Source organism: Lactuca virosa, chromosome 5, assembly GCF_052849685.1.
Source record: "Lactuca virosa cultivar CGN04683 chromosome 5, Lactuca_virosa_CGN04683_v6, whole genome shotgun sequence".
Taxonomy (NCBI): domain Eukaryota; kingdom Viridiplantae; phylum Streptophyta; class Magnoliopsida; order Asterales; family Asteraceae; genus Lactuca; species Lactuca virosa.
Window position 1 is genome coordinate 410,841,420 of NC_136430.1, and position 72,089 is coordinate 410,913,508.

Consider the following 72,089-nt stretch of genomic DNA (forward strand, 5'->3'; position numbering starts at 1 on the left):
TTTTAGAGAAGATTCCTGTGATCTTTGGATCGGTCAAGGAGGGTATACTGGAGCTTCTGGATGAAAAGTTGAGCGCTTTCCGCACGGAGGTGGCGGCCATGATGGGGTCGCACACACTGACTTTCCGGGAGTTCAGGGCTTGTGGAGCTCCTGACTATCATGGGGTTCGGGACCCCATTGCTAGCAGCAGATGGTTGGCGGATGTCACCAACGCGTTCCGCACCAGCAGATGTCCCGAGGGGGACAAGGTTAGACTTGCGTCCTGTCTTCTGAAGGACAGGGCACGTGACTGGTGGGAGGAGGTTGGGAGAGCCATTAGGGATGATACAGTTCTAGATGCTATGACCTGGAGTGATTTCTCGGCCAGGTTCAGGGCCGAGTTTGCACCTGTGATTGAGGTGTAACAGCTAGTGAGGGAGTTCCAGGATCTGGAGCAGACGACTGATACAGTGGCAGAGATCATCGCCAAGTTTAGGGAGAGGGCCCTTCTTGTTCCACAGTACGTGGCAGATGAGGAGATGAAAAAGGCCCGATATCATGAGATGTTGATGAGCGATATACGGCAGTTCGTGATTCGTTCCAGCTGCAAGACGCTGGAAGATATGATTGCGAGAGCTCGGGAAAGGGAGCTAGACTTGGAGATGGAGAGGAAGAGGAAACCTGAGGGGTGCAGACAGTGAGCGCAGGCAAGAAGCCCAAGGTGTCAGATCACAGATCGAAGATCCATCAGGGCCGCAGTCAGTGTGGCAAGTGCGGCAAGATGCACGAGGGGGCGTGCAGGGCAAGGAGTTCGGGCTGTTTCAAGTGCGGCCGAACTGGTCATATGAGTAGGGATTGTACAACTACCACCACCACAGTAGTTTAAGATCTGATTTGCTTCTAGTACGATCAGAGGGGACACAAGAAGGCCCAGTGTCCGAGTCTGGCAGCAGCAGGACAGGTGGCAGCACCCACTCCTGCCACGTTGAGGATTACCGATAGCCGTCAGGGCTGGGCAGAGGCGCCTACGGCGAGGAGCAGGGCTTTTCAGCTGATTGCAGAGGAGGCACGTGCGGCTCCCGATGTTGTGACTGGTATGTATTCTCTCCTTATCTCTTTATTTATATTGATTATCGTTCATGTTTATGTGTTTTATTATAGGATCGTTCCTAGTGAACGGTATATCTTCTCTGGTATTGTTTGATTCGGGGGCTACCCGATCTTTTGTGTCGCTCGCACTTAGCAAGCGATTCGTTGGAGCTCCGGGGGAGCTAGACTGTCCATTGGACATCGAGATAGCAAATGATAGGACGGTACGGGTCGTGTAGGTTTACCGCGGTTGTACGCTACAATTATTTGATGAGCAATTTTTAGTGGACCTGGTTCATATTCCCTTGCGAGGGAATAAGGTTATAGTTGGTATGGACTGGTTGAGCCCCAATGGGGCAGCGATCGACTGCGAGCAGCAACTAGTGAGGGTTCGGACTCCTAGTGGGGGAGGGTTAGTGATTTAGGGCGAGAGGCCGCAGCATGGGTTTGTTGGTTCTAGTATACTACAACATCCTATGGTGCACATACAACCCTAAATACCTTGGATCTATGTTTTCTCTATTATACATGCAAATATGAAGTTTCCAAGATATTACCCTATACTAGCATACAAATATCATATACTTGGGTAATAAAATAGATAGAATACATACCTTTTTTGATGTAACTTGTCTTCATGAAGCTTGAGTGCCTAGTGCCCCAAGTGTGACACCTCAAATGGTTCACACAACACCATGAACACTTGGAATAACCTTGAGAATAAGGATACTTTGGTTCTCTCTAGTGAAATCGGCCTTGCCCTTTTGTGTACACAAACTAGTTCCAATTTCACCAACCAAGGAAATCTTTATATAGTGTGGAGATTAGGGTTACACCCTAAAACCCATGACCTTTCATTTCATATGATCCATGGGTTAAACACTCCATGGACTATCCATGAAAGCTTGGCCCAACCTAAATGAACTTGGCCCATCACACACATATATCTTAGAGTCCATATTTAATTAGTTCCTTTTGATCACTTAATTAATTATAAATTAATTCTTGATGAATACTAATTAAATAATATGATTATATATTAATATATTCGAACTTATAATATATTAATATAAATCACTAGTATCCTTTTTCCTCATCTTGTCTATCCAATTGTCCCGATGCCATGCAAACCAAATGGACCATGCCGGGTCGGGTCAAGTCTTACCAATTATAGTTATGGACTTAGACATTAATCCAACAGTCTCCCACTTGGATAAGTCTAAAACTATTATTGAGTATGACTTCAAACCCCGACTAGCAATCGTAGCTCTCAAAAGCTTATGTCGAACTATGACCTTGCCGATGAACTCTGACCTTTGTCAATGACTTGTCCATTAGATAAGGGATCATATATTCCTCCATTCTAGATATCATATGGACTGAGACATGGATTATAAATCATTCTCTCTGTCCATTTGTTGTTTCCCGATTTCCGATTCATGACGACTGACTGATTGAACAGATCAAATCAGTCCTGGCTTGGCCAAGCACTCACATGTGTCATCATTAAATCATCGAGGGGCCCACAGATATCGCTTTTATCCCGAAGGTAAAAGGAATGGATAAACTTCGACTCATATGGCTTGTTCTACTACTTGTTGAATCATACACAAAGACACGTTTTATAACATCGAGTTACCAATGCATTTTCGTGCAGTCAATGTATAACCAACTCATAGTAACAACTCATATCTCTAGGTTTGAAGAATATAAGATATTATCGTCTCATGATCACTCGTGATAAAATCCATGAAGTGATTCAAATGAGCGTGGGTTGAATCCAATACTCAGAACTTATGAGCACTCATGAGTGTTGTAGCACCGCTTTGTCCAACATCTTAGACCTCTACAAGCCAACCCATGACAGTCTTGATTCATATCTACTTCCAACATATGACCGACTGTGGATAGTTTGAATAACTTAGTCATTCAGGAAGAATAACCTAGTTTATTCTGGAAGTCAAAACATGCAAAGTGAAACACAAGAATAATTGAATCTAATATGGTATCAAAACCTATGAATATAAATAAGACACTTTTATTTATCACCATACTGATTACTCATTATTCATTGTTTCGGTTTTATCAACTTTATACTTGAATTAAAAACATTAGTTGTCCCATGCTCCAAGCATGTACACTATGTTTTTTCAAAACAATAGCTTTGTCATACACCAATTATGCACTCTATGTTTTCTATGATCCTTACTTTGTTAAATAAACCAATTGAACATAATTTCAATGATTCTAATTTCACACTCCCAAATCCTTATCGATAAATGTGAGAATTTCAAATTCCTATCATTTATCGAAATCTGTTTAGATTTTAAACTTATATGCACTGACCCTCCTGTAATGAATATGTACAAAGTCACAAAGACTTGTTAACAGTCATTATAAGGTATTCCAATGGACTTCAACTCCATGGAAACTAAGTCTCATACTCAAAGTACATTGCTTTTAACATGCTTCTTGCATTAAGTTTTTCTAATCTTACACAGATAACTTCCACCTATGGAGACAACTCCATATTCTCATTTTGACTATCACTTCTGAACAAGAGATGCCTCTTTTCAGAATATGTCAAAATGGTCCTTCTAAAATTAAACACTATACTTCCAACTGTCCCTGAGCAACCAATCGTTGGTAAACCGTAGATTGTCCTCGACAATTGCTTAATCATTTTAGTCATATCCAATTCTAGACCTTTTCCCTTCTTAATGCCCAGCGCATTTGGAAAATTTTAGAAAGGATAAATATTATAGCACATGCAATCGATCCTGTACCCAAAGCAAATGGTACACGATTCATGATGTCTCACATAAAGACATGATTCTAGACCAGTCTTTTGCTACAAAAAATTTTATTTGCCATGTTCTCTAAATTTGACTATGAAGAGGGATGCCGTAATCATAATCGAATTTTGAGAACGCAATATATGGAATTTCCTTAAGTTGAACCAATCCAACATGAACTTCATATATATATTCTTGACTAAAGATGATTAAAACCTCAATCTAAGCTTTTAGAATTGAAATGAAGTATAATTTCCTCTCCCTTAATTATAGCAAAACAACTTTTCAACCCCTGCAACTCCACGAATTGAAACTTTTGTTTTCTATAATTAACATTGCTAACTTGCAACCTTTATCATAATTATCATGCTCCCACTAACATGATGATTATTAGCATAATACTTATGCTCCCACTAGCTTTGACATGTACTCAGAAATCAGCTGGACCTCTAGAAGTCAATACTTTATTGACATTCTTACCAAAGTTCAGATTTTTGATACTAGATTGCTTTGATAAGACTTTATCAAAATCATACACCTTATCTTAGATAGATCACATGTGTGTCTAAACAATTTTAGAACTATTAAAAGGGATGCCGTAATCATAGTCTCAATTGTTTAGACCATTGCCATTTCTCATAAGTCCATGTTAGTGTGTCGGTTAACCACGCATGCTCCACTAACAACTTTGAAACTGCAAATATCACAATTGCTATCTACTTAAAATCTACTTATTGAAAGAATTTCCTCACCATCACTTCCATGAATCGGAGAGAAACCTTATGACACTTAGATTTTATGGTGTATGTGTTCTTATCCATGTGAATTTGTCAAACCATAATCACAAGACTAGGTTAGTGACAAATCCTAACTCATATGGATTGAACTTGTACAATCTTAACCTCTTGCCTCCTGGAAGCACAAGGGCCTGCCATTGCTTCCAAGTAGTTATACAAACAATTGAGAACATGTAGAACTCAAATATATATAGCCAACTTAACTGGAATGGGCACAGAAATGTCAACACTATAGGTTATAAACCTCTAGTTGTGTGCTAGTGATGAAATACATGTTTTATTCTTGATTACTTCTTGAAACCCTTTCAGGATCTTTTAGACTCCCACTGTCTCCTTGACCTATAAGACTTTCTGGCCAAATATTCAAGAGATAGTGTGGATTCTAATCAAGACAAACACTTAACACAATTGGCCTAAGTTGGTCTCTGTTTTATCCAAAACATCACAACTTACCAAATTCAAATGTACAAGAGTAGAAAACCTTTTACTCTTACATTTCACTAGTGTTAATAAACCTTCTTTAAGATGTGTCACTCAAGTTACATTTGTGGTGGGCTTGATCAGTGCACAAGAATGTGTACTCGATCCCTTAGTCCTTTACTTGACTCACACATCCATGTGAACAAGTAATTAGTCTTAATTTTCCAATGCTTGAAAGTTCTCATTCATCATACTATACAACTTGCATGATTCCAAGTTTCTTTATTTGGTAAATTTAGACACTACCACAAATGAAAGAATCAAAACCATTTTCCTATATTACTAGCAATGGAATCATATAAACAACAATTTTTTTCACAAATGCCATTGTAAGGATACTTAAAATAAATAAAATCAAAAATTTCCTTTTATTTTAAAAACTTTGCGGAAAAACTTATCCTTACAATCCATATGAAAACCTTGTTGTTATATATTCCTAAGCAATGTGTCATAACTCCTAAGTAACAGCTTCAAAATTCTGATGCGATCGAAGTCCATCTTCGCGATCAGAAGCAACATATACTTCCTTTAAGCTTTGTCTCTTTTCTTTGATTCTTATAACATCACCATGTGACTCAGTCACATTATGTAATAAGAATCTCCAAATAGGAGCTTAACAGAGTTAGACAATGGACTTTACCTGAAGTAGAGTCAAACTTATTGACTTTAACATCCTTAGGTAAATTTGGCAGCTTCGCAAACAGTGCCCCTTCCTTTGGCAATTTTAACAAATGGACCCTTTGGTAATGGTACATGGGACTATCACAGACTTAGCTTTTCTCTTTACCATTTGGTCAACCGAGTTGACTATGGCCGATCCCTTCCATTGGGAAGAGAATGCTTTTTCTGGATTTCCAGTGTCATCATAGTCAATGTCCATAAAGTTTTGGGAAGTCGATCTTCTAATAAAATTTGCTTTACTAGCCTTCCAAATCATAGCTGATTCAGCAGTACCAAGCAAATAGATAAGATCATTAAGGGACTTGTCATAGTCTGTTTCATAGGAGTCCCAAAGGAACTCACTATGTGACTTAGAAAGTGATTGAACCACCAACTTTCTCAAGACTTTGACACCAAACTCTCCCGAATTGTCAATATGTGACTTCATCTCCAAGATGTGATCACACCTAGACCTTGCCTTGCCAATAGGGCTTGAGTGACCATGAACTTGTGGGTTAGGGAGAATAATTGGAGGAGGTGGAGGAAGTGAAGTTCCAAGAGATTTGGGAAGATCATAGATGTCTGAACTAGACATCTTTTGGGAGATATTCAAGTTTAGTTTATTTGAAGTCCTTAATATAACACCCAACATGAAATATTAAGGCTAGGACCCAACAACCTATTTATAACTGGAAGAGGGATGCCGTAATCCAAGTTATTAAATAGTTGAAGGTAGGTAAATGACGATTACCAATTTCCACCATGAAAAACGAAATAATTTAATTAGGTTTTTACTTGGATTTGAAACTCCTAGATCTTTTGAGATTCATTGAACTTTTCAATGGCATGTTTCAATCTCGAGTGTGCCCTTCAGGTTTTGTGACTGGGATGTCGAGGATCACAAAACAAGGTGTGAAGTAACCATGCAAATATACTTGGTACCCTTAATATTTACCCCTCAATCGATGTGCCGGTTAACCACACGAGCTCCACCGATACTATGATAAATATTAAGTTACCCTTTGCCTACCTTGTTAAATCTAGGTTAGTGTGCCGGTTAACCACACACGCTCCACTAACGGTTTAAGCAAAGTGCAAAGTGTAATTTCATGGATTAGCACCTTATTCGCATTTTCCTAAGTAACTAAGATTGGGAATTTATAAGTGTTTAGTTACTTAGTATTTATCATTAATACTTTTAATGAAGGGAGAATTATAGTCCTTATCCTACCTGTTCGGCTAACGACCCTCCACCAGTCAAGGAAGCGGTGGGTGAGAGTGGACACCCATTAAGCTGCCATTTTATAGGCAACAACCTTATACCCCCCTTATAGACCGGCTTCGTGAATGAGGCCTACTAATGGTAAGACTGACTTGCTCTTAAACATATATATATTATTAAATTATAATATTATAAAGTATATGGGTTGAATTTTAACTTTTAAAATTCTAAGGGCTTAACTTGGAATTAAAGTATTCATTAGAGATAACTTTTCAAATTCCAAAACTTGAGGGCAAGTTTTGAAACTATTCAAAACTCTTGGATTTTCATAACTTATGAGTTTTAAGTAAAGCTTTAAAAACCTTTAATGAAGAGACTCTTGGACATCCATAACTTGAGGACAAGTGATGGAGCCATAAAAACTATTTATAAGAAAAGACTCTTCATTTTTTTTTGTAACCTAAGGCATATTTATGAGTTTTTAAGATTCATAAATGTGACTTTTCATATAACTTGAGGACAAGTTACAAAAAAAACACATTTTATGAACAACTTTTAGATTAATTAGGATTGAAAACAACTAAAACACAAATTTTTTTTTCCATTAATCTAAACTAACTCATAAATCAAGGAAACATAGAACTTTTGGTAATCCATAACTTATGGAGTTAAATGCTTGTTTTATGATGAAACTTTTCATGTTCCATAACTTAAGAATAAGTTATGGAATTCTTTAAAACATTAACACCAAATTTTGTAACTCCATAAAAACTTTGAATTAATTTTTTTTAAAACCTTTTCATATCCATAACTTATGGAGGTTTCAAAACACATAAGATCACAACTTTAAAAAAAACTTTTTGAGCTCCAAAATTTTATGAGAAAATTTGTAACTCCTTAAAACATTTAGATCAAACTTTTAAAACTAATAAAATAATCATATAATTTTATCTTTTACTAAATTTGACCTAATTCAACTCATATAGCAAATGATTCAAATTTTACAAATAATTAGTTTTTCACAAAACAAGTAATTATCTTAAAATTTAACAAACTTCATGTTTTTTTTTCAACTTTGAAAATCAAACATTTGCATGAATATAACAGAAAACAACCCATGGCTCTGATACCACTGTTGGGTTTTAGTATACTACAACATCCTATGGTGCACATACAACCCTAAATACCTTGGATCTATGTTTTCTCTATTATACATGCAAATATGAAGTTTCCAAGATATTACCCTATACTAGCATACAAATATCATATACTTAGGTAATAAAATAGATAGAATACATACCTTTTTTGATGTAACTTGTCTTCATGAAGCTTGAGTGCCTAGTGCCCCAAGTGTGACACCTCAAATGGTTCACACAACACCATGAACACTTGGAATAACCTTGAGAATAAGGATACTTTGGTTCTCTCTAGTGAAATCGGCCTTGCCCTTTTGTGTACACACACTAGTTCCAATTTCACCAACCAAGGACATCTTTATATAGTGTGGAGATTAGGATTACACCCTAATACCCATGACCTTTCATTTCATATGATCCATAGGTTAAACACTCCATGGACTATGCATGAAAGCTTAGCCCAACCTAAATGAACTTGGCCCATCACACACATATATCTTAGAGTCCATATTTAATTAGTTCCTTTTGATCACTTAATTAATTATAAATTAATTCTTGATCAATATTAATTAAATGATATGATTATATATTAATATATTAGAGCTTATAATATATTAATATAAATCACTAGTATCCTTTTTCCTCATCTTGTCTATCCAATTGTCCCGATGCCATGCAACCCAAATGGACCATGCCGGGTCGGGTCAAGTCTTACCAATTATAGTTATGGACTTAGACATTAATCCAACAGGGTTGACTCTATGTTCAGCAGCGAGAGTTATGCGCTACCTTCAGCACGGGTGCGCAGGTTATATCTCCTATGTTATGGATACCCGGGATATGGGTAAGGCGACAATAGATGATATACCGGTAGTGCGATAGTACCCGGACGTATTCCCGGAGGATCTGCCTGGGGTACCTCCGGAGAGGCAGGTCGAGTTCAGGACTGACCTAGTCCCTGGTGCGGCTCCGATAGCCAAGGCACCATATCGGTTGGCTCCTCCCGAGATGCAGGAGTTGTCTATGCAGTTATCGGAGCTGCTAGACAAGGGATTCATCAGACCGAACAGTTCGCCATGGGGAGCCCCGATCCTGTTTGCGAATAAGGACGGGTCACATCGCATGTGTATAGACTATCGGGAGCTGAACAAGGTAACGGTGAAGAACCGTTACCCTCTCCCGATGATAGATGATTTGTTTGACCAGCTTCAGGGAGCATCTTGGTTCTCTAATATTGATCTACAGTCAGGTTATCGCCAGATGCGAATCAGGGATGAGGATGTCCAGGAGATAGCTTTTAGGACTCGCTATAGGCATTATGCATTCGTGGTGATGTCGGTCGGGCTCACCAATGCTTTAGTCGCGTTCATGGACTTCATGAACAGGGTGTGCAGACCGATGTTGGACCAGTCTGTGATAGTTTTCATTGATGATATCTTGGTCTATTCCAAGACTCAGAACCAGCATGAGGAGCACCTGAGGGAGGTGCTGGAGACACTGAGGAGGGAGAGACTTTTCGCGAAGTTCTCCAAGTGTGAGTTCTGGTTGTGCGAGGTGCAGTTCCTTGGGCATCCCGTCAACCGGAAGGGTATTCTGGTCGATCTGGCCAAGATAGAGGTCGTGATGCAGTGGGAGGTTCCGAGGTCTCCAACTGATATTCGAAGTTTTCTTGGTCTAGCTAGTTATTACAGGAGATTCATCCAGGATTTCTCCAAGATTGTTGTTCCTTTGACCCGACTGACCAAGAAGTCGGTGACATTCCGCTGGGGGCCTGAGTAGCAGGCGGCCTTTGAGACTCTCAGACAGCGGTTGTGCGAGGCACTGATTTTGACTCTTTCCGAGGGAGTAGATGACTTCGTGGTGTATTATGACGTGTTGATTACGGGCATGGGTGCAGTTCTGATGGAGAGGGGTCATATGATAGCCTACGCGTGGAGGCAGCTGAAGCCTCACGAGGCTAACTATCCGACGCATGATTTAGAGCTGGGGGATGTAGTGTTCGCCCTCAAGATTTGGCGGCATTACCTGTATGGGGTCCGTTATACCACTTACATGGACCACAAGAGTTTGAGGTACCTCATGGATCAACCGAATCTGAACATGAGGCAGCGTCGGTGGTTAGATGTGGTAAAGGATTATGATTGTGAGATCCTTTACCACCCGGGCAAGGCCAATGTGGTGGCCGACGCCCTGAGCCACAAGGAGGTAGTGGCTCCGATTAGAGATATATGTTTGAGGATGACAGTGATCACTCCACTGTTGGAGCAAATTAGAGAGGCGCGGGTTGAGGGCCTGAAGGAAGAGCGCCAGAAGTGTGAGAGGATTGTAGGCTGAGTGGCCTCATTTGATTATGATAGCCGAGGTTTGTTGACCCTGCATGGAAGGGTCTGGATTCCGTACTAGGGTGGAGTACGGAAGGTTATGATGGATGAGGCCCATAAGTCGAGGTTCGCCATCCATCCTGGGGCGACAAAGATGTATCGGGATCTTTGCCCTGATTATTGGTGGCCCTGCATTAAGCGGGACGTAGCATGGTATGTGGAGAGGTGCTTGACCTGCAGGAAGGTCAAGGCTGAGCACCAGAGACCACACGGCAAGATGCAGTCCCTAGACATTCCCGTGTGGAAATGGGAAGATATCACCATGGATTTCATTACCAAGCTTCCCAGGACCGCACGTGGAGTAGATTCGATATGGTTCATCGTGGATCGGTTGACCAAAAGCGCTTATTTTATCCCGATCCAGGAGAGGATATTGGCCAAGAAGTTAGCTGAGATATACGTGTGTGAGATAGTGGCACGGCATGGGGTGCCTGTCTCGGTGGTGTCAGACCGAGATGTCCATTTCATTTCCAGATTCTGGAAGCGGTTTCACGAGGAGATGGGTACTCGTCTCCACTTCAGCACCGCTTTCCACCCTCAGACAGACGGACAGAGCGAGAGGACGATACAGACTCTCTAGGACATGCTACGCACATGTGTTTTGGATTTCGGTGGCAGTTGGGATACGTATCTTCTGTTAGCGGAATTTTCGTATAACAACAGTTACCATGCCAGCATAGACCGACCTCCCTTCGAGATGCTCTACGGGAGGAAGTGTAGGACCCCAATCTGTTGGGGCGAGGTCGGTCAGAGAGTCATGGGGAGTACTGAAGTAGTACTCAAGACTACAGAGCGGATCCAGCAGGCCCGGAGCAGGCTTCAGACTGCTCAGAGTCGGCAGAAGAGCTACGCCGACAAGAGGTGTTCAGATTTAGAGTTTCAGGTGGGCGACATGGTCCTCCTGAAGGTGTCACCCTGGAAGGGTATCATTCGGTTCTGGAAACGGGTCAAGTTGGGCCCCATGTACATCAGTCCGTTTAGGGTTTTGGCTCGGGTGGGTCGGGTTGCTTACCGGTTAGACCTTCCAGTAGAGCTCAACCAGATCTACAGTACCTTCCATGTTTCTCAGTTGCGGAAGTGCTTAGTGGATGATTCAGAAGTGGTACCCTTTGTGGATATTCAAGTTGATGACAGCCTGAACTACATTGAGCGACCTATAGCTGTCCTTGACATGAAGTCGAAGGATTTGAGGAACAAGAGGGTGGAGTTGGTAAAGTTGCAATGGCAGCACCGCAAGGGCTCGGAGTGGACTTGGTAGCTCGAGGAGGAGATGAGGGAGCACTACCCATAGTTGTTTTTAGATGCAGCAGACTTCGAGGACGAAGTCTAAGACAAGTGGGGGAGAATTGTAACGCTTGGTTCATGGTATGCACTTAAATTATTTATTTATTCATTTTGGAAGGGCTACTCGATGAGTTGGTGGCCCTAACTCGCCGAGTAGAAGGCAGAATATGTGTGGGTTTTAAGTGCGCTACTCGACGAGTCGAAGTCTTGACTCGACGAGTAGGACAGTCTGGATGAAACCCTAATCTTTAGGTCTTGTACCCAATTTAAGCATCATATCTGGCCTCCACCCCAGCCTCCATCACCTCCAAACCCTAATCTCGAAACCCTAATCAACCTTGAGTGATCTTGAGCTATTTCTTGCCATTTTTGTGCTTTAAAGCTAGAAGAAGCAAGCAAGGACCTTGAGTTGCAGAAGGAAGGCTGAAGATCCAGAGCTAAGGACTTATTTCTGTCTTGATAGAGGTATAAAGCCTATACCTTGGCTTCCATTCACTTAGATCTTCATTTGAGCTTGTATATTGTCACTTTTGGGCCATTTCCAAGGTCATTCTGAGATTTGAATTCTTGGGGATGTAAGGAGTTCAGATCTGCGAACTCTTGAGCTTGAGGAGCTCACAGTTGCCACCTTTATTCAGCCATGGCCCTATTCCATGACTTAGACCTCCATTTTAGCTTGTGGTGGGTGTTTTAGCTTCATAACACCATGCATGCACGTAAAGGTAGCAACTTTACGTGTAAAGCTAGTCTAAGGAGTCTAGATCTATGAGTTGGAAGCATTGGAATTGATTAGAATCGACTGTATGGATTTGGCATATGAGGGACTCGACGAGTTGTTTTTGTGACTCGGCGAGTCAGGTCGTGGACCCCTAACCCCTTTTCTGGTTTGAGTGAAACTCTTGAGTCTAGGAGATGACTCAGTGAGTTGGGCAAGATTAGGACTCAGAAACTGAAGATCTCGACGAGTCCAAGGAGGGACTCGACGAGTTAATAAGATTTGTCCTGATGTTATGACAGGAAGAACTCGACGAGTGTGGGAAGGGACTCGACGAGTTGACTTGGTTGACCACGAGTCTGAGTAGAACATGAACTCGCCGAGTTAGGAGATAACTTGACGAGTTGGGGTTGACTAGGAGTTGACCTTGACTTTAACTTTGACCTGGATGTTGACTTTGATCAAGGGTAAAATGGTTATTTTACCCTGAGAAGGATTATTAGATTTTTGACTAAGTATTATTGTGATATTGATAGTCGGGGAGTCGTTGGAGCAGCTATCAGATATTCCTCACCGCGAGATTTTGCAGACAGCTTTGCGAGGTGAGTTTTCTCCAGTAAGAACGGGTCTAAAGCACCATGGCCTGCCCGTTTAGATAGTAGTAGTTTCGGACCACGGTCCGATGTCGGGCGGGGCCCAAATTAGGATTACATGTTTTCCGGATTCTGATCCTATGTCGGGGCGGTCCCGAGGAATGTTTGTATGATTGATGTCTTTGTGATTTTTGCATGTGTTTGTTATGTGTTATGTGTTCCGGGCTTAGGACCGATGTCGGGGCAAGCCCGAGAAATCTCTAGTTAATATGTTATGATAGTATGTTTCGGACTCCGGTCCGATGTCGGGGTGGTTCCCGAGGAATGTTAGTATGTTTCCGGATCTCGGTCTGATGTCGGGCGGGGCCCGAGGAATGTTTACATGTTAGTATTATGTGCTTATGCTATATGTTGATTGATATGTTGTCACATCCCCAAAATCACGGTTTAATTTATGCTTTTAAAACAATTTCAGAGTAATCCTTTGATTAAAAGAGTTGCGGAATTGGTTCCCAAAACGAAATATGATAAAATAAGGTTTACCAAAGCATTTCATAAAGACATGTATTTTCATTATAAAACAAAACTCGGGATATATAACAGCAGGTCTACAATCCAAAAACGAAACAGACCAAAAGCATAAACATTACAATACAGACCTTACAACAGTTATATATAACAGCAGGTCTACAATCCAAAAATAACTTGACAAGTCATCCAACTTATGCTCTGGCGCCACTACCTGTAATACAAAGAAAACTGCGTGGGTCAGCCTTGGGAGCCTGGTGAGCATATAGGGTTTTCGACCCACAATAAATAAATATATTTAGTTCATCAACCAACAATAACCTGATTACCCATTCCCGTTATCCTCACTTTATGTCCCTAAAACAACAGCTATTACAAGGGACCTAATCTAGGATTTTCATCGGGACGGACATTACTGCAAAGGGGTTTCCTTAACAATAGATGTCCTAAAGGCAACCATGAGGGGGATGGAGTACAGCAAATGAACACCCAAGTTCATTAACACCTACAGGTAATGAGCCTGCTAGCGTTCCACTGGACTGTCTAGAAAAGTCTGTGGTCGTCATCTAAACTCCGCTAGATGACTGAATCAGCAACAACAACGAGGCCTCTCATCATTTTATTTCATCACACAACAACTGTCTACCCATGTTCTACCCAACATATTAGTAGATAATATATATACATTTATATACAGCTTAAAACCTGTATAAAACATCCGTTCAACAACTAGTTCAAATAATACAAATAATATATAAGCACATAGCACGTATTTTACAAAGAATACTTCATATCTATGTGTTAGAAGAAAACGAATATACACTCACTTGATTAGAAGATGATCGGGCAGCACTACGGCTCTAAGAGTAGTATTTCTTCGGTGAAACTAGAAGATCTTCACACACCGGGCTTCTCGCAGGCAGAGCTTCGGCTCGGAAACTCTTTTCTTCTCGGGATCTTCGGGCTTCGGGACTTGCTTTGGGTCTCGGGATGATATCGGGGCTTCGGGGGTTAAAATAGGGCTTAGAGAGGGTATCGGGAGTGGGAGAGATGAGAAGGAGCAACCAAAATCGGCTGACCCTCGATTTCTATTTATAGGGTGAGATTTCAGGGTTCACGTCGTGAGTTTTAAGGGCTCACGTCATGGGGCTTGATCGTCACTGCATGCGTCATCACAAGCGGGGTCTGACAGAGTCCAGGTGAAGTTTTTCTGAGTTCACGTCGTGAACACAGTGTTCACGTCGTGAGTTCTGACACAGGATCGGATTTCGTGCCCCGAACTTCAGAAATTCATAACTTTCGCATACGAGCTCCGTTTTCGACGTTCTTTATATCGACGCGTAGGTGAGACTATGCTCTACAACTCTTGTTTAGACTTTGTCGGCTAATTTTGATTTTATTTTTAATATATTTTATTATATTATTTTAGTAGGCCGGGACAGGAAAACTCCGTTAGAAATCCATAACTTCTTCGTCTGACGTCCGTTTTCGTCTGTCTTTTTACCGTTGGACTACTATCAACGAGATCTTCGATTCTTGTTTAGATTGTTTCGGCTAAATATCGCTCGATCTCATATTCGAACTTCGGGCTGCATACTGCTAATGCTGAAACTTCGAAAAATCATAACTTCCTCATACGAAGTTAGATTTAGACGTTCTTTTTATGCACGCTCTCGGTTTAACGTATTATACGACTTTTATTTAGATCGATAAGCCTAAATATCGCTCTAACGTAAATTCACTATTTACGTCGCGTTGTGTCGTGCCGGTTCTGTCGCGAAACTTCGACAGGTCATAACTTCTTCGTTATAACTCGGATTTCATCGTTCTTTATATGTACGGAATCCTTGTAACATATACTATAACTTAGTTAAGATTAATCCTTCTAAATAATCTTCCATCAAAAAGTCATTTTTGATGCTTATCGTCTCTAAATTGACTAGCTCGGATCTACGGGCGTTACAATTATCTCCCCCTTAGGATGATTACGTCCCGGAATCATCAACGAAATAGGACTTGTATAATGATTCCATACGTTATCTCTTCATCCTAGGTAATAACTGTAAGTTCTATGTTTCCTCGAAAGAGTATCTAACTCTTGGACTTCTCGATAGCAGGTAGTGCTCAATCCTGCATCTGCTCTTCGTACTATGTTGTACTTTCAATCGTAACCTTCGAGTTACAAAATAAATCCTTATTGAGGACTCCTTCTTCTTCTTAGGATAAGTACTTTCCTTTATCTATTGTAACAGACCGATGGGTCGTGTTCTAATGACCTCTCGTCGCATGATGCAACGCTTAGACTCGGTCTTTTAGAGTTAAATTCCAAAATGGAATATACCTTCCTTCATATTGTAATGTGATACCATCACATTTTTAGCATGTAGTATTTCTACCTACTAACTTCTTTTAACAACGAGCGCGATACTATCGATCGCATTAATTTCAACCTTCTGACTTAAGTCAGATGTTACATCTAACTTGGTTCTCTGAACCCCATAACATACTCACCGTAGTCGGACTCCAATTGGATATGACCACTAGGGTCGGAACAACAACCATCTTACTAGTCATTACTGAAACAATGGTAATGACATACCAGAATAAAACGGAATCAATCACTAGCTTCTTGGTAACCTTGTGACTTTCCCTGATCCAAGTGCGAGTCCTGTGCTTCCGGTAGTATATGCATCTACTACCTTTCACACCTACTCATACTCGTCCCAAGTATTGTCTCGCAATCCCCAAGTCCTAAAATCACAAAACAATTTAACACATACGAATGTGTCCAAATAGTCATAAACAATTTCCCTAGACTCTACTAGGACTTCTTCATTGCGTATCTTCAATCATCAATTCTACTTCAACTCGATTGGTGATGGAAATACCGGGTGATGAGACAACCTCAAGAATTACACCAATCTCTCCATCATCCTGCCAATCGAAGGTGTACTTCAGACGTACCGTACTCCTCTAAATGTACTATTATAAGACATCATCTAAAGGCAATATACCATTCTTACGATATCTTCCGATAGGTGTCATTCACTATCATAAGCCTTTTCATTTCCTCCATTTACTCAATTCTCTACGAGTCTTCACCATGACCTTTCGTGCACCCAAGCAGACGTTCGGTGTACCAGGCGAGAATTTAAGACAGGAAGCTTTATTTACGATAAACGTATAAATCTCCTTATCACTCTGAAAGGTTTACATGCTAGTTCTAATATCGTAGTCATACGCTTAGAATCCTACACACATAAGGTTTCCAGATCCGGTCGGCAACAAACCATAGATCCGAACAAATAATAGCATCAATTTAGCTATCACACAAAACAATTAGCACATAAAAGCATTTTAGGCATCATTCCTAAAATAAACTAGTGCTTGTGTCCATTTAGGTGTACTACCTAACATATTTTAGACACACTCCTCACGATCAATACTTAGCATTCTAATTTTAAGTCTAGAAATTTCCTACAAATTCCTAGTTCGCTTAAACTAATGCTCTGATACCAACTGTGACATCCCCAAAATCACCGCCAGAAAAGACCGGTTTAATTTATGCTTTTAAAACAATTTCAGAGTAATCCTTTGATTAAAAGAGTTCTGGAATTTGTTCCCAAAACGAAATATGATAAAATAAGATTTACCAAAGCATTTCATAAAGAAATGTATTTTCATTATAAAACAAAACTCGGGATGTCATGTTCCGATAAACAGACCAAAAGCATAAACATTACAATACAGACCTTACAACAGTTATATATAACAGCAGGTCTATAATCCAAAAATAACTTGACAAGTCATCCAACTTATGCTCTGGCGCCACTACCTGTAATACAAAGAAAACTGAGTGGGTCAAGCTTAGGAGCCTAGTGAGCATATAGGGTTTTCGACCCACAATAAATAAATATATTTAGTTCATCAACCAACAATAACCCGATTACCCATTCCCGTTATCCTCACTTTATGTCCCTAAAACAACAGCTATTACAAGGGACCTAATCTAGGATTTTCATCGGGACGGACATTACCGCAAAGGGGTTTCCTTAACAATAGATGTCCTAAAGGCAACCATGAGGGGGATAGAGTACAGCAAATGAACACCCAAGTTCATTAACACCTACAGGTAATGAGCCTGCTAGCGTTCCACTGGACTGTCTAGAAAAGTCTGTGGTCGTCATCTAAACTCCGCTAGATGACTGAATCAGCAACAACAACGAGGCCTCTCATCATTTTATTTCATCACACAACAACTGTCTACCCATGTTCTACCCAACATATTAGTAGATAATATATATATATTTATATGCAGCTAAAAACCTGTATAAAACATCCGTTCAACAACTAGTTCAAATAATACAAATAATATATAAGCACATAGCACGTATTTTACAAATAATACTTCATATCTATGTGTTAGAAGAAAACGAATATACACTCACTTGATTAGAAGATGATCGGGCAGCACTACGACTCTAAGAGTAGTATTTCTTCGGTGAAACTAGAAGATCTTCACACACCGAGCTTCTCGCAGGCAGAGCTTCGGCTCGGAAACTATTTTCTTCTCGAGATCTTCGGGCTTCGGGACTTGCTTCGGGTCTCGGGATGATACCGGGTCTTCAGGGGGTTAAAATAGGGCTTAGAGAGGGTATCGGGAGTGGGAGAGATGAGAAGGAGCAACAAAAATCGGCTGACCCTCGATTTCTATTTATAGGGTGAGATTTCAGGGTTCACGTCGTGAGTTTTAAGGGCTCACGTCGTGGGGCTTGATCGTCACTGCATGCGTCATCACAAGTGGGTCTGACAGAGTCTAGGTGACGTTTTTCTGAGTTCACGTCGTGAACACAGTGTTCACGTCGTAAGTTCTGACACAGGATCGGATTTCGTGCCCCGAACTTCAGAAATTCATAACTTTCGCATACGAGCTCCGTTTTCGACGTTCTTTATATCGACGCGTATGTGAGACTATGCTCTACAACTCTCGTTTAGACTTTATTGGCTAATTTTGACTTTATTTTTAATATATTTTATTATATTATTTTTAGTAGGCCGGGACAGGAAAAACTCCGTTAGAAATCCATAACTTCTTCGTCTGAAGTCCGTTTTCGTCTGTCTTTTTACCGTTGGACTACTATCAACGAGATCTTCGATTCTCGTTTAGATTGTTTCGGCTAAATATCGCTCGATCTCATATTCGAACTTCGGGATGCATACTGCTAATGCTGAAACTTCGAAAAATCATAACTTCCTCATACGAAGTCAGATTTAGACGTTCTTTTTATGCACGCTCTCGGTTTAACGTATTCTACGACTTTCATTTAGATCGCTAAGGCTAAATATCGCTCTAACGTAAATTCACTATTTACGTCGCACTGTGTCGTGCCGGTTCTCTCGCGAAACTTCGACAGGTCATAACTTCTTCGTTATAACTCGGATTTCAGCGTTCTTTATATGTACGGAATCCTTGTAACATATACTATAACTTAGTTAAGATTAATCCTTTTAAATAATCTTCCATAAAACAGTCATTTTTGATGATTATCGTCTCTAAATTGACTAGCCCGGATCTACGGGCGTTACATATGTTTATATGTATGTCGAGATCTGCTCGATGCCGGGTGGGGACCGATGTCGAGTAGGGTTCGATGCCGGGCAGGGCCCGATGTTGGGCGGGGCCCGATGCCGGGAAATCCGATGCCGAGCTTGACTCGATGTAGCAGGGGCGGGGTCCAAGATATGTTATGTGATATATGTATGGTATGTGGTAGTTTGGGAGACTCACTAAGCTTCATGCTTACAGTTTTCAGTTTTGGTTTCAGGTACTTCTACTAGCAAGGGGAAGGGCTCGGGATGAACGCATGGCACACACCACAGTTTTAGCCTGGGATTGTTTAGACTCTGATATTTTTCTCACATGATCGTGATACAGTATTTGACATGTTGTTTTTGAGAGATATGATTTGTGATTTATTATGATATTGATGGATTATGGTTTTTACTAAATGATTTTAAAAAGAATTTTTTGGTCTATATTTTTGGGATGTTTTAACAAAACAAACAATTACCAAATAAAACAACATAAATCAAATTTGGCAGAACGTCCCTAAAACCTGGATTTGAGCTGTCATTACGTCGTGACAAAGCCTCTGTCACGTCGTGATCTTAGTCTAACAGAAAAAAAATTGTTCGATTCAAATAATGTGCTTTCAATGTTAGACACACCAATTAGCCTAATACCACTAATGGGTTTATCACGTTACAATGATATGCATAATACGGTATAACACTTAACGATTAAGAAGGGCACCTACAACCTAAAAGGATCTATGTCTTCACATTAAGGCAACATACTTTGAATAACAAAAACCTAATATGCATCCTAGTAATTTCAAAAATCAGAAACTAAAGATACATACCTCAAACTTGTTATAACAAACAAGTTACTTCAATTCTTTCTTTGAAGAGTTTGGAAAGCTAGCACAAAAAGGATGATGCCTCTAATGGCTAACACACAAACCCTAGAACTAGAAGTCACTTGAGGAAAGATGAGGAGAGTGTAAATTTTCGTTCATAAGCTTCTAAGAAAGACTAGTCACCAAAATTGATGTCCAGGGGGTCCTATTTATAGTTTAGGTAAATTAGGGACAAAACAAGATTTGAATAATTAAATAATGGATTTAATTTAAATTCAAATCCTTTCCGTATCAACATTCAGGAGGCTTTTGAACACCCTAAAATGGCTCCCAAAACCTTCCACCCTTGGATGGTTCTAGAATTTTCTGTTTTGTCTAACTATTGAACAATTACAATTCACCCCTTGCACCTTTAATTAATTTTAATTAATCGTAAATCAATTCCAGATTAATTATGATTAATAAATAATTAATTCTAATTGATTTCTCATTAATTTATTAATCATATAAATTAACAGGTCAATTACTTTAACAATTGATCTCATATTAATTTATTCATCACATAATAAATTAACAAATCAACTATCCATTTCCAATTAATATATTAATCATATAATATATTACAAATCATTTCCTCATAATTTGTAATTAGTTTATTAATCATATAATAATCTAATAAATCATCATCTCTCTATAAATGTCATGCTAATTAAGTTCTACTTATGAGGGCAATCCAAAAAAGACTTTGCTTCTAATTACAAGAATATACTAATTTAGTTACTGGCTTAGACACTTTAATCCAACAGAAAATTACACATAATTTACTAGCAAAACAAAATTTTGATGAACCAATTGGCGGAAATAAAAGAGTAGTTTGGTACACATAATTTACTAGCAAAACAAAATTTTGATTTGCAGCATGAGCACTTGGATTTCCTTCGTAGGAAAGCTCGGGAGGAGAAGGTAAGACACGAGCAGGAATACATGATGAACCAATTGGCAATTTTTCGGGCTAGCAATGAAGGTTTGGCGCCCTGAGATCCAAAAGTCCTGCGAGCGATGAATGAGAGGATTCTGACCACTTAATTGAGAAATTAAGACTATCTTTTTATGTTTTTAGGTTTGTTGTATTTTTCTTTCTTGTAATGTTTTTTTTACCTTTTAAATGTTATTTTTTCATTGTTGTAATTTTTTTTTAGTTTTTAAATGTTATGTTTATTTTTAAAATTAAGTTTTATTTAAATAACATGTTTTACTAAATGACATTTGTTTTTATAAATATTTTAAAAAAATCAAAAAATAAAATGATGACATGAAAATTAATGAGTGTTTTTATAAATATTAAAAAATAAAAAAATAAAATGATGACATGAAAATTAATGAGTATTATAACATGTTAGACATTTTTAAATTGATATTATAAAGTGAAACCTATTTTTCTATAAAATATTACTCATGTATACTAGTCTTGTAAAGATAAACATTATTAAATTATTTGTAGTACCTTAGAAAGCTTTTTGTTTTCTTATAAATATAGTATCTTATCTTTTGGGAAAAGAAATTATAAGATTCACACAAATGTAAACTTTTACGTATTTGAAACAAAATAACTCTTAACAATTTTCATTCAATAAATTTGGCTTTTAAAAGTTTAAAACACTTATCAAAGTACACATGAAAACCCATTACAAGAAAAATCCTAAATAGCTACGGAAAGTTACTATGGAATCAAAATCCGTTGTTATTTTACTACAGAATATGCTACGGAACGACTTGTCGTAGCTATTTTGCTACATAAATGGTTACAGAATTGTATTATGTAGCTAAATCTTAAATAGCTACGTAAAGTTGTTACAGAATCTAAATTCATAGTTATTTTACTACGGAATATGTTACAAAATGGTTGGTTGTAACTAATTTGCTACATAAATGGCTACGGAATTGCATTCCGTAGCTAAATCTTGAATAGTTGCTACGGAATTAAAATCCGTAGCTAGTTTACTACAAATAATGCTACAAGTTTTTTGGTTGTAGCTAGTTCTCTATGAAACTTGTTACAAAATCCATGTATGTAGCTAGTTGGCTACATAATTGGCTACAAAATAAAAATCCGTAGCTAGTTAGCTACGGAATTAGGATCCGTAGCTATTTTGCTAGAAAAATTTGCTACAAAATTTTTTTGTAGCTAATCTATTATGAAATTTGTTACAAAAAGGTGAATTTGCAAAATAGCTACGAAATCAAAATCCATAGGTATTTGGCTACGGAAAATTCTGTAGTTAAGTAGTTACGGAATATGTTTCCGTAGCAAAATATAGAAGATTATTGAAAAAAATATATTAAAAATACACAATTATTTTTGAAAACTCAACAACAAAAATAAAATATTATTTTTAATTGTTTTGAAAATTTAATTATAATAATATAATTTCTACATTATAAATACAATTAGATTTTAATGACATACATTTGCTAATTTTTGTATAATAATATTATCCCCATATTTTTGAGGCTTTGGAAATTATTACCTCTAAATCAAAATTTATTTACCATGTTGTTTAAAAAAAAAGAAAAAAGAATTAATTTGTTTTATTTTGGTTTTTTAGTAAAAAAAATGGTTTAATGAACTTGAGCCATGCGTTTGTTTGAATGTTTTATTAAGGGCAAATTAGTAAATCTATACAAATCTACTTCCTCCCCAACCCCAGATCAGAGGTATCACGTTCAAACCGATCGCCGATCGCATCTCTCCCTCTCTCAACCTGCCGCCGTTGTTGCTCAGCCACCCATCACGCCTGTCGTTGCTACTCACAGCATTCCGATTTCAAGAGGTATTTTTGCTGATGTGTTCTATCATGGTATTTTTTCCATAGATTCTATAGGAGGTTGTTTGTTTGCTCGTAGCTATTCACGAATATTCTATTTGAAGATTTTGAATGCCTTTCTGTGAAATTGGTTTCATTGATTCTATTCCTCTTCCATGAGTCTACTCCGGAATCAGATTCTGTCAAGGAAAATGCCTCAGTGACTTGCAATGTTGTTCGCCCCTAAAGATGAACATGAAGCTCAAATTGAGTTTGCTCTTTCAGGCTCTGCCTTTTTCAACCGCTTTAACCCCTGTAAATAAAATTTAAAAGCATGAGCAAAAATAACAATCAATAGTTTTTTTTTTATCAAACACAATGAATGTACCTCTACCTGATGTGATTTTGAAGATGCAAAATTCATTGGTCTGTGTTTGGGGTTTAGAGATGACCGGCGTTTGAATCTATATATATCTCCGAGTCAGAGTCACTGCTGTCACTGTAATGACGGCGTTTGGAGATGCAAAATTCATTGGTCTGTGTAAACTTTCTCGTGGGTGTTGAGTAACAAAATCAATCTTGCAATATGGAATGCATGAATTGTCTTCAGTTATTTGATACAATTTAGATAGAAAAACTTTGTCACTTGCGTATTTGAATTGAAGTTCAGCTTCGTTTACAATATCTTTATTTGATACAATCACCTTCCCCTGTGTATCAAAATGATATCTCATATTACGCTCCACATAAAGATCATTGACATCTCCTATCACGTTACACAAAGCCCTTAATTCTTATCCTACTCTTATGCTTGCCTTCTCCCTCCCACATACTCCCACTAACATAATCATAAGAACATATTCTTGGGGAATCAGTCCATTGTTCGTTTTCTTGTCATCATCCCAACATGTAACATCAGTAAGTATTACAAAAGTTCTTATTCAATAAGTAACGTGAAAGATCTTATCCTAGTCCATCTAGTTACATTTCATTACTGTGATCATGTTTTAAAAGTGTCGATTGAAGAAACATGAAACCCAATTTATGAAAATAAAGAAAATTTTGGTGTAAAGTTCGTTGTTGCTTGATTAATATTGTCTAACTATAAAAAGGTGGAACAAAAGACGTAAATGCCCTTGTTATCCATAATCTTTTGTCCCAAAATTCATATCTTTTGACCGAGACTCTTGTCAATGGGACAAAACTAGCAATTTTTTGTCCCAGGCAGAAAGCTGGGACAAAAGACCTAAATGCCCTTTTGATTCAACACAACATGAAAGTAGTGTTTGTAGTAACTAAACTATAAATGTTTGCTATCATTAACTAAAATTAGATATTTACAGGTTTTAAAATGTGTCAAAGGAATGGAATCGGTCAAAGGAATTGGAATTTGAAGAAATTGAAATATGTCACGTGTTTGGTTAGAAGAGTTTACCAACCAAACACCTCAAGGAATGGAATCTCACATTCCAACTCCGGAGGAATCCACAAACCAAACACATCCTAAGATTCACATTCCAATTCTGAGTACTATATGTTTAAAAGATTAAATAAAATTTTTTTGTACATTACACAAAAATAAGCCAATTTTGAGTGACTTTCCTCCATGTTTTGAGAAAATGCACAAGCCTCCTCCTCCTCAAGGTTGATCCTTTTGCAATATATGACACGTGACACCACATACTTAGAGCTTATTATATAGGTGAAGAAAAGATTAGGGTAAATTACACCAATCATCCCTCGTGTATATACCGAAAAGCGCGTTTAGTCCCTATTTTCAAAAATTAACTCGGACAGTCCCTCGTTTGGTTAAAAGTTGCACACCTCATCCCTCCGGACATAAAAAGACGATTTTGCCCTTAATAATGTATTTTTTAATTTTTATTTATTATTTTTAGATTAAAAAAAGAAAATAAATATACACCGACCCACCGTTCCCCTTTCCTTTCCTCGGTTTCCTTCTCTCTGTCTCACTCACTCTCGACACCCACGTAAACAGCTCCACCTCCTCTTCTTTTTTTTCCGGTGACACCAAACACATCTACTCTTTCTCTTACTTTCTTTTCCAATTCCCGGAGAATAACATCACAATATGGTGACTCAGTCACTCAACAGGTTCGATTTTCCGGTGAAGTAACTAGGCTACCATCGCAACCCACCAAGCTTTGGTTGTGATGCAATGACCGGATGAGGAGCTGTGGAGATCGGGACAGGAGAAGATTGATTTGAGGAAATCCAGGGTTTTGTCACTACTGGTGGACCAGAAGCCACCGATGAGGCCATCAGTCTACACCTTAAGCCCTTGTTGGAGTCGTCACCACCGCTAGAAACCTGCATCTCCTCCGGCACCACCACATATCAGTGTCAGCACCAACTCCTCTGGCACAACCACCTGTCACCGCAAACACATTCCCCTTCCCTTTCCCCAATTTTCTTCTACTTTCGTTTCCCTCTTCTCACCCATTCCCGACAACCATCAAAAACCCCAAAACGGTGAACCAAAATCAGACCCCAAACCATCATCCTGTATCTTTATTCCCCCTCTATCTTAAGAATACCAACGACCATCGAGGCTACCAATTTCAGTCTATCACGAGTTCACGACATCTTACTGCAATCGAAATCATGTCCAAGACGAATCCATCGAAATAAAATCAAACCTAACCTGAAACTCAAAATCAAAATCGAAACCTTCATGAGTTTCAATTTCTGGATTTGAGAAGGACAAAGAAGGAGGGAACTGCCATTTTCATCGACTATGTCTCTTCATCGGAGGTGGTTGTGGTATTTTGCAGCGTAACTGAGAGAGATAGAGATTAAAGGGAGTTGTTTTTTTCAGTTATAAATAATAATAAATAATATTAGATTAATTTAAAAAATAAATATACAAGGGCACTATAGTCATTTCAAATGGGGAGTGGACTACATTTGCAAAAAAAAAACGCATTTAAGGGACGAAACGTGCAAGGTTTAAGCAAACGAGGGACGGTCCGAGTTAATTTTTGAAAATAGGGACTAAACGTGCTTTTCGACATATGCACGAGGGACGATTCGTGTAATTTACCCAAAAGATTATTGTTTTTTTACATGTCTTTTTTAAAAATCCAAGCTTAATTGGTAGGCAAAAATCTGATGTGGAAAGGGTCAAGGTGTTTCATTTATTTATTTATTTATTTTGCTTAATGTTAACAAATAGTCTTAATAAGTTAAATTAGAATATGAAACGTTTGGACGTAAATACAAAAAGTATCTTCAATAATACTAATGTAAAGTATATTTTTAACATTTGCTTATGATTATGCTCAATTGAAATTATTAATCATGTTATTGTTTAAGTTATCTAAATTTATTTAAAAAAATATATAATGATTTACAAATTTTAACTTAGAACAGTTACTAAACAAATAATTATTTGAAAATTGAAAATTTTAAATATAAGGGTAATATAGTTATATATTTATATTCAAATTGTTCATTTTGTCTAAAAAACAATATTTATATAAACAACATTTTATCCATACATATATCGTTATCCAATAAGTATTATTTATCACTTTATTAATTAACAGGAAAGAAAAAGAAAAGTACTTAATGGGAAAGAAAAGGAAACATGGCTTAAAGTTAATATATTAACAAAAAGAGAGATAAAAAAATTAAAAAATAAAATAAAAAATTTGTAATTTTCACCAACAACAGCCTCCAAAGCCAAATTTATAAAAATAAGCCAAAGGGTTTCTATAATATGGGACAAAGTGTGATTCGCCTTTGGCCCTAAATTTTAATAGTAGAGAGATGTGAAATGTTCATATATCTATCTACCCCAACCTCAACAACTTTTACAAAATTATTTGACTATGTATAAAGTATCTAAAATACCCCTTGACTAAGGATAGTACGTGGGAGTTTTGTGGACCTACATAGACTAAGCTAAGTGATGATGATGATGGGCGAATAGGTCATTTTACGCGAGTAATAAGTGAACAAAAAAAGAAAGAATTAAACTTACTTAAAATGAGTGACTGAGTATCCCCTGAAGATAACTTGCGTTTTATTGCTGTCAATGTTTGTATCAACCCATCGGGCCCACGTAGCAAGTGCCCTACGGTATGCATCAAGAACCTTTAGCCTCGGGTAGATATAGTCTCCTTCTTGATAATAATCTTCCCTGTAGTTTCAAGAAAAACAAAATGAGTTACGTGAAAAGGGCATTCACGTCTTTTGAAGAGACAAGAGATCAAGAGTGCATCCTTGTTACACTTTTTTAGTCGATCGTGACCTATCGCCGATCCCATCTCTCCCTCTCTCAACCTGCTGCCGTTGCTCACCCTCCCCATCTGAAAATTGTCGATCTCGGAAAATTGGAAGGTACTATTGTGCAGTATTCAATTGGTTGGACTTTTTCTCTTTACTCATTATTTTGACCTAATTTTGCATTCCTCATTCCCCCAATCTCCACTTACGCCGTTATCGATCGGACATCACTCTATAAGTAGATTTTTCTCGATCGTCTTCGTCCCTACCAGGTAACATTCTTTTCTGTTCTTCTGTATTTATTAGCTGATAATTTCACTTTTTTTATGAATTTGTTTCGCTTTGATTATCCATTTATTTCGCTTAATTCTATGATATCTGTTAGAACAAAGTTCTAGTAGGATCGATAGATTCTATGCAGGCAAACAATTAAGGACGTAATTATGAACACAAGAATAGCTTTAAAGATGTCGTATGATTAAAACTTTAACACCTCAGAAGAGCTCGATTAAGAACTTCGACTGTAGATGTGCTTAGGGTTACAAAACAATAATCAATGATAATCAATAGCGTATCTAATGCATACATGCATGCACTATTTATAGTTAAACGCTACTAGATAAACACGGATGGACAGGCCCAATCCGGATATACAAAACAAGCCCATGACGCAACACAATAATACCCAACAATCTCCCCCTTTGCGTCAATGGAGCCGAAAGCTCAGTTCGGTTGAGCAACTGAAGACTTCTTGATTGTCTTGAACACCTTCGGTATGATGACCAATAGATGATGACGAAAAGTAATGTACCACCGAAGCATGTCCGTGAAGTTCTTCTTGTCTGCTTCTGAATTCTGCTTGCACCGATGGATAATATTGATAATGTGCTCTAAGCAGTCAGTTGAGAATAAATGTTTATCAACAAGAGCGAACAGAAAACGATTGGTTGTGCCTCTTGTGAACATTACAGTTAGATGTGTAGAGTCAATTTGGCCCATCCTCATTTTATTCACATCTCCTGGTTTCGCTGTTGGCTTGACAGTCGGTTTCTTATTCATCACTTTTGCTATCTCCTGATCCATAGCAGCAACCTCATGGATGTAAGAAGCCAACATCCTCTTCAAATGATCCAGAATCGGCTCATATTCTTTTGGATTGGTGAGCAGAATGTTAAACAGCAGGATCCAGTCATGAGGATTTAAATTTGGAAGATCTGCCAGGGAAATAATCGACACCGAGTTTGCTGATCCTCGGGTGATTTTGAAATTAACATTTATGAATTTCCCGACAGGCGAAGGTTTTAGTACCTTGACAGTAACAATCTTCTGTGCACTCCACGTCAAGTACTGAGGTTGACCGAACTTCAGATAAAAGTCGATAAGTTCGCGATCAACTTTAGGATGAGGGAAAGGAACTTCAACAGTCGAATCAAAACAATGAAATGTGAATGCCTTCCGTGTTATCGGCATATCGAACTGTGAATCCTTTGAATTATCACAATCAAAAGAAGCAACAGGTTCCAGCCAGTAGACGCTTGGAAACTCGATTGCCTCCTTGATGAGTATTTCCCTTGTCCAGAGAGGAAACAAGGCCTTTTTGCAGTCTAAGGCATCTTGTTCTTCCTTGTTCCTTCTCTCCCTTTCCTCAGCCTCCTTCGCAACCCTTAAGGTTTCATCCAATTCTCTGTCCCTCTTCTTTCTTTTAAGGGCCTCAGCAATAGTCTCTTCTTCTTCTTCGTCACTGTCATCATCAATCCCCTTCTTCTTAGCTTGAGAATCAGAACCCGAAGCTTCATTACCCTTCGGTTCGGTTGTAACTTTGACTTTCGGTTGAGCAGATTCGGTTTCGGTTTTCACAGTAACCTTCGGTTGAGCACCTTCTCCCCTTGTTTTGGAGGTATGAATCTCTCCGAAACACCCTTCATCTCATGTAACATTGCAAGGGCAGGAAGAAGTTTTGAAGTCAGATGATTCCTTATAGTGAGAGTAAGGATAGGATCATGAGCACCAAGAAGGTTGGTAAGCATATCTTTGACATCTCCAGCACAGCTTCTGAATAATGCACGCTCAGTTTTCAATAATGAGATCTCCTTTTAAGCCTGAGCCAACTGCACCTTCTGAACTTCAATTGTTGAAGCTTGGCGAGCAAGATCTTCCTTTAGAGCACTCTCCTTTGCTAAATCAGCTTGGAGAGATTCAAGCCGAGAATTCACAGAACTGATAAGTGAAGTTTTCTCTGCTTTCATTGAAGAACGAGCAGCCTCAAACTTAGTTTGCTCTTCTTCAAGGGACTTGGATAAGGAATCCACAGAGGTGGTCACTTTGGCTGCATTGGAATCAGCATGCCCTTTGAGTGATTCGAGAAAGATCTGAGTTCTGTGAACAATTTCTGTAACATCAGCAGTAGCTTTCTTGCAAGAAGAAGTATAAGCGTTAACAGCCTTCGTGGATTTGTCAATAGCCTCAGTATATTGCTCAAGAGCAGTATCCATAAAAGCTTTGAGCACAACATCATTGTATGACTTGTTGGCATCAAGCAATTTATCAAGTTTCTCATCAATGCTCCGCAATTGTTGGCGTGTAACTGGAGCTTCATCATCATCATCTGTAGGAAGCCGATAGGGACTGTAGTAGGTAGAGTCAAATTCATCATTATCACCACCGAGAGTGGCACCGGAATCGGTTGAAGGTGAGGGTGAAAGAGGTTTAGAAGTAACTGGAGGTTCGGTTTCAGTAGCCGCCCCCGTATCAGATACGTTGACTCTTACTGTCGGTTCGGGGATAGTGGTGGAAGTTGATTGTGAAATAATAGGATTAGGGATTGGAGTTGTAGAAATAGGAATAGTACTAACTGCTGGTGGTGGTGGTGGAATAGAAGTTGTTGTTTAAGATGTGGTAGGTGGGGGAACAGAAGCAACCGAAATTGGAACAATTGTTTTTGGTGATGGAGGTGGTGTTGGAATATTGTCATAATGAGGTTCGATTGGAGTCGGTGATCGAGGAGGTGTGTTACCTCTCGGTGATTCATGATGCTAAATTTCCTCGTCTCCATCCTCCTTATCGTTGTCTGAGCTTGAAGGGGAAGGACTCTTAGGTTTCTTCGCCATTTTCTTAATCTTCTTTGGCTTAGAGGAATCACCCTTTGCAGACTTTCGCTTCCTAGACTTGGTAGGCTTAGAAGAATCATCTTAGGTTGTTTCTTTCTTGGTAGTAGCCCTCTTGCCTCGGTTTGCAGGCCTCTCCACAGCATCCAAAGCGGCTTGTTGTTCAGGAGATAGTACTCTCGGTTCCTTGGGAGGAATCTTGCGATAATCAGCCATGACCTTACTCTCGGCTGAGACACACCTGTACATCGTCTCAGGTATGGAGCCATTGTGAGGGAACTTTGTAGGATCAGCAATGATAATTTTCTTGGTGTGAAACGTAGCCACAGACGCGACTAGGGCATCCTTCATTACCGGAATCTGCAAAGTATCAATCGCCCTTCGTGTAAAGATAGTCCAGAATCGACCACACGAAATTTCAGAGCACCTCGTTGAAGTGTTGACGCTTTTCACCACTTGTGACCAGATAATCGACCCATAGTCGAGATTTATACCATTGTAAAGACCGTATAGAAGGGTCATAAAACCCTTGCTCGTACCATCAGACCCACCACTCCTCTCCGCCAAACTCTTGATGAGAAGAGTAAGCAATCCATTCCATTAAGGTGGTAAGCATGATTTCTTAACCTTTGTAACCGTGGTAAGTACATGAGTGTAGCTCATCTCGTAGAGCATCGAGAACAGTTGAGTAGTGGTGATGAAGTCCGATGAGATCACAGACGAATCCACAGCAAGTTGTAACAGTGAACAAAATCTCCCTTTTGAAATCAAAGCCTTGTGAGAGAAGATTTGGAAGTAGATCCTCTCCTTGTTCTTATCATATGAAGCAGTAGTGTAGACTTGCGATAGGAGTGACATTGGAACGGATTCCACCTGTGTTAGGGCTAGAACCAGAGGTGAATACTTCAAACACTCAACCACTTGTAGCATATACGAATCTTACAGAAAAGGATTGAGATGAATGATCATGTTCTGGTTTGGCTTGATCGAGAGCAATGTGGACGAAGCAGTTTGATCGTGAGCCGATGAATAAGTTGCCATTGTTGAGTGAAGGAAGAAGATGAATAGTTGCAAAACGCCTTATATATTGAGAGAGTTTTGTTGCTGGTAAAAGAGACAAATGTAATTAGAAACCCTTTATATACCGTTGCCAGGAGAGAGAGAAAATCATCATGATAATGACACGGTCACTGAAACGTCGCCTGAAAAAGCGCAATGTGACAGGTTGGTTTCTCCCAGGTATACGTCAGCACGCGTAGGTATCGGAACCGTTCAAATTCACGCGCCCAAAAGCTTATCCTCAATTCGTCGTTTGAAATTCAGCTTCGCTCCAAAAATTAGGATAACCCCTGTTGCTCCAAAATGTAAATGAACCAACAGCAACCAGTATGTTGGAAAATCACAAAGAATTTTCATGCAATAGTGTGACAAAAGATAAAGAAATAAAGCAAAATGTGTATAGGAGTGAGTGATGTCTATTTGAAGACATAAAACAGATAATTCTGGGCAAGAATCGCTTCCTTCAAAGTCAAGAGAGACTTGAAGTGCTTGCTTGGTTTCCCGAGAAAATACGATCGAGTGCTTGTAGAGAAACATCGAAAGGCTTCTTTTAATTTATAGGCTAAGGGTAGCTTATCTTCAACCGAACGTCGATTCTTAACATAAGACCGAACGTTGGAAGAAGTACTTGTGAGACCGATGTGGTCTGTTGAACAAGTAGGTTGGATGTAATTTGCTGTGACTAAAGATGTGATAGAAATCTCAAAATCAAAAACAAACTGGATCTTTTTGGGTAGAAATGCCTTGGTGTTAGACAATTTCATAAAAGACCACTCAAAAATAAAATGAGATTTCATTAGGTAACCAGTAAAATCTTGAATACAATGATTCACCATCAATTCTTTGTTGGTGTTGGATTGTGGGTTTCACTCAGCACGTGGTGTACGTATCTAAGATCACAAACACATATTTTATGCAACCATAAACCTCAGTGGTAAAGACCGAGAGTCTCAAGGGTTACAGTGGTGAACCGAAAGTTGATGGAGAATGTAAGGAGGGTGGTTAAAGAACCGAAAGTACCTCTGTTATATAAACATGACAAAGCAGAAAACTCTTAACTCATTTGAGAAGAGTAAGGTAGCTCTTGACTTGAGATGATTTCAACAGCCTGATTGGGAAGAAACGATAGGTATAGATCGAATCATTAAGGCCTTGCTCTTAGTCTTAGAGGCTTCGGTCAACATGCAGCAGCATGCTTCTAGGGACTCTTAACTAGTTCAGATGTAGAGATTCATACCTGCCTTAGCTCCAAATTCTGTTGCACTGATATACTTGGGACCTAATTAAAAGAACAAGCAAACAAACACACCACAAAAACAAACAAACAAACCAAACAAAACAAAAATAAGTTTAGAAAAATATTTTTGGATTTTTGAGATTTTCTGAAAAATAATAAAAACATAAAGAGAAAATATTTTTGGATTTTTGAAGTTTTCTGAAAAATAATAACAACCGAACAATAAATTTACACAAAAAACTCTTAAAAAAAGAGTAAGAAAAACACGTAAAAGAAGAAACAACGTGTACAACCGAAACCAAATCTTAAAAGAATGAAGCGAGATAAGCCGAGCGTTCGGTTCATTTTGGTTCCTTAAAATTTCGGAGCCGAAATAGACCGAGCGTTCGGTTCATTTCGGTTCCCAAAAATTATGGAGCTGAAATAGAGTGAGCGTTCGGTTCATTTCGGTTCCCAAAAATTATGGAGCCGAAATAGACCGAGCGTTCGGTTCATTTCGGTTCCCAAAAAATTCGGAACCGAAATAGACCGAGCGTTCGCTCTATTTCGCTTGTCTAATTTTTAGAGAGAGATTTGAGGATTCGGTACCGACTCTGCTTCCATCATACCCAAACCTTGTAATATTTTATTGAAGCTTGCTTCCAGTAAGGCTTTAGTGAATATGTCAGCCAGTTGATCAGAGGACCGAACGAAATGTATTTCCACGTTCCCATCTTCTACATGGTCCTTGATGAAATGATATCTAAGTGCAATATGCTTAGTCTTTGAGTGTTGCACTGGATTGTGACATATTCTTATCGCACTTTCTGAGTCACAATAGAGAGGAATCTTCTTCATACTTAGCCCATAGTCTCTTACTTGGCTTTGTATCCATATTACTTGAGAGGTACAGGATGTTGCAGCTATGTACTCAGTTTCGGCTGTGGAAAGTGACACACAGGTTTGCTTCTTGGACTGCCAGCTAACAAGTTTACCGTTAAGAAATTGGCATCCACCAGTTGTGCTCTTTCGGTCCAGACCCCATCCTCCAAGATCAGCATCAGAAAAAGCTTGAATAAAAAACCCAGATCGAGCAGGGTACCAGAGACCGAGAGACGAGGTTCGCTTCAGGTAACGGAACATATTTTTCACTGCCACCATGTGAGGTTCTCTTGAATTTGCTTGAAACCTGGCACAATAACAAACAGAAAACATAATGTCCGGTCTACTAGTTGTTAGATACATAAGGGAACCAATCATTTGACGATATAGTGTTATGTCCACAGCAGGTTTTTCCAGAGAAGGTGTTAACTTAGTGCCAAATGCCATAGGAACATTCACTTTCGAATCTCCCATCATACCAAACTTTGCCAGCAAGTTCTTTGTGTAGGCCTCCTGGTTGATAAAGATACCTTCTGGTCCCTGTCTAATATTCAAACCAAGGAAAAAATTAATCGGACCCATTGCGCTCATTTCAAATTTAGTCTCCATCAACTTCCTGAATTCAGCCGTTAAGCTAGGATTCGTGGAGCCGAAGATGATATCATCGACATAAATCTGAACTAACATTAGATGTTCGCCTTCTTTCTTTCGGAAGAGGTTGGGTCAACCGAACTTTGCTTAAATTTCGACATTTTCAGAAAGCGAGTTAAAGTTTCATACCAAGCCCTCGGTACTTGCTTTAAACCATATACAGCTTTATCCAGCACATAGCAATGATCAGGGAATTTCTCGTTCACGAACCCAGGTGGTTGCTCAACATACACCATTTCTTCTAGTTCTCCATTCAAGAAAGCGCATTTTACATTCGAAGTTTTTATGAGCAGCATATGCCAGAAAAATCCTAACTGATTCCAACCTTGCTACAGGAGCGAAAGTTTCCTCATAATCTATCCCTTCCTCTTGGCAATATCCTTTCACCACCAACCGAGCCTTGTTTCGAATAACGTTCCCCTCTTTGTCCATTTTATTCTTGAAGACCTATTTCAAGCCAACTACTGAAGCATCCTTTGGTGTGGGAATCAGCCTCCAAACTCGATTTCATTCGAACTCATGGAGCTCATCTTGCATTACTTGAACCCAATCAGAATGATCAAGTGTAGCATTAACTGTTTTTGGTTCGACTTTGGAGACAAACGAATTAAACATACAGAATTCAACATTAGAGAATAATGTCGTTTGTTTCGCTTTTAATTGAGAACGTGTTAGAACTTTCTCAGATGATTCACCAATTATTTGTGTTTTTGGATGGTCCTTAGTCCATTTCGTTAAAGGAGGGTAATTCGGATCATAAGCTGGATCCAACTCTGCGTTTACTTCTTCTTCAAGCTCTGATTGATCACCTTCGTCAGTTGTGTTCTCTTTCTCCCCCTCAAATGGCAAAGTGTATCCCTTTTCAGGTTCAGATTTTTCCTCTTCTGTGGGAGTTGGATTCTCCCCCTCGATTGGACAATCATTGGGTGGTGTGGGAGTTGGATTCTCCCCCTCGGCTGGACCTTTACGGGTTGGGGATGGTGTTGGCTTCTCCCCCTCGAAAGATATTTCGGTTGTCTTTGGTGCAGATGAACTCTCCCTCTTGAACATTGAACTGTTGTTTGGAGAGTCGGTTGAGGGTTGACCACCAGTCGGTTTAGGAGGTTCATTTGCCATCTCTTTTGCAGCTTCATTTATGATCTTTTTGAGATTGTCGATTTTGTTGTCTGCTGCTTTCGCCTCTGAGTGTGCAGCTTTCTCTGGTTCATCAAATAGCCGAATGTACTCTTCAAACAAGTTGGATATAGGAACTGAAACTTGTCCTGATTCAGGAAATATTTCTCCCAAGGCACTTTCGCTCCTTTGAACTTTCTTCATGTAATTATCGTCAAAGGTTACATAATATGTTTCTTCAATCCGTTTGGAGCGTTTGTTCAAAACTCTGTATGCCTTTGAAGTAAGTGAATAACCAAGAAAAATTCCCTCATCAGCTTTGACATCAAACTTGTTTCGGTTCTCTTTTGAATTAAAGATGAAACACCTTGAACCGAACACGTGGAAAAATTTGACGTTGGGATTTCGATTGTTCAGAATCTCATATGGAGTGATTAAGAATCTTTTGTGAGCAAGGATCGATTCTGAGTGTAGCACGCTGTTGCAACTGCATCAGCCCAGAAGTATAGCGGTAGAGAAGCGAAACTGAGCATGGTTCTGGCTGCCTCACATAACGAACGGTTTCGTCTTTCAACAATTCCGTTCTGTTGTGGTGTATAGGGGGCCGAAAAGTTGTGAGATATCCCCTTGTCAGCCAGAAAATCCTCAAATTCTTTATTCTTGAATTCCAGCCCATTGTTGCTTCTGATATTCCTCACTGTCTTTCGCAGTTGCACTTCCACTTGCTTGATGAAAGTCTTCAACTTGGGAGTTGCATCTGATTTCTGTTTAAGAAAGAAAACCCAGGTGAAGCGTGAAAAATCATCTACTATGACAAGAACGAACTTACTACCACCGAAGATTTCGATAGCCGAAGGTCCACATAAGTCAATGTGCAGAAGTTCAAGAGCTTCAACAATCTTTGTATTGATTCGTGTAGGATGGTTCTTTCTGCTTTGTTTTCCCATCTCACACGCTGCACACAGATGTTCCTTATCAAACTTGAGAAGAGGAAGGCCTCGAACGTAATCACCAAGCACCAACTTATTAATGTCTTTGAAGTTTAGGTGCGATAGATGTAACGCCCGTAGATCCGGGCTAGTCAATTTAGAGACGATAAGCATCAAAAATGTCTTTTTGATGGAAGATTATTTAGAAGGATTAATCTTAACTAAGTTGTAGTATATGTTACAAGGATTTCGTACATATAAAGAACGCCGAAATCTGAGTTATAACGAAGAAGTTATGACCTGTCGAAGTTTCGCGACAGAACCGGCACGACGCTGAATGACGTAAAATATGAATTTAAGATAGAGCGATATCTAGCCTTAGTAATCTAAACAAAAGTCGTAGAGTTTGTTAAACCGAGAGCGTGCATAAAAAGAACGTCTAAATCTGACTTCGTATGAGGAAGTTATGATTTTTCGAAGTTTCGACTTAGCGATATGCAGCCCGCATACTCGAATTTGAGATCAAGTGGTTTCTAGCCGAAACTTTCTAAATGATAATTGAAGATCTCATCGATAGTAGTCCAACGGTAAAAAGACAGACGAAAACGGACGTCAGACGAAGAAGTTATGGATTTCTAACGGAGTTTTCCTGTCCCGGCCTACTAAAAATGATATAATAAAAATATAATAAAAATAAAGTCAAAATTAGCCGACGGAGTCTAAACGAGAGTTGTAGAGCATAATCTCACCTACGCGTGCATATAAATAACGTCAAAAACGGAGCTCGTATGCGAAAGATATGAATTTCTGAAGTTCGGGGCACGAAATTCGATCCTGTGTCAGAACTCACGACGTGAACACTGTGTTCACGACGTGAACACTGTGTTCACGACGTGAACACTGTGTTCACGACGTGAACTCAGAAAAACGTCACCTAGACTCTGTCAGACCCCACTTGTGATGATGCATGCAGTGACGATCAAGCCCCACGACGTGAGCACTTGAAACTCACGACGTGAACCCAGAAAATTCACCCTATAAATATGAAGTATTTGCTATGAAATACGTGCTATGTGTTTATACGTTGTTTATTTACTTGAGATGGTTGTTGGAATGAATGTTTTATACAGGTTTTTAAATGAATTAAACCATATATGTAATTTATATCTACGAATATGTCGGGTAAAACATGGGTAGATAAGTGATGTGGTATGAAAGATGTTATTGATAATCTTAGCAGATGCGCTTAATAGTAAATGTCATAATCCTGGCAGATGCGCTTATAGGATAAGGTCGGCAGATGCGCCAAATAGAGAATGTCATAATACTAGCAGATGCGCTTATAGGATAATCCTGGCAGATGCGCTAATAGGATAAGGTCGGCAGATGCGCCAAATAGTGAATTTCGTAATCCTGGCAGATGCACTTAAAGGATAATGTTGGCAGATGCGCCTAATAGTGTATGTCGTAATCCAGGCAGCGGCGCCTAATAGTGAATGTTGTAATCCTGGCAGAGGCACTTAGAGGATAAAGTTGGCAGATGCGCCTTATGTAGCAATGGATTTTGTGCCAATTCCTTAGGTCAATCCTTAGGAATGAATGAATGAAGGATAGTTGATTCTTAGGGTAAAACCTTAAGAAATAAAGAAGATAATGGGGATGGGTAATTGGGTTGATTGTTTGATGATTAAATATAATAATTATATTATTGTGGGTTGAAAACCCTATATGCTCACCAGGCTCCCAAGCCTGACCCACTCAGTTTTCTTTGCATTACAGGTAATGGCACAAGAGTATAAGTTGGTGGACTTGACGAGAGATTTTGGATTATAGATCAGTAGTTATAAATGATTGTTGTAAGGTCTATTTTATACTGTTTATGCTTTTGGTCTGTATCGGAACATGACATCCCGAGATTTTGTTATTTAATGAAAATACATTTCTTTAAAGAAATGCTTTGATAAATTCTTATCACATTTTGTTTTGGGAACAAATTCCGCAACCGTTTTCTTTAAACGATTACTCTGATTTATAAAACAAAGCATAAACAAATCGGTCTTTTCTGGCCGTGAAAATTGGGGATGTCACAATAGACGTCGATGTCATAACCAGCTTTCATCAGTGTTCACCTTTGATAGCAGGCATATCGCTGGTTTTCCTTTAATTGGGTTGAGATTTAAAGGATACATCTCTCCCTTGCGTTCAGACTTCAACAGAACCTTTTTAGATTGCTTCTCAATTATTTCTGAGCCCTCATCATCGAATGAAACCTTCAATGCTGTTCCCACAACTAATTGTGATACACAGACGATGTTATGCTGCAACCCTCCCACATAAGCTACTTTTCGAATCGAGAAGTCTCTGTTGGTTATCATGTCATATCCTTTGATTGTGCCATACGAGTTATTGCCATACTTCACACATCCACCATCCTTTAGGGACCGAAACTCCCTCAGCTCTTCCTTCCTTCCTGTCATGTGACGCGAGCAGCCACTGTCTATATACCATTCATCATCGAACTGCTCGTCACTTATCACCTGCAAATTCATGCAGATTTAGGAACCCAAAGTTTCTTGGGTCCTGGTGAGTCTTTCACAGAAAAAGGAATTGCAGTAGAAATGTCAACCAAATAAGTTCTTTTTATTAGAGTGGATTGATCTTTTCTTTTGATGGTGTACACCTTGATTTTAGTTTTATCTTGTTTAACTTTTGGTGTATTAGTTGCTGTGTTGTTAGATGGTTTTGGTGTTTTCTTTTGAATCCTAGGATCAACTGACTTTTTCTTATTATCAAAATCAGAATCAAGCTTTCCCTTTCCTTTGATGTCCTTCACTAAATTTGATTTTCTTTGGGAGTTGGAAGGACCGAAACTAGACTTGGGACCGAAACTTGACTTTCGGTTCTGAGCGCTGGTGTTGGAACCGAAAGTAGACGTTTGGTTGTTAGCCTTGACGTTTGGACAGAAACTAGACGTTCGGTTCTGCGCGTTAGTTTTGAAACCGAAAGTCGACGTTCGGTTATGAGCTTTGGAATAGTAGGAATTTGGACTGAAATTTTCTTTTCCTTTTAGCTTTTCCTTTCCTTTGTCAATTGATTCTTTCTTAGGAGGTACGTAGTTGGGATTTTGAGATTGCCAATAACGTTTTCGATCATTCAGATTTTTCATGTATCTTTGATTTCTTTGGCGTTTCTGTTCAACTAATTCCTTCTGAGATTTGTGGATATTGAAGCTAGCCTTTGGCTTCTCCTTTTGAGTTTCGGTTGTCTTAGTTGGAACAATCGGTTCTTTCATTAGTTCTTCAGGGATTTCTTTTGTTCCACTTGTGCTTGGTTTGTCGAAACTCGAGGGTTTGTTGATAGGTTCAACAACGTATCTTCCTTTTACCCTCCATGAAGTTTGCTCAGATAAGCCGATGGTTTCATCTGCGTTATCAATAGGGGCTGACCAGAAATAATCGTCGCACCCTTCAGCATTGTCTTTGTCAACCAAGATTTTCAATTCTGCCGTTTGTTTTGCAGTGACCCCTGTAACATCATAGACCTGATTCGGTACAGTTTGAACCTTATGATAAACCATTGCTTTCTCTTTGAGTTTCTGTGGCTTGTCCTTTGACAGGCGAGCATATTCAACCGAATTTTCATAAATGAGGGGTTTCTCATTCTCGGTTTTGCTCTTCATAAACTCTGAGCAATCAACCACGTCTTCTACTGAGATTTCGCTCATCTCACTTTCCTCATCAAATTCAGACGTATTTTCTATGTTCATTTTATTTTCTAAAATTAATTTGGCGTTAAACGAATCAAACGATTGAATAGTTTCGGACTTAATCTTTAACCTATCATTTTCATCTAAAAGATCTTTGAGCATACATTTATGTTCCTTAGAGTCGATGAAGGTTTCTATTTTGTCCAGTCCGATTTTGTAATGGATGGATGTCTCTTCTGAGGACACAATTGATTCACATTCAGCTATGACTTCATCCTCCTTAAATTCAAGGAAGGGTAAAATCATTTTATGAATCTTTTTCCCTATTTCGCAATTTAAATGCAATTGAGTAATACTAGTATATAAGCGCTTTGCAATTAAACAAAAAACATTCCTTTATTTCAAAAAATTTAAATTGTCTCGTTGCAAATAAATACTTTCATCCCTAGCCCTATTTAACTCCGACTCCTTCAGCTCAATCCACATCCTTCTCTCCTCACTCTTTGAAGACACCCTGCTGAGTTGGTCAGTTAGGTTAGAATTCGCTAAGCGAGTTTGCATGAGACTTCCACTTAAGTTAGAAAATTTAAATTTTAATTCGTTTAATTCTTCTTCATAATTTGTTACTGGAACTTTAAGTGATTCGAGGATGGATTGTACCTTTTTGATCAACCGATCACAATCGTCGATCTTCTCGCTCACAGGCTTGGCTGCAAAGCACTTGTCCTCAGTTAGGTTCGGCTCCTTACTTGCACTTTCAGTTGATCCACCAGTTGTGACCATCAAACATCTTCCAGCCGAACCTACATCCTTGGCCACATAAGCTCTTCCATGAGTGGGCTTTCTCACCTCTTCATCCTCAGAATCGGTTGACCAGACTTCAACGCCACCGAACTCATCTTCATATGCATTCTCCTGCACAATTAAGGAATTCATTGAACTGTTAGATGCCTTCTTTTTCTTGATCTCTTCCAACTTTCGCATGTAGTACGTCTCATCGTCTTCACCATCTCTTTTCTCAGCCATCTTCCTCAGCATGCAATCTTTGGCAAAGTGGTTCTTGCCATGACAGTAATTGCAGTCAAACCCAGAGTCTCCTGCAAGCTTTCTCTCCTTCTTTTCGTCATCCTTTTGAGAAGTAACTTTCGGTTCATCTTTCACCTTTTCAGAACTGTAACTTCCCTGCCAGTTTCGGTTCTTATTGACAGGAAATTTCCTTCTGGCAAACTTCTTTGGATTGGTGACCATCATAGCGTATTCTTCGCTTGTAAGGTCACACTCAGACATATCCGACTCCTCTTCTTCTTCTGCAATACTTTTTCCTTTTGAGACAAGGGCCAACGATCCCACACCCGAAACTACCTTCGCCTCCTTGGTTACCACATTCTCATGGGACTTAAGTATTCCCACAAGTTTCGCTAGTGAGTAAGATTTAAACTGTTCATGTGCTTTCACTGTTGAAACCACAACCATCCATTCCGGTCTCAGACCGTTCATGAAGGTTACCTTCTGCTCGATCAACTTTCTTTCTATTCCATGCTTGATCATCTTAGTTAGGAGATGATTGAACCGATCGAAAGTTTGTATAAGTTTTTCTTCAGGTTTCTGTTCGAAAACTCCAAATTTTGAGAGCAGTAAGGTTTGAATAGAGTGTTCTAGATCTTCATCGGTTGAGTAAAGTTCTTTCAACCTATCCCAAATTTCTTTGGCCGTCGCGCATGAACCAACTAACCGAAAAGTGTCAGATTGCAAGGCAAATCTAATCATTCTCATGGCCTTCACATTACACAGCAATTTGTCCTTCACATCCTGTGGCATCTTGTCTACGTCCGCCACCAGCTTGTTATATTCTTTTTGGGTCTTAACAGTCATGTTCGTTCCAGAATGAACAAACGGCCCTAGAGTGATGGCTTCCCAGATGAGATAACCATTATCTTCAGATCCGACCACATAATCTTCAAAGTGATGCGCCCATACTTCATAGTCTTGAGTGTAAAGAATGGGAATCCTGGTAGTGGATCCAATGCTGTTAGAGATGTTGATGGGATTTGTTTGAGAGTCTTCGTGAGACATGGTGAGCCGCTAGAATCAGACCTGTAAACTTGAGATTAGGGTTTTATTAGAAACCAGAGTTACCGTCGACAGGAAGAAGACGGCTTCTATATATTCGATAAAAGCGGAAACCCTAAAGAATTCTTAACACAGAAGGAATGTGTATTGATCACACAGTCTCCTGCTCTGATACCAATTGTTAGAACAAAGTTCTAGTAGGATCGATAGATTCTATGCAAGCAAACAATTAAGGACGTAATTATGAACACAAGAATAGCTTTAAAGATGTCGTATGATTAAAACTTGAACACCTCAGAAGAGCTCGATTAAGAACTTCGACTGTAGAGGTGCTTAGGGTTACAAAACAATAATCAATGATAATCAATAGCGTATCTAATGCATACATGCATGCACTATTTATAGTTAAACCCTACTATATAAACACGGATGGACAGGCCCAATCCGGATATACAAAACAAGCCCATGATGCAACACAATAATACCCAACAATATCTATATACATATAAGCTTGATCGAGAGTTAAATTAGGGTTTACATTTTGAATTCTTCATAATCAGCCAAAATAATGAAAGTGCTACAGTATAAAAGATCCAAGAACAGAGAGCTACAAATCACGCGTTTCCATTCTTACCAATAAGTTTTGTGGCTTAATATCACGATGGCATACACCAATCACATTATGAATGTAGTTAAGCGAACGACAAATCTGATCAACAAAGACAAAGACAGATATAAAATGAGATTACAAGATTAATTAAGTTTAATCAAAAGAGATTAGTAAGAGAGTGATCTGACCTGATATGTGTACAATTGTACATACAACATAGGCATGTGTTGATTCATCCTAACATAATGCCTTGACATCCTATAGACTATTTCAGGTACATATTCCAATACAACATTCAAATACACTTCCTTTTTGTCGGTTGTTGAATAGAAACAATTTTTCAGTGGAACAACATTTGGATGTTCCAATAAACGCATGATTTGTAGCTCTCTGTTCTTGTATCTTTTGTCCTGTAGCACTTTCTTTATAGCAACAGCTTCCCCTGTTTCAAGTCCTTATCAATCATATTTATAGTTAGGACTTAATGGGAAAAACTTTCTTTCCTCACTATGTCTAAAAGAAACACCCATATATAATTTACTCAAGCACTTGGTTTGTATTCTCCTCCTGCCTGCTGACAAAACACAACCGCCACGTCAGCAACAGGGGGAGGCAAGTAAATCACAATGCCCACAGAGCAACCAAGGTTATGCCCAGATAAACAACATTTTTTTATCATATTCATATTGGTTAGTTTCTTGAGTAAATTACATTTTCAGTCCCCATGTGTACAACTACTTTTGGTCCCAAAATGTTGGTCCTTATTTTGAAATTTCCTAATGAATTTGGTCCTTGCATTGACCAAGCTAAACAGCCTAGTTATTAAATATATCAAAATGACCATTTTGCCCTTGGATCAAAATTGAAGAAATAGCATACGGACTAAATTTTAAAAATATATAATTCAATGCATAATATACATAATAATAGAAGATTTAAAAATCAGATGCACATATGAAATGTTATGAACCTTAATTCAGAATAAGAGAAATATACAAACTTGGTCCCTATAATATACTGCTTTTTTTCCAGTTTTGGTCCAAGGGCAAACTGGTTATTTTAAAAAATTTAACAGCTTGACTGATGACTTAAATGACACAGGGGCCAAAATCATTAGAAAAGTTAAAAATAAGGACCAAGTTTTCAAGATAACTTTTTGGGACCAAAAATGCAAAGAAATATCTATACTTAGGGACCAAAAATGTAATGTACTCTAGTCTCTTAATAAAACCTTTTAAGTTGTAGTTGTAGAACATGAATGCATGCCAAAAGCTCTTGATTCTCTTTTCTCAGGACACTTTCTTTCCCTGTTGCCTCTTTTATTACAGCTTCAGCCTCGGCATCTTTCACCCTAACCTTCTCTTCAGCTCTCACAACAGCTCCTTCTAGAATCACTACACGTTCCCTAGCTTTTCCCAGCTCAGACCTCCATAAAAGCGCCTCTTGATGAGAAGAGTCTCGTTGTTTAATAAGTTGCTCTCTTTCTTTACTTAAAAACATTATTTTCTCTTCAGAATCTCTTAGCTATAAAAACATTATTTTATAGTTAGGACTTAATGGGAAAAACTTTCTTTCCTCTTGTATCTTTTGGTTTGTTTGGTTAATATGCAGTCTTTTCTTGTAGGCAAATAGCATGTAATGTACCTTAACATCTATAGTTTCTAAAATGCAATTTTTTTTGTAGTTACAATTTAACTATCAGAATTCGGAAATGTCTCATAAGGTTTGATAAATTTTTCTGAAAATAATATTTTGTTAACTTTTTCTTTGTTTTTCTTTTGTTGAGATAAAGTTTATTTGTTTTCTTTGTTCTTCTTTGTTCCAGGTTCCAATCCACTCTACTTCACTCCAATCCAATCCAATCCAACACAATCCAGGTGATAACAAAACTATCATGTTTAAGCTTTGTGCTTTATCTTTTATACTTACTATGACATTGTATTTTAGAAAATAGTTCCATTTTGAGTTTGAAAGAGGCTAATCCTAAAAGTAAGTTGTTATTTTTTCATTTTTAAAGGGCTAAGTCTAAATGCAAAAAATAGCAATCTACTTTCATTAAAGTATTTGCATTATACTTTTAGTTTTTGTATTTAGTTCACATTGCTACAATTAGGTAAAAATTTCAAAGTAAAAAGTAGGATGCTAAAATAAATAAGCAAGCAAAAGTACATTGTTATTTTAAAGTAAAAAGTAGTATGCTTAAATTTTCAGTAAGATATTTCAATAATATTTGTGAACCTAAAGATTTATAACTTCCTAAGTTTTTAAAATTTCAGGAAAGATGTCACAATTCTTATTATAGCAATCTACTTTCATTTAGAAATACCATTATCTAGTTCCATTTTGATTTTTAAAAGGACTAAGCATAAATACATAAAATAGCAATGCACTTTCATTTAGTTGTATGTTATAGTTTTTCTAGTTCCATTTTGATTTTTAAGAGGACTAATCCTAAAAAGTATGTTATTTTATTTTTCATTTTTAAAGAGTGGAGCCTAAATGCAAAAAATAGCAATCTACTTTCATTAACTTTTGTATCATAACAATCTAGTTCCATTTTGATTTTTAAAAGGGTTTAGCCTAAAAGTAAGTTGCTATTTTTTCATTTTTAAATATCTAAGCCTAAATGTAAAAATAGCAATCTACTTTAATATTGATTTTTTTTTGTATATATGTAGAAGAAGCTTTGGGGACATGATCCGGCACACCATGAACTATTCTTGTATACACACACTAAGAATCACGATGGAGTGACTTTTTTAGTTGACAAAGCTAAAAAAAATCATGTAAGTTTTATTTTGAATAATTTCATGTAAGTTTTATTTTGATTTTTTTTGTATAAGTTTTATCTCAACACAATTATAAAATTATAGGATGATTTATGGAACGATGTGATCGGTTGGAAGCGATAGGAGATGAAATTGATGAGGACAAACTATTTTATGATGTTGTTGGGGGACATGATCGAAAAAAGAGATTATATGGATTTGGCTCATATGGAAAGCACATTCATTCTAGTAAAGGATCTTCTGAAATGCATCGTGAACAATACGAGGATAATAATGTCGAGACAAAAGTCGAGATTGAGAATTTGAAGAAGTTAGCTGAGACGCAAGGCGAACAATATGAGGATATTCAACAAAAATATGAGGATGTTCAACAAAAATATGAGGATGCTCAGAAAAAGAATGTGGAGTTTCAACAGAAAAATGTGGATGTTCAAGCAAAGTTTGAACAACAACTTGCACAAGCAATGAATGTCATTAACACATTGAGTGAACATGTCAAAACTTTTATTAATCAATGATAGAATATTATGTATCGAATAATGTTTTACGTTAAATTTGTAGCTACTTTTGATTTTGAAATATGTATCTTTTGATGTATTGGATATTTCTTTTAGTTTCTATATAAATACTTTGTTATTTTTTGTTTTATATTAATTGTATTTTTGTAAATTGATATACTAAGTCAAATTAAATAACCGAATTTTATAGAAAAAATGGTATGGAACGATTGTTATGGAATTGACTACAAAAAAGTTGTTACGAAATTTGCTACGGAACGAATGGCTACGGAATTTATTACGGAACGAATGGCTATGGAATTTATTACGGAACGAATGGCTACGGAATTTGCTACGGAACAATTAGTTACGGAATTAGCTATGGACCAAATGGCTACGGAATTTACTATAGAACATTTAGCTACGGAATTTGCTATGGACCAAATGGCTACGGAATTTGCTACGGACCAAATGGGTACGGAATTTGATACGGAACAATTAGCTACGAAATTTGCTATGGACCAAATGGCTACGAAATTTGCTACGGAACAAAATAGATACGGAATTTGCTATAGAATTAATTGTTACGGAATTGTGATGGAAGTGTGTTGTAGTTGAAATGCTACGGATAGACGTCGTAGCAACGGCCACAGCAATATTGCTACGGAACTATAATTTCGTAGTTAAACATTTTGCTACAAGAAATCTTACTATGGAATCCCATTGCCAAATTTCATAGCAACTTCCGTAGTTATTTATGTTTAGCTACGGAATTACATCATTTTGCTACGGAATTTTTCCGTAGTTAAATCGAAATTTTCTCGTAGTGACCTCATGTCTTATAAAGCATCAAATGACGAAGCAAATTCTCAACAACCTCTAGCAATCATGGTATTTGATGAAGCAAATTCTCAACAACCTCTAGCAATCATGGTAACAACTGATAGCTTGCATTCATTATCTTCATTTCATCTCTAATAACAATCAATTACAAATATAGACCTCTCTGAATTATTTGGCACTGACTACCATAAAAATTTATTCTGACTACAATGTGACGTTTGCCTAACATCTATTAATTTCTTTATTGATTATGGCACAACAAGAATAGTTTCTAACCTTTAATTAATAAATCAATTTTTACTTATTTTTTCATTAATTTATAATTTGTGAGAACAATGCACGGTTAGAAAATTAATTACATTTTTATAATAAAAATTCAAAGTTATTAATCAACTATTTTAAATAAATTATTAATTAAGAGATTTTTTTAGTTACATAAAATTATAATAATTGATTTAAATAAATATGTGAAATTATATCACTTTATAATTTGTATTAATTTTATTTTAATTTTTATTTTAATGTTATTAATTTAATGTAGATAGAATGGAAAATTTGAAATTTGAAATTTGAAATAAAGAATCAATAGGGTGATAAATGACAAATATTAATCAGGAGACATAACACGGTGACACATGCTAAAAGAAGAATAAAATATGAATTAATTAAGAGGTCTAATAAGGTGATACGTGTCAATTGGAGAATAAAACTATTCTTTATTAGAATAAGGATTATAAACCGGCAAGATATACAAAACTTAGTATGTTTTGATTTTTTAATTATCTAACCATTGTATTTTATTTAAATCAATTAAAGTAATTTAATTTCAACAAAAAATTCCGTTGTTGTCATTGTCATATTATATATATTTTTTTAACTTTAAAAATTAACATGAATTCGTAGAACTAGTTGATAGTTAAAGTTGGAAGTTGCTTGGTAGTTTTTTCTTTTATTTTTATTTTTATTGTTTAACTGTGGATGTATTAAAACACTAACAAAAAGTTAGAAAGACAGTACAAAAAGAAAAAAAAAATTACAAATTACATACATGAAAAGAAAAACACACCAATCAAATCAACTAATAAAATTAAAATGAGTTCTATGTTTAACCCAATTGAAAACAATTAATTGAATATCATCCGTCACCTTAAGATAAGAGCATCTTTTCTTGTTGAACACCAAGTTATTTCGGGTCTTCCATATGTTCCAAACCACCTAGCACAGTAAGGTTGTACGAAGCAATGTTCTTTTATATATATATATATATATATATATATATATATATATATATATATATATATATATATATATAAAAGAGGGTTCAATTGATAAAAAAAAGGTTGAGAATGTGGGAATCATTCTCAACCACTCATTTATTTTTGCCGCAAAAGCCTCCGTTGTACCAGCGAAAATGGGAAATGAATAGACATGTGTTTTCCAACAAAACATACTTCCTTAAACTATGCTAATCATTACCTTAATATATACAAAAACATAGTTTTTTTCGTTTTTTTAATTTTTAAGAAGCTATTTTTATCGAAAAATGATTTTAAATATACCAAAATTCATGGTTTTTTATTCTCTACAAATAGACATCCATATTAATATAGTTTTAAGATAAAATAAAAAATTTAATTTTTTTATATTTTCAGCTATCGTTATTCATAAGTGAATAAAAATGCATCAGGTTTAATTACAGTACATTCGTTATTCACTTATGAATAAAAAGTATGATTAATTTTTTTTACAATTTAAGTATCATTCATATATGAATATAGCATATAATAAACATAGTATATTCATATTTAAATATTAGACGATGCATTCACTTCTGAATATTAACATAGTATATTCACTTGTGAATATTAGATGATATATTCACTTATGAATATTAAATGATATTTTCATATGTGAATATTAAATAATATTACATGGTATATCACATGTGAATATTACATAGTATATTCACTTGTGAATATTAGATGATATATTCACTTATGAATATTACACAGTATATTCACATATGAATATTACAAGGTATATTCACTTGTGAATATATTCACTTATGAATATTATAAGGTATTTTCACAAATATATATAATTTTCATATGTTATTCACATATGAATAACATACAGACTTACATATTTGTTTTGTGTTTTTAATAATCATATACTGATTCATGTGAGAAAACATATTCATATGTGAATATAACGTGGTAATTTATTTTATGCATTTCATCAAACAGTTGGAGTGCATACAATTTAACTATTTTAAAAATGTTAAAAACATGATACTTCCAATTCAAGTTATCAATTCCAAATCATCATATACTTCCGATTTCGACTTCAGATGCGACATCCTATGTCTGATCGATTTCTCATTTTGATTTTGATTTCCGAAAATCCGATTGGGAACCTGTGAGTACCGATTCCGAGTCCTTCAATGTCGACTGTGACTGCGAGTCCAGAACTCCGATTCCAATTTCATGAACAACGAAGAAATTCCGATTCCAACTCAGTTCGTTTGCGAATCTGGGAAATTCCAGTTCCAAATCCGTTATGAACTTTAACAGATGCTTGCAAGCTACGAACATTCGGAGTATTCAACAAAGAAAATCGATGAAATTGATGAATTTGGGTTGCGAATCTGTCTTGAACGGCGAACCTCCCAGCCACGAATATCGATGATTGATTAACACTGGATGACATTGATGATGGTTTAGTTGAAGAAATCTGGATGATTGTTGAAGGTTGGAGAAGAAATTTTGATCATAAACGAACTGTTATCGAATTCTCTATAGTTACGTATTTGAGATTGAAGGTTATTAACATATTTACAAGTTTGCCATCGTGTCTTTTTATGCTTAGATTAAATGAGTGGCTGGGAATGATTCCCCCATTCTCAACCTTTTTTATTTTCTCAATTGAAATTACCTCTACCTATATATATATATATATATATATATATATATATATATATATATATATATATATATATATATCTTGAATCGGAGCCTTCAATAGTATATCGTTAGAAGTTGTAATTTTTATTTATACATTAATGTTTGGAAAACTAATAGTTGGCTTTTAAATGTGTAAAAATAATTTAAATCTAAAAGCTTCGGAAATGTAAAAGCTCTTTGAAAAACTACTTGAAATAGATTTTGTATTATGATTTTTTTGTTTAAAATAAATGCTAAAAACTTATTCTGTCAATCGAAGTTTTTTTAGTATTAAAAACTCTCAAAAACTTCGTATCAAACACACCTACTATATTTACTCTACGAAATAACATATTGCTTTTTGCAATGAATTCTTATTTGTCGGTTGAAAATGTTAGACTACTCACATTCGCAACTAAAACCAACCCAACTATCCATTAATTAAATAGTTTCTCTCTCTTCCACATACCCAACCCAACTTCTTAGACTATGCTCATTCATGACTAAAACTCAAGTTGGTTGAGAGAATAATATTAAAAAATTGAGAATGTGAGACAAAACCCCACATCAACCCCCAAGTTGTTATTACTTTTTTTTTAATCCACGTGCCATCCTATCAGTTAACTCTTAGGTTTTTTAGGATAAAATTCTATGCTTACTAAAAATTTAACATTATCCAATTCAGAAAAAAAAATATTGAAAATCGTAATTTTTTTTACTTATAAAAAGAGTATGATATCATATATCTTCATATCCAAACCTCATTTTGTATTTTAATCCCTTTTTATTTGTATTTTCTAAATATGGATGGTGAGTTTCCAAATTTTTATATAAATCTTGGAGACTCTCAAAATCGTTCTAATGCTCACAAATAATCTTCAAACATCACAAAATACTGAAAAACAACCACAAGGAAATAAATGGGATGCTGCAGAAGATGTTGCTTTAATGTCAGCATGGTGGTTTGCTAGTGAAGATAAGGAGCGTGGAAAAAACCATAAAAAAACATCATTGTGGGCATAAATAAAGCAACTGTATGATGCCGCTCGGGTTGAAAATCCAGAAAAGCTAAATAGCAGGAACGAAGATCAAATGAGAGGTCGTTTTAAACGGCTTAGTGAAAATGCACAAAAGTGGGTTGGTGTATATCGGGAAGCATGGAGTCGAAGAAGAAGTGGAATGAGTCAAAAAGATATTGAAAACGAAGCTCATAAACTTTATGAGGCAAGGGGGAATAAGTTCAACGACATTATTGTTTTTAATGAATTTATGTGTAAACACGAGAAGTGGGCTTTAGAGTTAGATCGTGACACAACGCGTTCCCATCCTGAATGTGAAGTGGGTAATGAAGAAAGTGGTGGTAGCTCGAAAAGATCAAGGAGCACTGAAGAAGGGGAGTATTGTGTCCATTCCAACACAGAAACGCCAACTAGTGATGGTTCAACAGTTAAACGTCCAACAGGCAGAGATGCGGCAAAAAAAGGGAAATGTAAGGCTTCTAACGAAATTGTTACAGAACTTTGTGCAATGAGGCTTGCTATAGAAAGTGAACTTGAAGTCATGAAAAAAAGAATCAACTTGGATAAAGAAATGCAGCAACAAAGAATCTGTCACACCCCAAAACCGGAACGGCGGAATCGTTCGGGGGTGGAGGACGTCATGTACAGTATCACAACAATGAATAGTAGTAAACAAGCAACAACATCATTCATTGCATTAATAATATAATTTAATACAAGTGTGTTCTGTCAAGTTTAATAGACACCAAAAATATGAATCAAAATAAAAGATGAGTCTTGAACGAGCTCCATCTTTTCAAAACCTGACACTGGTACCTGTCTACTGGTGACCTGAGAATACAAGTTATTTTGAAAGAGTTTATCAGCTTTAAAGCTGGTGAGATCATAAGTATATTAGTGTCTGTGTTTGTATGAAAGTGTTTGTAAGATGTTTGTAAGATGTTTGAACTCTCCTAGAAATCCCTATGTTTTCTACTAAAAGTAGCCTTCTACCAAGGCATCAAGTGTTGGTGTGTGTGTCTCTTGTAAGAGTATGTATTTTCCCAAATCTGACTATCATTAACCAAAAATATAGTTTTTACATTACTGTTTATTGTGTGAAGGTCACAAAGTGAATGCATTGGGAAAATGAAATAGTACTGTAGCGTTGTATTAAGTAACTACTGATGTACTAACTACCTTAAACCAATTGTTATTTAAAGTACTTATGTGATCGGCCTGTACCATACTACAGACTATAAACACGACGATGTAAGACGTCGGAAGGAATGATGTTTGGCACCCGTAGACTTGCAAGTCCCACTGTAGCGAGCAGCAAGGTGTAGGATAGTCAATCCAGTATAGATCTATACACAAACTCAACGCTCTCCATTTAAGGAGATTCTGGATACAAAACGAGCCATGACAGGTGATGCCATGCCCCGTTACGTGGCTCACATAACTGTATTAGTGCACTTGTGAATGTATTGTATGTACTAGCTGTATTGTATGTTCTCTCTCTGTCTAGTATGTATGTATGTTCTCTCTGTATGGTATTGTATGTACTAGCTGTATTGTATGTTCTCTCTCTGTCTAGTATGTATGTATGTATGTTCTCTCTGTATGGTATTGTTTGTTTCTCATCATAGTATTCTCTATCTGTATGTTATGTTCTCTCTGTATGGTATTGACTCATGTATGAACTGACTCATTGTATGTTTCACTGTTCTAGTAATAGTATTAGTATATTCCTAAACTACACCTATTATAGTTTACTAGTAATATGGTTTGTATGTATGAACATGTTTGTATACCTTTGCTACCCAAAGGTATTGAATAGAAAGAAGGAACTTTTATATCTATATACATATACATAATATATAACTAGGATTCAAACGACCTTCGGACAAACAACCGATACCCTAAGTCCACAACCAAACGAGGAACAGGAGGTAAGGTGAGCTATTAGTCCTAAGTCCTTTCAATCCTACTTATATTACTATATATATATATATATATATATATATATATAGATACACATTTAACAGAATATAAGTTTAAAAGAGTTTAATAAAAGTATTTGACATGTAAAAGAGTTTGTAAAACAGTTTAAAGTAGTTTGTTTGATAACACAGTTTGAAAATTAAGAAATCCACTTGTTTGGTAGTTATTAATCACATGTGATTGATATAATTACTATAATAGTTCAACTTGTACCCCCCCCCCCCCCATAAAAGCATTTAAAATCATTTAAAAGGTTGATTAAGGGGTATGAACTCACCTGTAGTAAGTGGTTTGGATGAACGGATGGTATAGGATGCTAAGTGTCAAGTGAAGACTTGAACACATACAAGGATCCTAGTTAACATATAATAACACATATATGTATCCAATTAGTCATTTAACAACTAATTAACCAAGTTAAGACATCCTAGGACATGAAAAACACTTGATTCAAGGGTTATAAGTACTAAGAATTGCATCTAAGGGTCGTAGGGCCTTGCATTTGAGTTTAGGGTCCAAGGGTAAACTCTTTTGGAGTTTACGGTTTTGGGACCAACTCCCTTGGAGTTTACAGTCGTAAACCCATGAGTTTACGGCCGTAAACTCATGGTAAGTATACCATTTTGTGTTTTAAGGTCTTCCAAGTCATAAAGAAGCATCCTAACTTCAAGTCTAAGCCTTAGGAAGTGATTGTGGCAACATTTCACCCCTTTGTAGAGTTTACGGCCCATGGACCATTTCTCCATGAGTTTACGGCCGTAAACTCTAATGGTCCTTGATGTTTTCGATGTTTAAGGTCCTATACACTTCAAGGATGTGATCTAGACTAGTATCCAAGGCTTGGTAAGGGACTAGGGCACACAATGGCCCTTTCATTAGGGTTTACGGTCCAAGAACATGTTTGGACCGTAAACACCTTTGATCTTGTGTTTCTTTGTGTTTTCTAGTTGATTAAGAAGTGTAACAAGCCTTATAACACACTAGGGTAAGAGTACTTACAATAAAGGAGCTTGAAAGGGTGTTAAAAGTCCAAGAACACTAGTGTGTGTTCTTGGTGAAATGAAGAACACTTGAAGATCTACACAAATGGAATGATTTCATGGATGAAATCTTGTAAGATCACTAGATTAAGGTAGGGAACAACTAATCAAGGAAGAAAACACTTACTTTCTTGAGGATTTTGAAGAAACTTTGGATGATACTTGAGAGAGAAATGGTTCTAGTCTTGAAAATGTGAAAAAGAGCTAAAAATAACTAAGTGTCACTTATATAGTCCTTAGGGTTTACGGCCCTAATACCATTTGGGCCGTAAACTCCAAACTCTTAGAGTTTTGGAACCTAAGTGTTACACAATAAACCCTAGGGCATCCTCTCTCCAGTTATCTGTTACAGTACTAGGCTTTAGAACAGTCAAACTGACTCTACACAGCTCAAAAGTTAGCAGAAACAGTTCTGACTTCTATTGAAGTGAATGGTTGTACAGAATATAAATTTTGGGTTGTCACAGAATCGACTTAGACAAGGAAAGGGAGCAAAAAACAGATGAAAGGGAGCTCGTCAAGATGCAACTTGTGCATTTGAACACACTGCTACAAAAGGAGCATTTATCGCTTGAAGAAGAAAACATGAAACACTTTCTAATATCAAAGTTTTATGGAAACTAATTATCGGTCATTATGTGTTTTATATTTCCAGTTTGTCTTTTAATTAACTTGTAAAATACTTTATTATGTAGTTTTATGTGTTATGTATTTGTTAGATATTGTACTTTTGTATTTCACGTATTTGTAATATATTTTATTAAGTAATGTTGTTTATAAATCTGTTTTGCACATGGAGTTGTCAGTAGGCCACTAGCACACTTTGTCATCTACCAAATCAAATATTATCTTTATTTCCATGACTCACTTTTTTATTGGATGCTTATATTTTATTTAGATAAACTAATAAAAAATTATATTTATTTTTTATCATTATCTTTTAGTATAAATAGGTATATCACTGGCATACTTTGATATCCAACACTAACTCTTTATTTCTTATCTCTTTGAAAAATGTCTCATAATGAAAACTCATCGACTTTTAATGAATATTTGGAATGGGAAGCACGGGCTGTTCAAAATAATCGACAACTCGATGAAATCATCACTGAAATACTCATAGAAGATCATCCTCCCAGAGCAAGAAGGAGGTATTGCGATCGAGAACGTGATCAGGGTGAGGCACGTTTAATGGAAGACTACTTTGTTGACAACCCAACGTATAATCAAGCAACCTTTCGGCGTAGATTCTGTGACATCCCCATTTTCACGGCCAGAAAAGACCGATTTTTTTTATGCTTGTTTGAAAATCAGAGTAACATTTTAAATAACAGTGTTGCGGAATTTGTCCCAAAACAAAATATGATAAAGATTTATCAAAAGCATTTCCAAGGAAATGTATTTCATTAAAAGACCTGGGATGTCATGTTCGATACAGATCAAAAGCATAAACAGTACAATATAAGCCTTACTATATTATTTCATATCTACAGGCCTATATCCGTAATCCCTCATCCAAAACATCACATCTATGCTCGAACGCCACTACCTGTAATACATGAAACTGAGTGGGTCAGGCTTGGGAGCCTGGTGAGCACATAGGGTTTTCAACCCACAATAAATAACTTTATTAAATTCATCAACCAACAATAACCCGATTACCCGTTTCCGTTATCCTCACATTACGTCCCTAAACACTTATCATAAGGGACCTAGACTAAGGATCATCATCGGGATGGACACCACTGCTAAGGGGGTTCCTCAGCAATAAATGTCCTAAAGGCAACCATGAGGGGGATGGAGTACACCGGTGAACACATCGTTCACAAACACCTACAGGTTGCGAGCCTGCTAGCGTTCCACTGGACTGTCTAGAAGAGTCCGTGGTCGTCATCTATACTCCGCTAGATGACTGGATCACCAACAACATCGAGGCCTCTCATCATTTTATCACACATCGTCTTATTACATCTACCCATGTTTTACCCCAACATTTTTGTAGATATAAAATACATATACAGTTTAAATAACGAAAAACTTGTATAAAATCATTCATCCAACATAGACAACAAGTATTCAGATAATATGCACACATAGCACGTAATTTATATAAAATACTTCATATCTATGTGTAAGATGAAAGTAACTATGCACTCACTTGATTAGGTGGTGACTCGGTACTTGAACATCACTTCGTTATCTCAAAACAATTTTTCCTTGACCAAAACCTAGTATTAATACCACTAGAGTTTAGTTTTAACATTAACCGCGACTAATTAATAGTCTAGCTATTATTATTATTATATAAGCGTTAAATAACACTCAATATAACTCATAATAATAGCCCAAATAATTATTTTAAGGTCCTAATAACATTACTATAATTATTTAAAAGTTATATTAAAAATTGCGTAGGCATAGCTCACTTACAGCGGATTTTAAAGAAAACCGGGCTTTGCTCGGAGCAGCGTTTCCAAACCGAAAGACCATTTTTCTCGGGACTCCGGGAGCCTCGGGGCTTCCCTTGGGTGCTAGGGATTTTTTCCTAGGGTTTAGGGGGGTTAAAGGGGTAGTGAGAGAAAGTAGAGAGAGAAAGAGTTGTGAAAATGAGTGATTTCCTCGGCAGCCTTTGCAGCCCTTTTATAGGCGCCAGCCTCGGACGTACGCGGGGCGTAGTCCTTGGCTTACGCGGGGCGTACTTCGGATCGGGTGCCAGCTTCGCACCAGCTGGCTCGCACATCGGACACGGAAGGGATAAGGCTAACGGTACGCTGGGCGTTCCCAACCTCGGACGCGGCGCGTATGCGAGGCGACGTGTCTCCATCTGAAGCGAAGCCTTGGGCAACAAGCAACGGCTCAGATCTTGCCACGTCATCACGGTTTCGCAAATTTGACTACAAACTTTAAAAATTCGTAACTCTCGCGTACGAGCTCCGTTTTCGACGTTCTTTATATCCACGCGTAGGCGGGAACGTACTCTACAACTTTCGTTTAGACTCCGTCGGCTGATTTTGAGTTTATTTTAAAAGTTATATTTTTAACAGGCCGGGACAGGATTGGTCCGTTAAAAATTCATAACTTTTTCATCCGACGTCCGTTTTCGTCTGTCTTTTTATCGTTATGCTACTATTAACGAGATCTTCGATTCTCGTTTAGATTGTGTCGGCTAAAAACTGCTCGATCTAATATTCGAACTTCGGGTTGTACACTGCTAAGCCGAAACTTCGAAAAATTATAACTTCCTCATACGAAGTCAGATTTGGGCGTTCTTTTTATGGACGCTCTCAGTTTAACGTATTCTACGACTTTCGTTTATATCGCTAAGGCTAAAAGTCGCTCTATCGTAAATTCACTATTAACGCTTCCCGGTGCCGTGCCGGTTTTATTACGAAACTTCGACGGGTCATAACTTCTTCGTTATAACTCGGATTTCGGCGTTCTTTATATCTCTAGAATCCTTGTTTCGACCACTACAACTTTATGTAAAGATATCGGGATTATCTCATACTTTAATTTTGACGCTTATTTTTATTCTTTATTAATTATACATTTATAATTAAATAATAAGCACATAAATTCACATAATTCACAAAATACTCAAATATTTCATCTTTATTTCATCAAAAAGAGTTACAATAGTTGACCTAGACTATTACATCGTCTAAAATGCTTAGCCCAGAAACCCGGGCGTTACAATTCTCTCCCCCTTAGGATGATTCCGTCCCGGAATCATGCGTCAGCAAACAGATGCGGATAGCGACTCATCATGTCATCCTCTGTTTCCCAAGTGAGATTCGGCCCATTCGAATGTTTCCATTGGACTAGTACTAAGTCGACCATCTTGCGTCGTAACTTCTTAGTCTTACGGTCAACAATTGCCTCGGGCTCTTCAATCAACCTCTTGTTCTCATCCATCCTTAACACTGAGATCGGAATTATGTCGGGAACTTCTCCCGTGAATTTCCTCAGATAACACACATGGAAGGTGTTATGAATACCATCGAGTTCTTTGGGCAATTCCAGCTTGTAAGCTTGGTTCCCAATCTTCTGAAGAACTTTGAACGGTCCAATAAACCTTGGACTCAACTTTCCTCGTTTTCCGAATCTTATAAGTCCCTTCCACGGTGAGACCTTAAGCAAAACTGAATCCCCAACTTCGAAGGTCATCGGTCGTCTTTTCTTGTCAGCATAGCTCTTCTGACGATCCTGAGCTGCTAACATTCTTTCCCTGATCACTTTCAGCTTCTCAGCAGTCTCATGGACTATCTCGGGGCCCATAAACTGTTTTTCTCCAGCCTCAAGCCAACAAGACGGCGTACGACACTTTTGCCCGTACAAAGCTTGATAGGGTGCCATCTTGATGCTCTAGTGGAAACTGTTGTTGTAGGAAAATTCTACCAAAGGTAAGTGCTTATCGCAGTTACCTTGGAACTCGAGGGTACATGCTCTCAACATATCTTCAAGCGTTTGAATCGTTCTTTCGCTCTGACCATCAGTCTGCGGATGGTAAGCTGTACTCAGACACAACTTCGTACCCAGTTCCTCTTGTAGACTCCTCCAAAACCTTGACGTGAAACGACTATCACGATCCGATACAATCATTAGAGGAACTCCGTGAAGTCTCATAATTTCCTTCATGTAAGCATTTGCAAGCTTATCCTTAGACCACCTTTCGTTGGCAGCTATGAAGTGTGCACTCTTGGTGAAACGATCCACGACCACCCAAATCATGTCGTGACCGTTCTTCGTCCTGGGTAGTTTAGTCACAAAATCCATGGTGATGTCTTCCCATTTACCCATGGGTACAGGTAAAGGTTCTAAACTCCCGTATGGTTTCTGATGTTATGCCTTAACTCTTGCACATGTTACACACTCGGCCACATACTTCGCAACATCGAGCTTCATCGTCGGCCACCAGTAGTAGGGTTTTAGGTCCCTATACATTTTTGTGCTACCGGGATGAATCGAGTACATGGTCTTGTGAGCTTCTTCCATCAGAAGATCTCTTATTCCTCCCGTCTTAGGTACCCAAATCCGATCTTGGAATACCTTCAGTCCTTGACGGTTTGTACCGAATACCAACGTCTTTCCCAAACGTTCTTCCTTTCGGTCATTCTTTTCTGAAGCTTCTTCTTGAGCTTTCTTGATAGTTTCCACAATTGTCGAGACAACTTCAATTCTCAAGGCTCTTGGCCTTTTCTTTTCAAGATTGACTTTCCGACTGAGAGCATCAGCAACAACATTTGCTTTATCGGGGTGGTAAAGTATCTCACAGTCGTAGTCCTTGAATAACTCTAGCCAGCGTCGTTGCCTCATGTTCAACTCCTTCTGATTAAAGAGATACTGGAGACTCTTATGATCAGTGAAAAGTTTGCACTTTGTTCCATAGAGGTAATGCTTCCATATCTTTAGAGCAAAAACCACTGCTGCCAACTCCAAATCGTGAGTAGGGTAGTTCTTTTCGTGCTCCTTCAATTGTCGAGATGCATATGCTATCACCTTCTCTCTTTGGGTCAGAACACAACCCAACCCGACTCCTGATGCGTCACTATAGACCGCGAAGTCTTCAACTCCATCAGGTAGAGAAAGAATCGGTGCTTCACACAATTTCTTCTTTAGCTTCTTGAATGTTTCTTCGTGCTTCTCACTCCACATATACGTAGCTCCTTTGTGGGTCAAAGCTGTCAATGGAGCAGCTATCGAAGAAAAGCCTTGTATAAATCGTCGGTAGTATCCAGCTAATCCAAGAAAGCTTCGAATCTCTGTGGGACTCTTTGGACGTTCCCACTTCATTACAGCTTCGATTTTTGCTGGGTCAACCATTATTCCCTCCTGGTTAACCACATGACCCAAGAATTGGACTTCTCGGATCCAAAAATCACACTTGGAGAACTTTGCATACAACTTCTCCTTCTTTAAGACTTCCAATACTTCTCGTAGATGCTGGCCATTCTCCTCCTGGCTTTTCGAGTAGATGAGAATGTCATCTATGAACACTATCACGGACTTATCGAGGAATGGTTTACAAACCTTGTTCATCAAATCCATGAATGCTGCTGGAGCATTGGTTAGTCCAAACAACATAACCAAGAACTCGTAGTGTCCATATCTCGTTCTGAACGCAGTCTTCTCGATATCCTGATCTCTCACCTTCAGCTGATGATATCCTGACCTAAGATCAATCTTTGAGAAATAGCTCGAACCTTGCATCTGATCGAATAGGTCATCAATCCTTGGCAATGGATACTTGTTCTTCACTGTTGCCTTGTTCAGCCCTCGGTAGTCTATACACATTCCTATGCTTCCGTCTTTCTTCTTCACGAATAGCACCGGAGCTCCCCAGGGTGATGAACTAGGTCGAATGAAACTGTTGTCCAACAACTCCTGAAGTTGAGTCATAAGCTCCTTCATCTCCGTCGGTGCTAATCGGTATGGTGCCTTTGCTATCGGTGTTGTTCCTGGTAACAAGTCTATACGAAACTCCACTTGTCTATCAGGTGGTAATCCGGGAAGATCTTCGGGAAAGACTTCCGGATAATCACACACGACTGGTATACTCTGCACCTCCTTCTTTTCCTTCTTAGCATCGATAACGAATGCCAAGTATGATGCACATCCCTTGGACAAACATTTTCTGGCTTTCATTAGGGAGACAATTCCATAATTCACTCTGTGTTTGTCCCCATATACCATAAATGACTCCTTTCCGGGTGGGTTTATTCTTACTATATTCTTTCGGCATTGAATCTCAGCATCGTTGGCGCTAAGCCAATCCATTCCTAAAACGATATCAAAACCGTTCAACTCTATGAGCAACAGCTCTTTGTGGAATTCGTTTCCATTTAGGTCGATGACGACGTTCTTAATACGATTACTAACAGGTACGAACTTGCCACTGGCAACTTCCACAATTAGGGCATTATCAAGTTTTTCTACAGGCAATGCTAATTTCCCACCAAATTTATGCGATACAAAGGAGTAGTTTGCTCCGGAATCAAACAGTATATTGGCAGGCAATCCATTTACAAGAAAGGTACCTGAAGCGACGTCTGCTGCCTCCTTTGCTGCCTCGAGCGTCATCTGGAAGGATCTTGCCTTCGGCTTCGGTGGAATGTTAGGTCTTCCTGCTTCCTTCTTCTTCGGGCAGTCTCTCGAAATGTGCCCTTCCTCGCCACACCCATAACATACTTTCTTGGTGAGGGTGCATTCATTGGCATAGTGCCCAGGCTTTCCACATTTGAAACAAGTGACTTCTCCGTCACATTTCCCCTGGTGCTTCTTGTTGCACTTGTCGCACCATTTGGCTTCACCTCCTCTAGACTTCTGTGTACCAGACCTTGAGAACTTGCTTTTCTTACTGAATTTCGACGACCCATCAAATTTCCTTTTCTCTCCCACCTCCACTCTCTCCAGACCCTTCTCTCGTATCTGGGTCTCCACATTCTTAGCAGCCCAGATGGCGGCTTTCAGAGTGGTTGTTTGCTTGACCATTGGACCAAAGTCTGCTGGTAATCCGATTGCAAACTTGTTAACCTTGGAGAGTTCAGTTGGGACGAGGTGAGGAACAAGCTTCATTTTCTCTGTAAAGCTTGCAGCGTATTCAGTAACGCTCATTCTTCCCTTCTTCAGATTCTGGAACTCATTGTTGATCTCCAGAAGATCCTGCTCAGAGCAGTATTGCATCTTTAGTTGCACTAGAAAATCCTCCCAAGACATCTTGCTCGCTTCACGCTTGGGCATTGAATCAGCTAGCAGCTTCCACCAACCTAGTACTCCAGATTTTAACAGAGGAACCGCGAGAGTGGTCTTCTGCCTGTTGCTGCATTCGCAACTCTCAAACATTGTCTCCATCTCGGAGATCCAGTTCATGACTTCCACCGGTGTCGGGTTTCCAGATAGACACGGTGGTTTGGATTCCATGAAATCCTTGTATTTGCATCCACGTCCATCATTTCCTTCATCCTGGTGGTTTCGCCTAACTATCGGTGGGTTGGCTTGACCAACAGTCCCACTGTAGTTTCCTCCTTCAGACGGCCCATCATTCAGCTCGGGCTCTACGATTGGTATGGTAGCTTCCTCGCGATTTTGTTGGAGCAAACGCCTGGTTTCCTCAATTTGACGATCCAACATCATCTGGATCATCGCTTGCACTCCGGCCATTGTGATTGGCTCAGGAGCGGCTACCACAACCGGTATTTGTTCAATCACGGGTGGTTGATTTCTGTTCCCATTTACATTCCCGACTCCACTACGGGTCCTTGCCATTTGGATCTATACGCCGAATTAGGTGAATTTAGATCTTTATTCAGGATAGACGTTTAAATCATCCTTATCTCTCCGAAACGTTTACATGTTAGTTCTAATATCGTAGTCGTACGTTTAGAATCCTAAACACATAAGGTTTCCAGATCCGGTCGGCAACAGACCATAGATCCGAACAAATAACAGCATATCAAGCATAAAGCATTTAGCACAGGAAAGCATTTTAGGCATAATTCCTAAAATAAGCTAGTGCTCACACCTCACAATCATTGCTTAGCATTTTAAATCTAGAAATCCTACAAATTCCTAGTTCGCTTAAACTAATGCTCTGATACCAACTGTGACATCCCCATTTTCACGGCCAGAAAAAACCGATTTTGTTTATGCTTGTTTGAAAATCAGAGTAACATTTTAAATAACGGTGTTGAAGAATTTGTCCCAAAACAAAATATGATAAAGATTTATCAAAAGCATTTCCAAGGAAATGTATTTCATTAAAAGACTCGGGATGTCATGTTCGATACAGATCAAAAGCATAAACAGTACAATATAAGCCTTACTACATTATTTCATATCTACATGCCTATATCCGTAATCCCTCATCCAAAACATCACATCTATGCTCGAACGCCACTACCTGTAATACATGAAACTGAGTGAGTCAGGCTTGGGAGCCTGGTGAGCACATAGGGTTTTCAACCCACAATAAATAAATTTATTAAATTCATCAACCAACAATAACCCGATTACCCGTTCCCGTTATCCTCACATTACGTCCCTAAACACCTATCATAAGGGACCTAGACTAAGGATCATCATCGGGATGGACACCACTGCTAAGGGGGTTCCTCAGCAATAAATGTCCTAAAGGCAACCATGAGGGGGATGGAGTACACCGGTGAACACATCGTTCACAAACACCTACAGGTTGCGAGCCTGCTAGCGTTCCACTGGACTGTCTAGAAGAGTCCGTGGTCGTCATCTATACTCCGCTAGATGACTGGATCACCAACAACATCGAGGCCTCTCATCATTTTATCACACATCGTCTTATTACATTTACCCATGTTTTACCCCAACATTTTTGTAGCTATAAAATACATATACAGTTTAAATAACGAAAAACTTGTATAAAATCATTTATCCAACATAGACAGCAAGTATTCAGATAATATGCACACATAGCACGTAATTTATATAAAATACTTCATATCTATGTGTCAGATGAAAGTAACTATGCACTCACTTGATTAGGTGGTGACTCGGTACTTGAACAACACTTCGTTATCTCAAAACAATTTTTCCTTGACCAAAACCTAGTATTAATACCACTAGAGTTTAGTTTTAACATTAACCGCGACTAATTAATAGTCTAGCTATTATTATTATTATATAAGCGTTAAATAACACTCAATATAACTCATAATAATAGCCCAAATAATTATTTTAAGGTCCTAATAACATTACTATAATTATTTAAAAGTTATATTAAAAATTGCGTAGGCATAGCTCACTTACAGCGGATTTTAAAGAAAACCGAACTTTGCTCGGAGCAGCGTTTCCGAACCGAAAGACCCTTTTTCTCGGGACTCCGGGAGTCTCGGGGCTTCCCTAGGGTGCTAGGGATTTTTTCCTAGGGTTTAGGGGGGTTAAAGGGGTAGTGAGAGAATGTAGAGAGAGAAAGAGTTGTGAAAATGAGTGATTTCCTCGGCAGCCTTCCAGCCCTTTTATAGGCGCCAGCCTCGGACGTATGCGGGGCGTAGTCCTTGGCTTACGCGGGGCGTACTTCGGATCGGGTGCCAGCTTCACACCAGCTGGCTCGCACATCGGACACGGAAGGGATAAGGCTAACGGTACGCTGGGCGTTCCCAACCTCGGACGCGACGCGTATGCGAGGCGACGTGTCTCCATCTGAAGCGAAGCCTTGGGCAACAAGCAACGGCTCAGATCTTGCCACGTCATCACAGTTTCGCAAATTCGACTACAAACTTTAAAAATTCGTAACTCTCGCGTACGAGCTCCGTTTTCGACGTTCTTTATATCCACGCGTAGGCGGGAACATACTCTACAACTTTCGTTTAGACTCCGTCGGCTGATTTTGAGTTTATTTTAAAAGTTATATTTTTAACAGGCCGGGACAGGATTGGTCCGTTAAAAATTCATAACTTCTTCATCCGACGTCCGTTTTCGTCTGTCTTTTTATCGTTATGCTACTATTAACGACAGCTATGCGGGTCTTGGTGTATGGGACATCAGCAGATGCACAAGATGAATATATGAGAATGAGTGAAACTGTAACAAGGGATGTTGTAATAAAGTTCGTAGAAGGTGTCATTTCATGTTTCGGTGAAAAGTATCTTAGAAGGCCAAATGAAGCTGATTTGGCAAGACTACTTCATGTGGGGGAGGAACGTGGATTTCCGGGTATGATAGGAAGCATTGATTTTATGCACTGGACATGGAAAATTTGTTCCACTGCTTGGGCTGGACAATATGCAGGTAGAAGCGGTAAACGAACAATCATTTTGGAAGTCGTTACGTCGTATGACTTATGGATATGGCATGCATTCTTTGGAACACCGGGTACATGCAATGACATTAACATCCTCCATCCGTCTCCTATTTTTGATGATGTCTTAGCAGGCCGGGCACCAAATGTGAGTTATGTCGTGAATGGTCGGGAAAATAATTTGGCATATTATCTTACTGATGGCATATATCCCTCATGGGCTGCTTTTGTCAAGTCAATAACTTCCCCTCAACTTCGAAAACACAAGTTGTTTGCTGAACATCAAGAGGCCGCTAGAAAAGATGTTGAACGAGCATTTGGAGTTCTACAAGCTCGTTTTGCATTTCTTCGACACCCATGTCTTTTGTGGGACAAGGATATGATGGGGAAAATTATGATTGCATGTATTATCATTCATAATATGATTGTGGAGGATGAACCTTGTACATACATTCACTATTATGATCCATCCGAATTTCTAAATGACAGGCCTACAAACCGGAAACAAAGAACCTATATTGAAGATGACGATCAAAATTTAGAATATTCCACTCAACGAATTGCAGACCTATCCAATTATATGACCAATAGGGCACAACTTCGCAACAGAGAAGCTCATAACATTCTGAAAAATAATTTGATTGAGCATATATGGCAAAAATTTGGCATTGATGGATAATTATGCAGTTTGCATCTTCCGTATCTGTAATCTTGTATTTAATGTTTTGATTGTAACTTTCTTTATCTATTTTATTAAGTTTGTTTTATAAATATAAAATATTTCTTTTAGTTTTATAATTAAAATAAATAATTTATTAATAGACTAAATTAAATATTTTTTAATTTTTCTAATAAATATTAGTAGAATAAAAAATAATCTTAAAATTTATTATTTATATAATAAAAAGGTGGTTTGAGTTGGTTTGCTAATGAGTAAAGACGATGTAGATAAATGACGAGCGTTATCAATAATTTAAATATTATTTTAAGAAGTACATATGATGTCATATATGTTAATAAAATATTATTTTAGTTTTAACGTATCCAAACTGAAAATATATAGTCGTAGTTGAGAATTCAATCAAAATGGATTGTTTTTGGTAAACAAAAGTTATATGTACCGATGTACGTAGTGGTTTAAACCATTAGAATAAATAAATGATTAGCTTATGATAATACACTAATTTATTATTTCATTAAAAATAAAAAATTAAAAGTGCAAAATTTATAGAATATTACCAAAATTAAATCCTAATAAATTAGGAATTGATTACCAAATTAATGTTCATTATTAATGTTCATTGATATATATATATATATATATATATATATATATATATATATATATATATATATATATATATATATATATATATATATATATATATATATATATATATATATATATATATATATATATATATAGGATCAAATGAGAAAACCTAAAAGGTTGAGAACGCAAGAACAGATCTGGACCATCTAATTTTTAAGATGTGTGGCTATAATTAATTGTTATTTTTCTAATTATTAACACATTTAAAATTTAATTTTTAAATTAAAGAAAATTATAAAGGGTATTAAGGTAAATAAACATTACCCTAATTTTGTAAACTCCTATAATTACTCTCTGCCTCTCTATTTCGTTGACCTAATTTCCTACAGCATACAATCGACGCCTCCCTCGTCTTACCGTCTCATACCCACGCGACCATGCTACTTTTATCATCATCGGACCTTGCCATCACCAAAACCCTCCAAGGCGTTACTTGACGGGACCGGAGAAAACAAAGAATTGAAAGCAGCAAGGTCGATGAAAGACGTAGGAAGGAAGTGAAGGCAGTCGGCGACGTCTGTGGTCGGCCGTCGTGATGGCGAGGGGAGCGTCTCTGGGGCCGGCGAGGCTGAAGAGGAGGAAAGGAGGAGGCAGCGAGGGGTGGGTTGTTGGTCTCGGTGGATGCAACAATGCGATCGGGGGTTGAAGATGGGGCACCTTTGGTGCTTGGCTGGATCGAGGAGAAGAAGAAAAGAGAATGGGAGCAGCGGGATGTGGGGTTTGCCATTGGTTTCCGGTGACAAAGCCCCGACATTAGGTTGTTTGGTGATCGAGAAAGGCAGCAACGATTCAACAACAGGTAAGGGTTCCTTCTTTTTTTCTTCTTGTTTGATTTGGCAGAACTCGATAAGTTCAAGTGGATGTTTGTTTGATTCCCTTTTTTTTGTTCTATTTTGATTGAAATGTGTGAAGTTTGAGGTGGGTTTTTGGGTTTGCTTTTTAACAGAAATTGATGAGCTTAATCAATAGATTTTGGTGGTGTTTTGTTGCTTTAAATAAATAGGAAGAAGATGAAGAACGGGAGTGGCGGGAAGAAAGCCTTCAATCCACCTTGGGCTACGATGAACTCAACAGTACCGATTCACTCTTGATGTCGCTGTAGTCGATCGACAATAAAAAACGGATCATGAAAGGGGGTGCGTGAATGGTTGTATTTATTTATGAATAGCATGTGTATTCATTTATGAATAAGAGTGTAGTTATGTGTGAATGGTTGTATTTATTTATTAATAGTAGTGTATTCATGTGAATGAGTCTATTTATTTATGATTAGATGTATTCATTATATGATAGAATGTGTATTAATTTATAAATAACAGTGTATTCATTTGTGAATTGCAATGTATTCATGTGTGAATGATTGTATTTATTTATGAATAGAAGTGTATTCATGTGAATGAGTGTATTTATTTATGATTAGAGGTATTCATTTTATGAAGAAATGATAATTTTTACACTATTTTTATTTTCAATTGATGAAAAATGCATTGAATTATTTGTAATTTGATGTGTTTTCATTTATGATCGGAAGTGTATTGATTTGGGATTGGATTTCTATTCATTTTTTTTTTGAAAAACAAAAACTTGAAATAGTAGAAAATAATAATTTTTTTAAGATTTTCTTTTCAGATTTAAAATAAAAGGAAATATTAATTTTTTTAGGTAATTTTTTTGAAACGGTCATAAATTTTTTTTTGGGAAAAATCATAAAAAAAATATTTATGTATATTTCATTAACTAAAAGGAAATATTAATTTTTTTAGGTAATTAAAATCATTATCCCTAGATTTTAGGAAATCATTAATTAATATTTATATAAAGTTACTAATATACCCTTATAAAATGATTGGTCCAGAACTGTTCTCTCGTTCTCAACCTTTTAGGTGTTCTCATTTGATCATCTCCCTATATATATATATATATATATATATATATATATATATATATATATATATATATATATATATATATATATATATATATATATATATATATATAGGCTTAGGTTATTTTGTTTTTACTAACTATTGTATGCCAGAATGCACAAATCTGGACCAACGGATGGAATTAATCAATGGACATGATTTGAGGGTGTATGATATTATAATGAGATAACATGTACCATATAATGACACAAATTTTAGCAAAATGGTATTTTAGACAATTAACTACATTTATAAAAGGAAATTTTCGGATTTTTAGGGATAATTAATTCTCTTAATTTTAAAAATCTGAATTTTTTTAATTAATTCAGTTTTAATTCTAACGTAATTTGTATAGATAACCGATTTTATTCTTTCAGAATATTTTTTTTGTTAGAATGATGTTCTTTCAGAATTTTATTCTATTAGAATATTATTAAAGAATAACAAAATTCTTGAATCCGAGGTTGAAAAATGACAACATTCTAATATATTTTTATACATCTGAAGTTAAACACAAATTCATACATATTCTTACAGATTAAAAGCCTTATACATTTTAATATAATTATACATATTCTAAAAGAATATCAACAAAAATGAATAAAATTCTTAAAAATAACAACATTCTTAAATTGTGAGTATGATCAAACTTTATTCATTCTTCAAGTTATTCCTATTAGGTCTTCAACGCATTCTTCCAGTCATTCCTATCAAAAATACAACAAAAACTAATAATGGTTAAAAACATGTTACTTGCAATTAACTATCACTTTATATATTCTGGTAGAATACATAGAATATGACAAAATACATAGACTACATTCTGGCAGAATACATATATTTTATTCTGGCAGAATACATAGAATACATTCAAAAGTATCGTATTAACTGCTAATATAATTTTAGATTTCAAATATACAATAACGATGGACAATAGAAATTGAAATTCAAAATCACAAATTGAACCAAAATAATACACAGACAAATTAATTACATTTTTAAACAATTATATAAAACATGTGTTGCTAGTAATTCTGACAGAATTCATTTTATAAGAATAATTGCCATCAAATCGAACTATAAATTTCTCGGTAATGCACACTTATCTACTAAAAATTCTTCCAACATATAAATAGTAAAATTCTATTAGACTGCAACGGTAAAATTCTATTGGAATGCATTATCAACATATAAATGCTAAAATTTTATCAAAATAAAACAATAAAATTCTAACATAATTTATTATCAACATATAAATAATGTGACTTGAATAATAAAAAATCATATTGTTACTTGAATAGAAATAAGAATAAACAAATAGTTATATTGTTTTAGATTTACAATCACCATCATAAAAAAAATGAGTCCGAATAGTAAACTTGTAGATGTGAAGTAGAAAACCATTAGTGTTTGTCAACAAGGACTTTTTTTTTAATATAAAGAATGCAAGAGATTTGAGGTCACCGCCTCTAATTGTTATGAATTTAACAATCCAAAAGAAAAATTGGAATCGGTTAATGCCAATTCTACAAAATATAAAAAAACGATACCACTAAGAATTAAAAGCGTCGATTAATTTTGAAAATTAAGGAACAAATTCCATGGCTCAAGAACATATAAATTGCTGGACAAACTGCAAAACCCTAGACAAATGAAAAGGGATTTATTTACCTAAAAGGGATGGGGTTTCCTCCTAGTTACACCGCCATCATTGCCGGCAAAGTGAACCAACTTCGGCGTCCTCTATTTTTCAATCTCTCTATTTTTCAATCGCAGGAGGCTTATGGATGAGGTCCGACTAGGGTTAGGGAGAGGAGGGTAACCTTAATAGCAGCAGTAACAGCATCACCAACAACACCAGGCTCCGATTGCCATGTGCTCCGATTGCCATGTGCCGAGACTTACAGAAGGAATCTTGATTTTGTTAAAGAGTTCAAATAATCGAATGACATTCGACATTTTCTTGCGATTGAGGAAGAGGAGAAGACTATAGATTTTTTAGGTCGATCGTTTTAAGATAAAGAGGGGAGAAGACTAGGTTTTAGGAAGTTAATGAATTACCATAATTAAATATGCAAAGATTACTATAATACCCTTAAATGATTTATTTAATGATTTATTATTTCCTCAATTCTCATTGGTGCATACATGCACACAATAGTTGCTAGAAACATTTGAACCTAGCTCTCTCTCTCTCTCTCTCTCTCTCTCTCTCTATATATATATATATATATATATATATATATATATATATATATATGGGTGCGTTCAATCGAGAACATTTCTTATTGCGAGAACATTTGAGAACAAATTTGGACCACATAATTTTTTTTAATTAAAACTATAAAATAATATTAATAAAAATCAATTAATTGTTACAAACAATTAAAAAACCCAGTAACAAAAATCACTCACCACCCAACACCATCCATCACCACTACCTACCACCCACCACCACCTCCCCCACCACCCGCCACCACCACCAACCACCACACCTACCACCAATACCCACCACCATGCACCACCACTCATCACTACCGACCACCACCACTCATCACCACCACCTACCTCCATCACCGCAGGCTACCACCACCCCTACCCATCACCCACCAAAACCACCACCCGCCACAACCATCACCACCTACCTTCACCATCCATCACCACCACCCTACCCACCTCAATCACCTATCACCACCACCCGCCACCACCACCTACCACCTATCACTACCCACCACAACCACCACCCGCCACCACCATCACCACCCATCACCATCACCACCTGCTAACACCACCCCCACCCATCACCCACCAAAACCACCACCCACCACCACCATCACCACCTACCTCCACCACCATCCCCACCCACCTCAATCACCCATCACCACCACCCGCCACCACCACCAACCACCATCCTCCACCACCAACCACCACCCTCCACCACCAACCACCACCACCACCAACACCCACCACCTACCACCAACACCCATCACCACCATCCGTCACCACCACCTCCACCCACCACCCACCAAAACCACCACCCGCCACAACCACCACCCTCCACCACCATCACCACCCACCACCCACCATTACCCAACCACCACCACCCACCACCACCACCCACCACCACTACCCACCACCCACCACCACCTCCATCACCCATCACCACCAACCGCCACCATCACCAATCACCACACCCACCACCATGCACCATCACTCATCACTACCAATGACCACCACTCATCACCACCACCAACTTCTACCACCACCCCTACCCATCACCCACAAAAACCACCACCCGCCACCATCATTACCACCTACCTCCACCACCCATCACCACCTTCCCCACCGACCTCAATTACCCATCACGACCAACCATCACCATCCACCACCACCTACCACCATCACCACCTATCACCACCCATCACCACCAGTTGTCACCAGCACCTCCACCCACCACCCATACCCACCAAAACCATCACTCGTCACCACCATCACCACCACCCACCACCACCATCCATCACCATCGACCACCACCACCCATCACAACGACCAGCCACCACCACCTGTCCCCATCACCCCCACTCACCAACCACCACCCACCAACCTCCACCACCATCACTACCACCCACCCACTACCCACCATTATGACCTCCACCTGCCATTACCACCACCCACCAGCCACCACCAACATCCACCATCCACTATCCATCACGACCACCCCACCACCACCACCTATCACCACCACCCACTACCTATCACCACCACCAGCCTCTACGACCCATCACTACCCCACCCATCACCCACCAAAACCAACATACACCATCGCCACCCTCGCCACCAACCGCCACCCACCCACCCACCACCACCACCTATCACCTTCACCCGTTTCCACCACCTATCACCACCACTCGCCACCTGCCACCCACTATAATCACCACCCTACCTGTCACCCCCACCACCCTTCACCACCACCAAACATCACTACACACCACCACCACCAACTGTGATTATGTGTATATAATCACATGTGATTATTTGTATTTAATCACATATGATTAATATGGATAATATTCTTTTTTGTCCATATAAATGATGTGATTAGATACATATAATCACATGTGATTAGATATATTTAATCAAATGCTGCGTTCTCGATTCAATAATTATTTTTTGTCAACTTTAATCATATGTGATTAGATACGTATAATCACATGTGATTATATGTATCCAATCACATATGATTTACATGAACAATATTCATTTTTGATTTTTTGTTTCAATAATTTTTCTCATATATTTAATAACATGTGATTATAAGTATTTAATCACTTATGATTAATGTGGACATAAATTTGTTTTAATGTTCTTGATTCAATAGTTGTTCTCGTGTATATAATTACATGTGATTATATATATTTCATCACATATGATTTATTGAATCAAGAACGTGAAAACAAATCTTTTTCACATAAAT